The sequence below is a fragment of the Dipteris shenzhenensis genome, chromosome 23, assembly GCF_047967505.1.
Source record: "Dipteris shenzhenensis isolate YYH24624 ecotype China chromosome 23, Dip_SZ_1.0, whole genome shotgun sequence".
Taxonomy (NCBI): domain Eukaryota; kingdom Viridiplantae; phylum Streptophyta; class Polypodiopsida; order Gleicheniales; family Dipteridaceae; genus Dipteris; species Dipteris shenzhenensis.
In genome coordinates, this window is record NC_141618.1 from 6,982,534 (window position 1) to 7,054,622 (window position 72,089).

General features: G+C 40.8%; 2 protein-coding genes and 1 pseudogene across 6 annotated transcripts; 2 read left to right on the forward strand and 1 right to left on the reverse strand.

The window, feature by feature from the left end:
* Nucleotides 1–16,195: 16,195 nt before the first annotated feature.
* Nucleotides 16,196–16,904, forward strand: LOC147886928 (cytochrome P450 CYP736A12-like). The gene is made up of 2 exons (XM_087394079.1): nt 16,196–16,636; nt 16,755–16,904. The coding sequence occupies exons 1-2, from the start codon at nt 16,196–16,198 to the stop codon at nt 16,902–16,904; spliced, it is 591 nt and encodes a 196-aa protein (XP_087250205.1).
* A 23,134-nt stretch (nt 16,905–40,038) lies between these two features.
* Nucleotides 40,039–55,709, reverse strand: LOC147886929 (uncharacterized). 5 transcript variants are annotated; one of them, XM_087394708.1, is made up of 4 exons: nt 55,491–55,678; nt 41,143–41,293; nt 40,550–41,010; nt 40,039–40,423 (listed from the first exon to the last, which is right to left on the reverse strand). In XM_087394708.1, the coding sequence occupies exons 1-4, from the start codon at nt 55,525–55,527 to the stop codon at nt 40,263–40,265; spliced, it is 810 nt and encodes a 269-aa protein (XP_087250834.1). In that variant the 5' UTR covers nt 55,528–55,678; the 3' UTR covers nt 40,039–40,262. The 5 variants fall into 5 exon arrangements, with proteins under 5 accessions (XP_087250834.1, XP_087250833.1, XP_087250835.1 ...); XM_087394707.1 differs by having other exon boundaries at nt 40,550–41,293; nt 55,592–55,709; XM_087394709.1 differs by having other exon boundaries at nt 40,550–41,293; nt 55,573–55,693.
* Nucleotides 55,710–55,716: 7 nt separating this feature from the next.
* On the forward strand, nt 55,717–57,468 carry LOC147886930 (uncharacterized; annotated as a pseudogene).
* The last annotated feature ends 14,621 nt before the right edge of the window (nt 57,469–72,089 follow it).

The window sequence follows — 72,089 nt, forward strand, 5'->3', positions numbered from 1 at the left end:
TCTCCCACACATGTGCATCTGCCTTCACTCCTTACTCTCTTACCTTCTGCCACTACACCGCGCCTACAGCACACTTCACAAAGCCATTGTAAGGAGGCGCATGCAAATTTCTACATGTGTGGGCAATGCCTTGCTCAAGATTATGCTGACGATGACTGCCCCCTTTCCAGCTCATCATTTCCATGGTCAGTCGTCCCCCGTGCATCACCACTCAGTCCAGTGATAGTCTGCCCTCGCTTCTCCTTGGAACCGTGGAGTCATAGGTTCCATACTACTTAGTTATTTCCTATTAACTACCCCCCTTCCCCCTCTCTTAGTCTAAAAAACCCCCTTCACCTTCCTTTTATTTTACAATCCTCCCAAGTCCTTGCCTTTTTTAACTTTTTTTGCATTACTTTCATACAATTCTCTTTAAACTTATACCCGCCCTATCCGCCCCCCCCCTTTCTTTTCTTAGTCTATGTCCCTTTATAACGTTTTAATTTCTTTCTTTATATGAGGACCTTAACCCTAAGTCTTAGTTTACTGTGCAATGGACTCATTTCCCCCCCCCTTTTTTATTTTGTTATCCCCTTATTTATTTTTATATTTTCCCCTCCCTCTTTGCTTACATTTATTTAAGATCTTTTTCTCCTTTGTTAACCCCTTCAAACCACCCCTATTTCATTAAAATCCCTTTAATTAAACTCTTTCTCCCCCCATCACTTATTTCAATTTGTATTAACCCCCCTTTTTTTTAAATACAAAGGTACATTATTTTTACTTCTTAACCTTTAGACCGATCTTGCTAAACATTACTCTGTATTTAACAACCCCTTTTTTTACAAAGGTTCATTATCTTCACTACTTAAGCTTGATAAGTGTATGGCTAAAGCATCAATTTTTATTGTGACTCCAATAACAAGGGAGGGGTGTTGATGACACCTATCTTCCCAACCAAAGTTAAAACTGGTTATCACTATTTTGCTTGCTGGATGGTGGCAAGTAGGCAGACTCCCCTCTTCAATAAAAGTGATGCTGCCAATGACTTATCTAAGCTTCACTGCTCACATTTTCTCTTTTAGAAAAAATTGTTCATCCTTTAATTATGCTACTTCATTTTTTGTGGTGTTTATTGCAAAGTTAATCTATTAGACATTTCTCTTTACTACTCCAAATTTGTCTACTCTTCACTATCGAAAGGGGTGTTGTAAATGTCTACTACACACACACACACACACACACATATACACACACACATGCACACACACACTCCCTTATTTCACTAGAATACCAACTCTTATGAGGATTTCAAGTTTTTTTAAATCATTGTGTTTCTTTTAAATAAGTATATATATATATATATATATGGATGGTTAAATGAGCCTTGATTATCAATCATGGTTGTGGAGAATAGGAACTTTCTAAAATATATTTACCTCTAAATTTTTTGACAAGGATGTGGAGTACCCCCCTCTTTAAATGAAATCTAGCTGTTCAACCTCTCATCATTGTAGCATAGCTATATCTCCATGTTTTAACCTATGTATGCTATTTTTTAAACTCTTTACAAATTATAGATTAAATTACTTTACCTACTCATGGTTGAATATTTTTTCAAAGAGGCTGACCCTTAACTATTTTTCAAGGATGTGGACTACCTCGTTCTTGGATTAATATATCTTTACTCATTTTAAGCCCCCCCATACCATACACACACACACATACAATCATTTTGTTTCTCACCCTTGGTTATAAATTAACACCCTATTTTAAGAATATTTTGTACATTGGTGGTGGACCACCCCCCATAATTTTGTTGACAGTTGAATTTCATAGGAAAGTCTGATGATGAACCCATGCAAGTTCCATAGGATGGCTAGAATCCCCCATAATTTTGTTGACAGTTGAATTTCATAGGAAAGTCTGATGATGAACCCATGCAAGTTCCATAGGATGGCTAGAATGTGCACAATCATAGACCCTAACAAAATGACCATGATTTCTCAAAAGATGGAGGAAGAATGAAGGGAAATGGAAACAAATGGACAAAAGACTTGAACTGAACCGTTTCCCCCTTGAAAAGTAAAAGCAAGAATTGATATATTATTTATGGTATTTTGTCCTTTTTTGGTATACTTATAGAATATGTTTGTAGTTCTAAGTCTCTTTGGTATAAGCGATAACAAGCTCATGAGCACCCAACTTCCTTTTGATACAGCCAGTCTTTGCCAGGAGCCATCCACAGTAACCTTGTTGGCAACATCGATGGAAGATATAGAGGAAAGAGGTCTATGAGTGAGGGAGCTCACGTCTATAGATTTGTCCTCGATAGTCTGACCAACACGACATTTGGCACAAGAATGGTTTTGATTATCGATGCATGCCATTGAGATTAGTATCCAAACTTTTACTCAAACATCTAAAAACTCAATGGACATATCAAAGAGCACACATTATACTCTAGTCTTGCATAAGCACGATCTTCTTATTCAAAACCTTAAGAATATTATCAAAGAGAGAGATTGATAAAGCAATGACATCGTTCTCATACCTTGCGCTTCAATATAATGATCAACAAAGCTTCTTGAAAAACTAAGACCAGTCATTGTGTTGTCGTCCCCATGGAAACTTTCAAAAGTTATATTCCATTCTGTAGCATCTTTATAAATCACTCTTGTTCACTAAAAACTGAAAGAATATTATCCAATTTAACAATTTCACATCTTAAATCTCAAAAAGAGAGATTGATAAAACAAAGAGCTTGTTGTTGTACCTTGGTCCTTGATATTTTGATAAAGAAAGCTTCTCAAAGAGCGAGGTCCTGTCAATGGTCCACGAAAAACTTGCAAAAGTTATATTCTAGTATGAAACATTTTGATAAACACACAATTTTGCACGACATAGATTAGATTCAAAGAGAGAGATTGACAAAGAAAAGAGCTCACTCTTGTAGCTTACTCCTAGAGGTACTTCGAGTTCTGGTTTGCCATCGCCACCCAAAACTCACAGAAAGAAACCCAATCTATAGGTTGAAGGAATGTATACAAGGAGGCAAACGAGAGAGAGAGAGAGAGAGAGAGAGAGAGAGTAATTTGGGAGGGGAGAGGAGTTTGGGGGGAAAGCACATTTCAGTTGGTGATGTATTTTGAATGAGACATTGTCAAATAGTAGAATCGTGTTAGTAGCTTGACCAAAATTTTTATTTGTTATTGATAGTTGTACATGAATGAAATATTATTTCTTGCTCTGGCAATCCAGATACAATTCAAAATTTTTATAATTTCCCCACGTTACGTTGGCTCTATGGCCATTGGTTGAGAGCTATTTTTCATTTTGGCCAAAGGGCCCCAAAATGAGCTCCCTTTTCTCCTAATGACATAAATGAATTTGAAAGGTCTTTTGAAAATGAGTTTTTAAGAATGGAGTCTTGTGCAGGGTTGATTGCAAAAGTTGACGTGGAATGATGAGATTGATATCTGTTATTTAAAGCATATACAAGTCCTAAAAATGATTTTTTTGAGCACCCTTTTCTCACTATACTTGTTTTTACTGAACTAATAATATGTTATTAAAGAGTTTTAAGCATATGATCCAAAAAATAGCCTTTAGGGTTGTGTCATAACAAACTTTTAGATGGACATGGATAACAACTACACAACAATATTGAAGCATGTCTTCCCACTTAGGAACTAACTATGGTTGTTTGTGGTGGATGGTGACAGGTGAGCTAGTGTACTTTTTTACAAGGTTTGCATGATATCCTTCTTGGGAGCTATAGTTGGATATGAGTTTAGCAACACTTTATCCTTGCAAGATTTTCCAGCTTGAGAAAGCAAATCCATGCCAACCCAAGAAAGCAACCAAAGAGAATATGAGTGATGAATGAAGAGCATATGCTCAATGCATTATTGCAGCTAAAGTGTTGTGAAATGCACTTTATTTACTTGCATGACGTCAAGGAATGTAGAGAAAATGCATGGCAAAGAAGAGGAAGTGAAACCAATGAATATCTTCTCACAAGATCTTCTTGCTTTCTTAAAATTAACAAGAAAAGGTCAAGTTTAGGGATAGAAGATCAGTCCTCTCATGAATGGGAAGAGAATTTACCATAATGTATATCACATTATTACTAGATTATCACATGGCACATATTGGGACTTAGTTGGTAAGGCCAAAGAAGGAGATAAATTAAGTATTCCCGATAACAAAGGAACATCCAAAACAAGAACACAACTGTAATGGAATATGCAATTTTGAAAGACTTCATACAGGAAATGCTTTACCTCAACCCCATTAATCTTGCAAACTTCCTAATGGTGAAGAAGTGAATGAAAAGCACATTTCAATGGGCTTGAGGAAAAAAAAAGTGTTTGACTACATTGGGAAAAAACAAATAGAAAGAGGGAAAGCCAAGGCTTCTTTTCATACTTTGTATACTATTTGGCAGAAGAAATTTGGACCTGACGAAATCCCAAAGAAATGTCAAAGTGCGCACTGTGTGTGATGATTTAAAATGAGCAATTGAGAGTGCACTTGGTCCAAAGCAAAGGTAATCTTACAAAAGGAGTGGAAGTGTCATCATGGACTTGTTCAATATTCAAGACAAAAATATGCATTTTGGAAGAACCAAGCTATTTTGTGTAAATGCTCTTCTGAACATAGTATGATAATGTAAAATCACAAGCATAGCTATTGCTATTCTTTGAAACACGAATTTGTCTTTAATGTGACTTTTGTATTTAAAGGTTTTCAATTTGTGGATGTGCATATTGTGAGTGTCATTGTTCTTTACATTGCAGTTCACATTTGAAGAGACTATTCTTAGTGGAAAAAAAAAGGAGGGGAAAGAAAAGGACGAAAGATAAAAAAGAGGAAACATAAAAGAAGGAGTGGAGAAAAATAGGAGGAGAAAGAAAAGAACAAAAGAGAAAAAAAGGAAAAATTGAAAGGAGGAGAGAAATAAAAAAGAGGAAAAATAAAAGAAGTAGAGGAGAAAAAAAGGAGGAGAAAGAAAAGAACAAAAGAGAAAAAAAAAGAAAACATGAAAGGAGGAGAGAAATAAAATGGAAAAAATGGCAGATGGTGCATGTAATTGTTAATTGTCTCTTATATATTTTAAATTAAATAGTGATTATTTTTCCCTAGATTTTAATCATTCATATTTTTTGGATTTATTATCAAGTTAGAAAAAAGCAAGATATGATTTATATTTCCTTATTTTTTTCCACACTGAGTGAAAAATTAGAGTGAATAAATAAACTTTTTATGTGGAAAGGATAGTGCCACAAATTAAAGTTTTGATTTGGGAAGGATAATTACACAAAGTAAACTTTCCATTTGGGAAGGATTTTGGAACAAAGTCCAAATTTGAAAAAATAGTCCAAAATTAATGAATACATTGTTCTTTGCCTAATTTTTAATGACTTTTATTACAAATATTTTATTTATGGTAGTGTGAATGCTTTACAAATTCTATTTACAAAGTTATGTTGTAGTTTCAATGATGAAAATATTTACTAATATTTAACCAAATTATTATAGTTATAGCATGCCATAAGGGACTTCTAAAAGGCTACTAAGCTATAAGCAAATGTCAGCCTATTAAGTATGCTACTTTGTATGATTGAGTGTAGGGAAATTAATACTAAGGAGTAGACATGAGAGGAGAGTGTTGGATAAGTTGGCTATGATAGATGAAATGACAAGCAAGAGATAGTTCCTTATACCACCATGGACTTGCGATAAAACTTGATATGGTTTAATAAATTGTTACTATGATAGATTATTAGTGAAAGGGACATTAAGGGGATGATAAGGGACTAGCCTAAAATGGTGGTCATAATATAACTAGGGACCAAGGAAGTGGGCGGATTCATGGATGTGTAAAGCAAGAAATGATTCATCTCCATTTCCTAAGTGCACTTTCTAAGTGTAAAACTCCCAATATACTCTATGGGACATTATCAACCCTTGGATTGCTATCTCAATCAATGGCTTGTTTGCAACACCTATTTAAACCATAGATCCATCAAATCATGGATTCCCTAATGTTGGAGTAATGTTTGTCCTTTGCCTTCCTCAAGCCTCCTATATTGCCAAATAACCCTCAATTGTGGTTTCTAGTAGAACTTGTTGGGAGCCAGATTTCCTCCCAAGAAACCACTCTTTCCATTCCCCTTTACATGAGCATTGAAAGAGAGGTGAGTGCCGATTGAGTAGAAGGCTAATGGGTGGATTTTGAGTGGTTAGTAGCTTATAGAACTTTAATATGCCATCGATGAGGAGCTTGTATGTAGTCTCGAATGAGACTCCTTAACTAAGGGTCTTAGCATATGTGAGGAAATAGGAGAAAAGGTGATCCCATCGAGCTTCAAATGTATTATTGTGTGGGAGAGGAGAGCACACACAAAGGGATAGGGAGACACCAAAAGTGGTGGAGCAAAAGCTACTCCAGCTTATTCCTCTATCATATATATATGAGTATACATGGGCACTGTACAAGTGGGTGGGCACATTGCCCTTTACCCCAACAACCTCCCACTTAAAGGCAGTGTGCCTTTAAGGGAGTATAGTACACATATAATACAATCAGCCATAGGCTGAAAAACAAGATGACCACACCGTCATCCTATGCCCATCGGCACTTTACAATGTGCAAAGTGCATAGAGGATAAGCTGCTAGCAGACATCAGGTTTGTAGGATAGAAAATGACAAGCTGTAGATGTCTATCAACCAAGATCTCATGCCAAATCTTACTAAGAGAGTGAACTCTCACCACCATGTGCTCCTGTGCTAAGTCCATAGCACCCGAACTATCACTGTGCAGAGAAAATGTCTCTATACCACTTGTGACCATAAGCACATAACTTACAATAGACCTCTGTTGGTCTACCCAACCTGCATCACCTGCATGCTGCTCCTGGAAGCATAAGGACCTGATATCCACAACCGCTTCCCTACTGTCAAAATTTGCCATAATCATGCTACCAACTCCCACTGCAACGGAAGCAAGAACCGGAAGTGTAGCCCCAATGGCAAACATATGAGAACCAAGTCTCAACACAGTCATGGATGCATGAAGTACTATGGCTGCCATATCAACCATAACTTGCTGCTCAACTGATTTGTGATCGTCAAACCTGTTGTGTTTCAAGTATGGAGCCAATACAAGCAATGGAGTACTCAATAACTTCCCCCTCTCCATACTGAAACAACCAAGTATCTGACAAACATCATCAAGACCATGCAGCTCCCACTGCAAAGCATCCCTGTCCATAAGGAACCATATGGCAAGTAACCTCAGAAGGATAGCAACCTCCTGAATATTGAGACCATAACCTGTCTCACTGCGCATCACATCCTGAGCTCTCATAACGGTATCAAACCTATGAAGCCAAGCTCGAGGCTTCTGGCCATGGAGGCACTTACGAAGTAAACATATCAATGATTCCTGCCCATGCGCAATAGGACCCGAGTCAATAACTGCAGAAACCACATCTGTCCTTGCATAACCAGCCAATGGATCATACCGAGCATCATTAGCCAAGGTATCCTCCTCACCATGCATAGCCTCATCCTCATCTGCAAGAGGCACTCCGCATCTTGGGAGTAAACAGTAACTGTCCATAGAAGATGCATCAACAATCTCCATAGGAGTATAAACCTGTGGAATACTCGAGACATCTGACCGTCTCTGACCAAAATCAGGAAGTAATCGTGGCTGTCCCAACTTTATAACCTGCTCACCGTGGGAAAAACCTCCCACTCCAAGGGATATGGGCTGTCCCTACATAGAATTCGGAAGTATCAGTGCACTTACACCCTCGTGGAACACCACTCTCCTGCTATCCATAGTCCTGGGCTGTCCAAACATAGCATCCTCTCTAAAATAGACATTATGGCTGCGTATCAACTCTGTACTTGAAGAATTCCATAACCTGTAGTCCCTACTAGACTCACTGTATCCAAGGAAGATATACCTCCTCCATCGGGAACCATGAGCATAAGCCTCGCAGCCAAACACACATAAATGCTCATAACATGGTGCCCTGCCTGTCAAGAAGTCAAATGGCACTCTACCATTCAGAGATCTCCTGGGTGACCTGTTAAGCAAGTATGTAGCTGTCTTACATGCCTCAGCCCAATAGCATTCGGTAAGACCTGCATACCGTAGCATGCTACCAATCCTGACCAATAGAATCCGATTTATGCCTTCTGCTAAGGCATCGTGAGTAGAAAGATGAGGAGTGGTCAACACCCTCCTAATACCAAGTGTATCACATAAATGCTGAAATCTAGAAGAGGTAAACTCTGCATCACCATCAGTCATCAAGCTCAATAGCTACCCAAGAAGCGCTGAAATGTATCATATACATCATGCTTCTGCCGAATCGGATAGACCCATATGTACTTTGTAGCAGCATCAATAAATGTCACAAAGTAAGAGGCACCACCTAGTGAAACGGTAGGCATAGGCCCACAAACTGCACTATGAACCAACTGCAATGGCTCAAGATACCTCTCACTGACTGTCTTCCTCACAGAGGAGGATCCTGACTACTGATCATCATCACAATCATGACATAAAATTTAAGAGACATCCATAACAGGAATGTATCTCAATGTTGTAAGGGCTTCCATACCTGCAATAGACATATGTCCAAGTATGACATACCATAAACTAGCTGATGGCTGCTTACTAATCATAAGCATCTTATCTTGGACACCTGATACATGCAATGCATAAGAGAATCCAACCCGTGATCCCCTAGCCATAACCAGATTGCCTCTAGCAATCTTTCATGCATGATCACCCAAAGAGACATGATAACCTGCCTCAACCAACTGTCTAGTACTAATCTTGCTCGTAGCAAGTCGTGGTATATGTCTAACCCTCTGTAGAACAAGAATAGAGCCACTAGGCATAACAAGGTGGATATCCCCATAACCATAGACATCCATAGAATGATCAATGCCCATCAAACCACTCTCCACAATGCATTCCTGATATGCACTGAACCATGACCTATGAGGGGTCATATGACATGAAGCACATGGATCTAACATCCAATCACCAAGAATGGGTACATCAGTGGCCAAGAAGGAGGTGTCAGACATAGACAAAAGAATGCCTTCATCACTACTACTGTTAGTGGAAACCCTGGCATCCACGCCTTGAAGCTCAACATGCTTCTTCTCCTTCTTCATGTCATTCTTAACCTTGCTCTTCTTCTTGTATTTTCTCAGCCATTTCCAGCAATACTTTTTCATGTGGCCATACTTTCCACAATAGAAACATCTAACACAAGTCCGAGAGCTAGACTTGCTCCTGGAATTCCCCCTTGAACATGACCTGTTTCTACCAATTGATCGACTTTTGGAGTGCATATCAAGGCTGTATTTCAGCCCATCAGGACATTTCAGCCCATCATGCTGTAACATAACACTATCATGGTCATACATCTGGCATATACGAGTATAAAACTCATATGCATGGTAGTCTACACCCTGTACACCATCCTGTACCTGCAAGTAGATTGACTTCGAGAGTGATGACTGAATGATAGAGCATGCTTGCTCATCCATGTCATCCCAATCACTCTGTTTAATGCTATTAGGCTTGACACCTTTGCATTGAAATACCTTATGCTCCCTCTTCTGCACTAACACATCATAAATCTGCTCTTTCCAATACTGAAAGTTTGATCCATCCAACCTCTCAATATCAAAGAGGGCACTACCAGCTGTAGATGCCATATCTGTGGCACAATAGGTCACAACCAAAGAGCAGTATAGTGTAATAGGCAACCCAAATGACCAAAAAATATAGTGTTGTCTAGACCAATCAGGTCTCCAAATAAATTGGCTGATCCAATGCTCAAAAGCACTCAACCATAAAGAGACATAAACAAGAATATATGCAGCTTAGTAACTTGCCAATGCCTGGCAATCCAAGTAAGAAATGCACTGAACCAAATGAGCAATGCCTGCTCAACCAATGGCAATAGGAGCCCAGCTCAACTATCCATAAACATCAGTGCGGCATCCACCAATGCAAATCCATAATGCATCGAAATGGCATTTACTGCAACACCAATGCATCACCTCAAGTGTGCAATCCTTTGGCAACAAAATCAAGCATTCACCACTTGCCAAATGTGCCAAAGTGATTTGCCAAAATGCCAATAATGCCCTTGGAATGAAGTGAGATTGTAATTTACTGTGAGTTCCCAATTCACTGTTGTGCAAGAGAAATTCCTATAACAATACCTCACAGCCACTTTGGGCAAAATAACACGCTATCCCTGTTTTTGAACAGCGATATCTTTTCACTAAAAGACCGGATGCCAAAGCTGTAAACGGCAAAGTTGTAGCTGGTAGAAAGATCTACAACTTATCAGTTGACCTCAAGAGCCAAATCCTTGTGGATTCTCAGATATTCTCACCTGAAAAACAGCTTCCTGCACATTGGTCACAAATAGACAGTAGACTGCAACTTTATATGATTTTGCAGAGGCTGTAACTCCTGCAACTTATACCGGATCAACTTGCTTCCAAAAGCAAAGTTGTAGTATGTTCTGTAAACTACAACTTTCCAGTTCGGGACAAAGTGCAATTCCGCACCAGGAAAGAGATATTCAGTCCTGAAAATGACTGTTTTGTCATAAAAACAGTAACAGCAGCTTCCTTGTATGTTTGCTGCCCTTTACAGCACTCATCTGCTCCAACAAAAAACAGCCCCAAAAAAATGGTCAAAATACATCCAGCAAATCACCCCGTATGTCAACTGCAACACCAGCAAAATGGCAAGTACAATGCCCAACCAAATCAGTGCAAAGTGACTATCAATGTCACTGAACTCAGCATCAAGACACCTCACAAATGTTACCAAGGCTGTATTTTCTGCTCAACCTTGAGACCTCTCACAGCATGTGAGGAATGATGCATCCAAAATGTGTCAATTAACAACCAAAATGGCATCCAAATGGCATGTACCACTATATCATTTGTGCATCCAAGTAAGCGACAATATCATGCATCCGTTGTACCCTTGTGACATCTGCAAAAAGAAAAATGGCATTGTACTTGTGCTGTCACTGTTTTTAAACAGCAATATCTTTTGATCCAAAAATTGGATCAACTTGCGTCCAACAGCAAAGTTGTAGTGTTTTGAAGGATCTACAACTCTCTAGTTGAACGCAGCGGCAGATTCTGCATAGGTGAAAAGATATACAGTCTGCAAAATGGCTGTTTGCACAGGCTGTCTGTACACTGATCACGAACTGTCCCTATTTTGGATAGTAAATAACTCTGTATTGTAAACTCGGATGACCGAGCTGTCAGCAGAGAAAACGTAGCCCTTCCAAAGTTCTCTGACTCTTTTGTTGGGCACCGAGCCTAAATCCTTATAGATTTGCAAATACTTGCTGTCGAAAATGGCATTCTGCTCACTTTTACTGTCTGAAATACTGTCAGATTTCCAGACTAAAAACAAAGAACTCACTCTTTTTCTCCAAAGTGGATGTTGTTGCTATCACTGGGCTGCTCTTCCTTTGCTCACGGGAAGGAGAAGGGTATGGAGAGAAAGAGACTCCTATCTACTCCATCTAAGAGCTCGCAATGGCTCATGAGCCATCTGCAGCAGCTGCATCTACAAAGAGCTTCCCTACAGCCCTCTCCAAACAACGCTCTCCAATGAAGGCTCAACCTCAACTCCAGCCTGCAGCACACCCCAACGTAGAAACCTCTGCATTGAGCAACTCCTACAACGCCAGTCGTGCGGCATCACACCTCTCCAGTCAACGTCCTAACAACAACGCATCGCTCAAAGCTCTAGCCTTAGCAGTAGTAGCAAGCCTAAATGACGCTCCTACGATCGGATCTCCGAGTCTCCAAACACTTCACAAGCAAGCCCAAGCCTACGGCCGTCAACGATCTCCAGCAAGTATCTACGAAGCAATGCCTCCATCAACGAGGCAATGAAGCTCCCAAATGATGTCTTCTCCAACCACTCCTACTCACGGCTCTTCTCCTCGAGCTCCCGGAGCTCAGATCAGCAGATCAGCATAGCTATGGCTGCCCCATCTTCTCCACGAGAGACATCGATCCAAAGCTCCTTCAATGCTCGATCCGTACACACCACAAGCCCTCGCGAAGCTCCCCGCAGACCGAACACCACGACCTGCTCTGATACCAGTTGTGGGAGAGGAGAGCACACACAAAGGGATAGGGAGACACCAAAAGTGGTGGAGCAAAAGCTACTCCAACTTATTCCTCTATCATATATATATGAGTATACATGGGCATTGTACAAGTGGGTGGACACACTGCCCTTTACCCCAACATTATTGTCCTATTCCCATCCCACTATATGCTAACAATGAAAGAACCAAGGAAGGGTTAGGTGAGAGGGTACATGGCATCATTTCATGAAGTATTAGATGCTCCGACAAAGACACATGTCATGATTCCATTCTTTCCAAAGAGGATCCCAATGCCTAGAGAAAATCTATTGCAGAGTACATACCACTTGGTTTACTACCATATTCCATAGTACGTTCCACTTGGGAGTAATGATGACAAAGTGATTCCTATCCTAATCTCATCATCTAATCCCATCCATGTGCAAACGGCCTAAGCATGTGAGAATCGTCGGCTATGACCGTCTTTGGATTGTGATCGGTTTGTAGTTTCACACAAATGCACCACAAACTCCTACATCAACAAATCTAAAATCCTACTGATTGCGATGTCGATTTTTTTAAATCTTGTCTTCTATCTCGACGTGCATGGACTCACCGGCTCTAGTCTCGCATCTAATGCATCCCTGTCGCGAAATTTTAATTGTGGCAGCCAGTAGTGCCAAAGACATGCGGTTGTCAGCTGCAAATTGTTCAGTTGCTCAAGTGTCAAGGTCCGAGGTCGGGCAGAATTAAATCCTGACCATTGGATCAAGTTCATTTCTAGAGCAGAAATAAAATACAACACATTGCCACCGCAAAATAAATCAACCAGAAATCGACACGTAACCATTCTATAAAAGAAAATAATCAACAGAACAAACTTCCATCTGACACGGAATCACAAACGAACAAAAACAACCAGTACAAATTAAACACGTAGCAAATAACCTAAACAAGATTAACATTAAACATTTATAGGCATTAATATAAATAGTTACCTGCAACAGCAGGTAACATCAAAAGTATATTCCATATTGCATATAATATTCTAGTATATCAAAGCCAAAATCGCAGTTCCGACAAATACTACATACTAAAACAACCTTCACTACATTTAACCAAAATTTAAGCTACAGCTTCTTCTTCCCACGGCCTCCATCTGCTTCGACCACATGCCTTCCACTGTTAAAGTTAAAGACACAACCCTTGAAAGAACCCACAACACTGTAGCTCAAGGAACCTCTACCACCACTGATTCGGTCAATAGAACTATCAAATCCATCAGGGCAGCACCGCAACATTTCCTTGAAAAAGTCATCGTCTTCATTCAACGCCTCAGATGTATTCTTGACATCCTTGAAACTTTTATAAACAAACAGAAACCCTTGAACACCAGGAACTGAACACACAGCACCAACTAGAACAGATTCCATAGAAGATCCACCACCAGAAGACTCGAAAACACTGCCAATAGAAGAAACCGAAGAACCAGCAAGTGCATATTCGCCTCCATTAAACTTTGGAACCTCAGAAACACCACGAGCATCGCCAGTCAAGACACCACAACTATTACTGACAACAGCACCAACAAGAAACAGGCAATAAACCACCAACAAGAAACAGGCGATAAACCACCAATAGGAATCGGACCCTAAGGACAATCACCCAAAGAAATCCCATCAACTACAGTAGCATATTGAGCCATGCATTCACCAAGAACTTCCTCGTAAACCCTCCTCTTTCCAAATTGATCATATGGCCTCTCAATCAAACTCACAAGCTCGCAGCTGAAATTCCTCAGTTGCATTATACTTCTCAAAGGAAGAAATACACCTATGACCAGAGAACTTAGTCGCAACCTCCATAGGAATGCCAGCAAAAGCTAACTTGCTAAACGCAGTGGACCTCAAAGACTTGTTCGTATATTTACCCTTAGAACCACCACCAATAGTATCAAGCATGCAGGAAACAAGACCTTTTAAAGTCTTAACACCAACATGGTTTCGATTATACCATACCTACAACACAGGCACACAAAGCACAACATTAAAAAACAAAATAATAGAAGCACAATACAACACTAAACACCTACCACAATAAACACCTACCACAGATCTGGCATTGTCGATCGACTGAAGGAACACATACAATAAATTGTCATCACTAGAAACAACAGCGGGCATATGCTTCATAAGCTGGTCAAAAGTGAAGACAAAGTCCGCATCATAACTCTTCAACGGTTTTCAGAGATGCTCAACTTTGTAACGCTTCAGGCTCATCACATGATTCTTCGTCAATCACTCCTCAAACCTGCAAAACGCAAACAAAATACATCAGAAACAAATAAATCAAACACAAAAAACTCAAAACCAAAACAAACAACACTTACTGAAGATATTGACCGAAAACATCAGAAGCACGAACAAATTGCGCACTCTGTATTCCATACAGCTCAGTACCACCTCTGATAGCAAACCGAAGCAGCATGTAAAAAGCAAATCGTTTCTGCAGACCCCGAGGATGGAAAGCACTGAAATCCGCATCCTTCAACACCAACATCTCATCCTTCAACCCAATAATATCGCTTTTCTTTGTAGGTTTCAGACCATCAACATGCACAGAGCGATTCATTGCGCTCGTAAGGGAAGAGCAAGCCTTCGAGAACAAAGGATTCTTAAACAAATCGAAAGGAACCTCAACAACACCTGTCGCAGCTACCCGACAATCTTGGAACCTCCTCAAAATCCGATTATAAGACTTGAACAAAGCATGCAACGTAGCAGGAGGGTAAAACCCACCTTCTCCTTTCTTCTTATACACTTGAAGTATAAACGTACCAAGCAAATCAGCAAAAACTCTCAAATCCAACTCCTTGATAGGGATAGAAATGTCAAGACCCTCAAGACGCCGCCAAGAATCAAATCGACCCCGAGCCCAATTGTCTTTATCCGAGCTCCTGTTCGCTCCACCCTCCTCTACTTCTCCAAAGAAGGATCAAGCGGCAAGAAACCAACTGCAGAAGTTACACAACCTTCCACAATAGATCCGGTACCTGACAACCAAAGAAAACAGTCAAAACAGCATCGAGCCATCACACAAAGAAAACAGTTAAAACAACCAAAGAAATATCACAACAAACAACACAAACAAAAACTCCAAACCTCCATGATCGCGGAAATCCTCAGCAGCCTCATACACGTGTACCACTCACATACACAACAAATAACACACGCACACGTGCACCACTCAATACACACACCACTACCAGTAATTCAAACCAAATGGCCGCCAAATAGCTGCCAAACCGATGCATGGGCTCCATCACCGACACATGGCGGTAAACTCGATCCCTCATCAACACGTGGCCCTCCCTCTGGACCTCGACCCCCAAGAAATGACCGTGGTCGGCATGCGGAGGAATACCCCCAGACTGCTTCAGAAGATTCCTCTCATCTATCATTATTAAGAATAGGCTCCCCTCGGGGACATTGGCATTATTTGGGAAATACTAGGATTTTTCACAGATCACTTGTAGATTCTATTTCTTCCACATCAGAGAATAATTCTCCCAAGTCTATATCGGTGAAGAATGAGCTACCGGCCGCTCGCCGGTAACCCGGCCACTTCCCAGCCGGGAAATGCCTCCCCAGGTCATTTCCCTAAGAGCTTCTGTTCTCTGTTAAAGCGGAATGAGGTTGATTGATGTGCTATATTTCACGTAAATCAGAGAGCAATAGTTAATTATGTTCTAAGCTTCGTTAGAATCTGTGGCTAGGAAGATGATCTAACGACATCGTAGGGGGATTCTACAGGTTGATGCGCTTGTACTGCATTTTGGCGTGGCTTGGTCGATTCCTCATAAATAATGTTTATTGGAATCTTAACGGAGATACGAATATGTTGGTGATTCACAGGCATATGTTAGATGCTTCGCACAAAGTTACATCCCTCGATGATGTTCATTCTAAAAAGGTTCTGAGGAACGGGGAGGATCAAGTAGTTCGCCCAATTTCATTGATCCATCGCCAGAATGGAGCTTTTGATACTCGCAATCCTGGCCGGCATGATGTGCATTTACATCGCCTTCTTGAAGCGCCCCATGTCTGCTGCCGGAACGAATGAGAAGTTGCCCCCACAACCGCCAGCTTTGCCAGTCATTGGGCACGTGCATCTTCTCGGAAGCCTTCCACACCGCTCTCTTCAAGACCTCTCACGAAAGCATGGTCCCCTTATTTTGTTACGCCTTGGCTCCTTGAAGATGGTGGTGGCTAGCTCTCCCAAGATGAGTAGGGAATTCCTCAAGATCCACGACCGAGACTTCGCATCTCGACCGCGAATGGTGATGTATAAATACAGCTCATACAACTTCAGGGATATCGTGCTAGCAAGCTACGGTCCGCATTGGCAACGCCTGAGGAAGATATTGACGTCGGAACTGTTCAGTCCACGGAGACTGGAAAGCTTCAGAAGCGTAAGGGAAGAAGAGGTGTTGGGAATGGACAATCAGTGTGGGGGAAGATCAAAAGTGGGAGCTGCGAGGTGGATATAAGAGGTGAACTGTGGTCGCTGATGTTCGGGAATATTTGCAGAATGGTGATGGGCAAAAGACCGACGAACGAATCGATCAAGGAGAGGATGGAGAGTGCGATACGGTTGACAGCGGGGTTCCATGCGGGAGATTACTTTCCTGGGCTAGAATGGCTGGATGTGCTCATGAGAGGCGTGATGAGAGACCTTAACTTCACCTTTTCAATTATGCATGGCTAAACAAAGTCTAGTTCAACCAACAGGTATGCTTGTAGATGTTGTAATTACCATCGGCAAAATTCATTATGCAGTCAATCTAATTGTTATCCCAATGGAATAAAATGCCTATTTACTATTGTTGGGTAGACGTCGGCTGAAAAGTTCTAAGTCTACATCATGGGGTACCTAGATAATGGCCATCAAGTTTAGATAAATGGAGGTTTCGATCCCTACTAATCCAATTAAGGTCCCAAGTAGCTACCGCCCTCTTGAAGATCTAGAAGTGAAAGATAAATTTCCATAATGATGCTGAAACTCAACTTTGGAAAGGAAAATTCTACCTTAGGAGAGATCACTGTATTCTAATGGTAGTAGCTGATCAACATATTCCAATGGTAGTTGATCTCACACAGAAGATAAAAGCAAAAAAGTTGGCCAAACAACAAAACTTGTATCTGAATCACTTCACTCAAGAGGAATGTGAGACATCCAAACCAAATCTCACAATTACCCAACTCAAAATAGAACACCTAGGTCCCAAGCCAACTCAAGAGCTAAATTTAGGCATAATAGAAGGACCACAAATAGTACTATTAATTGTTGGATGATTACTTATGAGCGTCAAAACTCTACTTTTGCAATATAAAGGTGTGTTTGCATGGAGTTACAAAGATTTGCAAGGTGTCCCACCCAAGTTATGCCAAAACCAAATTCTACTTGAATCGAATGCCAAAGTTGTGCATCCACATAGGTATGTAGTGAATTCAAACTATGCAAAGCCCGTAGAAGTTGAGTTTAGGGTTCATATCGCTAGTGACAACTTGTTTCCAATTATGATAGTTCATAAAAAGAACGGAAAACTTTGTGCTTATGTGGATTATAGAAATTTATGCACAAACAGTGCCCTATCCATTTGTGATTATATTCACAGATGGGATACTTGACCAAGTTGCAGGACACGAGATGTACTCGTTCATGGATGGCTATAGTGGGTATAATAAAATTTCCATTGCCCCTAAGGATCAATCCAAAGCTACTTTCACAAGAAAATGGGGTGCATAAGGTCATGCCATTTGGTTTGTGTAATGCACTATCTACTTTCTAGAGATTCATGGTTGACACATTTTGGGATTATCTGATCAAGTCTATTGCAATATATTTGAATGATTTTGCATCTACTCAATAGAATCTATGCAACTTATCTATCTTGAGAAAGTGTTTAACAAATGCAAACCAGTAGGGATCTTCCTAAACCCAACTAAAGTTTATACACGAGTACGTATATTACTCGTGACAAAATATGAAGAGGGGAGAGGAGAAGAGTGGAGATGAGGAGAGAGGGCATAGCTAGAGAGCACACCACAAATGACTAACTGTACAATAGATTTAGTTGAAAAAATAGAATATATACAAACCCATTTAGGTTTAGGGTTAGGGGATCTAACCCTTTCCTTTATAGCACTCTATAAGGTTAGTGGAGGGTTAGTGCTATGCACATATGATCACATGATGGTGCTATACACACGTGATCACATGATGTTGAGCGTGAACTCTCAACACCTTCCCTCAAGATCAACATCATGAAGTAGGCCTTCCCTCAAGATGATGATTCTGGGGAATTTGGGTCAATCCAAGTGCTAGTCAGTGTTTCTCGAATAGCTCTTTACCGAGTGGTTTGGTAAAGATGTCTGCAACATTCTCTTTGCTATCACAATGCTGCAGTGTGATGTCACCAAGTAATACTCTTTCTCCGATGAGGTGCTCTCTGACATCAATGTGCTTTGTCTTGGAGTGATATACTGGATTCTTGGCCAATGCTTGAGTCGATTAATTATCACAGGATATTGTTGTTGGCTTTGACTCATCAAAGTAATCTGTTTCTGACAATAGTCTTCTGAGCCATATAGCCTCACATGAACCTGTAGTGAGTGCCCTATATTTTGCTTCCAGTCGAAGACAAAGAGACAGTTGGCTGTTTGTTTGACAACCATGATATAGCACCTTGACCAAGGAAAAATGCATATCCCTATGTCGATCTCTTGGTCTCATGATCTCCGGCATGGTCACTGTCACAGTATCCATGCAACCATGGATGACTTCCTCTGTATTCTATCCCAAACTATCTTGTACCTCTGATGTATCTCAAGACTCTTTTGGCTGCATTCCAGTGAGACTGTTTTGGTAAACTGTGCTAGTGAGCTCACTGCATAACAAATAGTTGGCCGTGTGATTGTCAGATATATAAGAGATCTGATGAGCTGCCTGTAGTACCCGTCATGGACTGTAGGCTTTTTTGAATCTTTAGTAATTTTCAAACTCTGTTCCATGGGAGTGGTTGCAATCTTGCAATCTGCCATATGAAACTTCTTCAAGAGACTGTCAACATACTTAAGCTAACTCATGAATGTGCTATCTGAATCTCTCCAGACCTCAATTCCAAGACAATAGTGCATAATTCCAAGATTTTTCATGTCGAACTCTGTAGATAAGTCTTGTTTCAATTTTCTAATGAAGCTATCCTTGCTTCCTGTCACAATCAGATCATCTACGTATAAAAGTGCAATAGTAATGTCTTCCCCTTGAATTTTGTAGTAAAGAGTATGATCTGCATTGGACTTCATGTATCCCAGATTAGCAAAATACTTGTCAATTCTACTGTACGAACTTCCGAGTGCTTGCTTTAGGCCATAGAGACTTTTCCTGAGATGGCAAACCTTATTCTCCTTTCTTGGTTCAACATAACCTGCTGGTTGTTGCATGTAGACTTCCTCGTCTAGATAACCATTGAGAAATGCATTCTTGACATTGAGCTGGTACACATTCCATCTGCTGAGTGTCACTAGTGATATCAAGAACTGTATGGAATCCATCTTTGCTACTTGAGCATAAGTCTCATCATAATCTTGACCATATTGCTGTGCAAATCCTTTTGCAACTAGTTTGGCTTTGTATCTTTGAATACTTCTATCTGGATTGTACTTCACTTTGTATACCCATTTGTTTGCTATGGCCTTCTTTCCTGGTGGAAGGCCACATAATTCCCAAGTATTATTCTTATACAAAGCATTCATTTCTTCATTCATAGCAGTTTGCCATTCTGGCTTGTCTACTATGTCTTCGAAGTACACTGGCTCTTCGGTAGCCATGATGGTAGTCATTAGAGCATAATTGGTGGTTTCCTCCTGAATTGCTTTGCCTTTCTGAGCATATGTCAATCTAGCTGGAGGTCTAATTTCCCTAGTAGACCGTCTGAGCTACTGTGGCTCTGCTTGGGGTGTTGCTGGCAATTCTTGCTCTTCTTCATCAACCTGTTCTGTAGATGACTGTGAAGTCGATGCTTCTATCTCCTGTGTAGGTGAGGTTTTCCATTCTGATTCCTCATCAAAGATTACATCTCTGGAGATAATGACCTTGCGGTTGATGGGATCATATAATTTGTATGCTTTGCTTTCTTCACTATAGCCAACCATGATGCATTTGCGTGACTTCGCATCCAATTTCCTGCGATGATCATCATGTATGTGGGCATATGCTATGCAACCAAATATGCAGAGATACCCAATGTATGGCTTGTGTCCAGTGAATGCTTCATAAGGAGTCATACCCTGTATCAGTTTGGTAGGAAGCCGATTAAGCAAATAGTTTGCTGTAGCTATTGCTTTTGCCCAATACTGATACAGAAGATGTTTTTCACTAAGCATTGCTCTAGCACTGTTTGCTAAAGTCCCATTCTTTCTTTTAGCTCTTCCATTCTGCTGAGGAGTATTTGCACATGTGAATTGTCTTCCAATGCCGTGACTTCTGCAAAAGTTCATGAATGTTGAAGACATGTATTCACCTCCTCTATCTGATCTCATGACCTTGATCGTTTTGCCTGTCTGGTTTTCTACCATGCCTTTGAATTCTTGAAATCTGGAAAACACTTCAGATTTCTCTTTCAGAAAGTAGACCCAACAATATCTGATGTAGTCATCGATGAAAGTCAAGTAGTAAAGTGAACCATTGATGCTGTGGGTCTGGGCATAACCCCATACATCTGTATGAATTAAATCAAGAATACCTCGTGCACAAGAGGTACTTCTGACAAAGTTGGTTCGCTTTTGTTTGTTGAAGCAGCATGCTTCACAAACCTTTCCAAGAAGCTATAGCTTTGGAATCCCAATTGCCATATTCTGATTCCTGAGATCTAACAAGTACTTGAAGTTGACATGACCATATTTCTTATGCCATTTTGCAGATAGTGGCATCTCTTGCAGTTGAGCTGACATGGCATGCTTATCTGGTACTGTAGCTAGCATTCTATATAAGCGTCCTTCCTTGACACCTTTTGCTACTAGTTGACATCTTTTGGATTTATCTCTGATAGTGCATTCATCACCGTCGAAGATGACTCGATAATTGTGTTCCGTCATTTGACCTATTGACAAGAGGTTCTTGCTGAGCTTTGGAACATAGAGCACATCTTTCACTAATCCTTTTGTGCTAGTGAAATTGTCTATAGGGATAACACATGTCCCTTAAACTGGATTTGATGTATTGTCTGCTGTGTAGATGACATTCTTCTGACCTTCTAATGGCTTCATTTTTGTGAACCATTCCTGATGATTTGTCATGTGAGATGATGCACCGCTGTCGATGTACCAAGGATCCTGTTCCACTTGGTCGACTTGATAGCTATAATCCTCTTTGGGATTGTAATTAGTGTCTGGGTACACTCTGTATCAGTCTAATGCATTTCTTCGCTTGCAAGAAAAATATTCCCATGTTCATTTGCAAAATGACTGTGACTAGAATGTCCACCATGATGATTTCCTCTACCTTGGAAATCTCCTATATTACTACTGGATTGATCGCCTTGGTCGTACTGCTTCTTGTGGCAATCTCTTTCATAATGTCCAAACTTGTGACAGTAGTTGCACTGGATGTTTGGATTGATCGCCTTGGTCGTACTGCTTCTTGTGGCAATCTCTTTCATAATGTCCAAACTTGTGACAGTAGTTGCACTGGATGTTTGACTCATTGGTGGATGCATTCCCTCGTCCTTGAAATCTTCCTCAATTGGAATGATGTCCTCTTTGCTGATTCTGATGCTGCTGAGGATGATGCTGATGCTGATTTTGTTGATGATGACCTTGTTGTTGTTGCTGATGATTACCACTTCTCTAATGTGATCTACCTCTACCTCTACCTCTGCCTCTACTTTTGTCTGAAGCTGTGAATGTATGATCATTAGAATGACCTTTTCGTGCTTGAATAGCTTGAGTCCTGAGTTCTTCACCAAGTAGAACTAACTGAAGATCTTCTAGTGCCAAAATTTACCATTGGATGGTAATACTCTGGACTAGATTCTCGTATCCCTCTCCTAGTCCATTTAGGATGACTTGAACCTTCATAGTCTCTCCTGCTACTCCAAGTTTATTGTTGTGGTCTTTTATGCGGAGTACATAAGCATGACTGGTTTCACTGCTATCGCGAAAACTCTAGTTGATCTGGTTTCTCACAGTGAGAATCCTAGATGTGTTGCTGGACTCATAGAGAGTTGCGAACATATCCCATGCTTCTTTTGATGTCTTGACTGTGTTGAGCTATCCTAGCATGACATCTTGCACATTCTGCTTGATCAGATGAAAGGTGTACTTGTCTTTATTATCCCATTCTACCTGAGCTCGGGCAATGGCAGAATCTGCTACTGGTGCAAAAACTGTTTGTGTAGCTGTAGATCTCGTTGTAGATCCTGTTGCTGGTGTTGTGATAACAGGTGGAGTAGAGCTACTGGTGGTTGGATTGTCCAATGATCTAGGTGTAGACCCATTGACATACTCCCATTTGTCCTAAAGTACAAGAATGGTCTCCATTCGGTATTTCCATGTGTCTAACTTAGCAGATGCCTCTAGATTATTGATGTTGCTAGTCGTAGACATGGTGCAAGAAATGTACTCAAAAGTGTCATGAAAATATCTGTATGAATCAACTACAAATACACTGACTGTACCAAGTGAAATTTGAACTATCAGTGAACTACAATATATAAAATCTGATCTGTATTACAAGGCTTGTGGCAATGATGTCGAGAATAGCCAAGAGGCTTTACAAGGCTGAAATGATGTGTACGATGCCGTGAGATAGCCGAATAGGCTTTACAATGGCGGCATGTGTGTGAAATCAAGTGCTATCTACCCACTGAAACAATCTGCAATGCCTCTGTACTCTCTTAAGTCTACTCACTGAACTGATGAACGTAAGGTTTCACATAATGTAATGATGTGAAACCGTATGTGAGCGTATGGAATGACTCCATGTAGGTACTAGCCGAGAATTTTGAGCATGGCTTAGATTGGCAACTTGGGAAGATTCAAAGCATCCCCTCTATGGTGATCTAGTCTACTCTATTCTAGATCTATACCAATCATCGATCGATGAAAGAGCAGCAAATAATTCCTTTTCTTTTGTTCTTTTTAAGTGCTAGGTCAGATGCATCGATGTAGAGGCAAATGTGCGTGAAGGAAGTGGTTTTGTCGGTGAGGCTCAAATGTGAGTGTAACTTGGGTCGAAATGTGTGATGATGTGATGAGTGTGTAGAGCATGAAAAAACGAGCGACTTTCCTTTTTGGAGCGCCCTCAAATTCTTCCTGGATCAAGAGATACGACTTGATCTAGGTGGAGGGGCAAAAGGAGTGCAAATGTGCTCAATGATGATGTGTCACTGTGGGTCACATGCAGTGATGATGTGGCACTATGCCTGGCAAGAGGTGTGCCAATGGAGCCTATGCTGAGGTGGCAGGAGTGGTCACATGAAGTGACTATGGAGCACTGTGTGTGCCTGAAGAGGTCAGTGCTGACTGGATAGCTGAGGTGGCACTATTGAGGTGGCACAGATGATGATGTCAACAAATGATGTGGCAATGATGATGTAGCACTGATGATATGGCATTGATGATGTGGCATTGATGATGTGGTAGATGACATGGCACAAGTGATGTGGCACTGATGATGTGTCCTTGATGACATGGTAGGTGATGTGTCACTAATGATGTAGCAGTTGATGTGGCTGATGAGCTAGCAGGGTGACGTGGCCTACTGATGTGGCTTGCTGACGTGGCAAGGAGACATGTCACTCCTGACATGGAACTTGGGTAGGATAAGGTTGCCATGTGGCACAAATTTGGCCAACCAAACCTAACCCAAGTAAACTTCACCATACCAACCTAGCAAGGTTACTTTAATCTAACCGTAGTTATATTTGATCCGCCACATGTCGATTTGTGTGCGATTTTCAACCTTTGAAGGAAAATGGCGATACGGTATGTCTATTATGAGGCAGGATGCCGTGCGAGTTGTAGCGCTGTGGATGGAGGTGGCAAAGCCCGTGTGCTAGTTGGATCCCGAATAGTAGAGAGAAAGGATGCGCAATAGAGAGAAGAGCCTAGGCTATGCTGAGAGGCTTTGTTGGCGCGGACGTGCGATGGCAGACCTACAAGGATGGGAGTAAGTTCTAGGAGCATGGCTAACTGGACGGAGAAGCTGATGCATCGCCCACACGGTTGGAGTTGCTAGATAGCGTTGGAGATTTGTGGGCTTTTTGTTTATGTGGAGAGGTCAAGCAGCTCTGGAAGGTCAGAAGCACTGCTGCAGTCTTCCTTAGTTGTGATTGTGTAGAAGACCATGTGAAAGGTCACTGGCTTGCGGGTCGCTCGTGGAGCTGAAGGCAAGAATAGCTAGGACACAGCATCTTTGGAGCGTTGAATGTAGGAGAGGCTTGGATGGCAGTACTCGTGAGCTTTTGTAGTGTTGCAAGGCAATAGCTTCAAGTACTGAAGGGCTGGAGTCCCTTGTCGATGGCGTAGCCTGTGGAGATTGCAGGGTCAGGGACGCTTTGGTTGTCGAGGGAGCTCTGGCTATGACAATCGGCATCCGTGTTCTAAGAGCTATGAGGGCAGCTGTCGATTGAAGGAGAAGTCGTTGCAGCCAGTTGTAGATGCAGTTAAAGGTGCCAAAGCCGAAGTTGACATAGCTCGCTGTTGTGCTGGTTGGAGGCAGCTCACTGTGAAGTCACTGCTGATGCTGCTGTAAGATGCAGTTGGTGTTGGTTACCTCGATCTTCGGAGGGAGTAGGCTTTTGCTCTACACTCCAACCTCCATCCTTCCTGCAAGTTCCACCTTCAGCTCACTCGCCTCTACTCACCGATGGTCGAGTTGGAGGCTCGCTCCAAGGTTACCTTGAGTTCTGAAAAAAAACATCTCTCTCTCACTCTCTCAATGCAATAGATCTCTCAATGGCTCAAGAAGAATGGACGAAAATCCTTCACTCAACGGAAGTGAAGCTCACTCAAGAACTCTCAATCTCTCGATCTCTCTCACTCTCAGAAGGATCGCAATGCCTCAACAGAAGGCAAGGGAGCTCTGATACCATGACAAAATATGAAGAGGGGAGAGGAGAAGAGTGGAGATGAGGAGAGAGGGCACAGCTAGAGAGCACACCACAAATGACTAACTGTACACTAGATTTAGTTGAAAAAATAGAATATATACAAACCCATTTAGGGTTAGGGTTAGGGGATCTAACCCTTTCCTTTATAGCACTCTATAAGGTTAGTGCTATGCACATATGATCACATGATGGTGCTATGCACACGTGATCATATGATGTTGAGTGTGAACTCTCAACAACTCAGTCATGTGATTTCTAAAGAAGGTATTGAGACTAAATCAAACAAGATCCGAGCCATTGAAAAGATTGCTTAATCTAAAGAATTTGGAATAGTTAGGGTATTCATATGCTTCTACAAATTATTTGTGAAGGATTTAGCTCCATTATATGAGTTAACCAAGAAAGATACCCAATTTCAATGGACAATTGAATTGTCTACATCATTTCATGGATTGAAGAAATAGGCACCTAAGCACGTATCCTGAGATAGCCGAGATGGCTATTGTTTTTCATGTTCACATCGATGCCTCGAGATATGCTATAGTATTATTTTGGCACAATCAAATGGGATATTAGACTATATGGTGTAATATGCAAGCACGTTGTTGGCATCTCCTACGTGCAACTATAGCACAATTGAGCATGAAGCCCTTAAAATATTTTTAGTGTGCAAAATTCTACCACTATTTGCTCAAAAACTCATTAATATTTTATGTTTATCATCGATATTTTCCTTATTTGATCAATAAAAGAGTAATCCAAGGATGATTAGTATGTTGGATGGTGTTGTTATAGAGTTTAATTTTAAAATTATTTGTAAACTAGGAAAATATCACATAGAAGTAGACTGCTTACCTCAGTTACCACCAGTAATACCAAATGGTGCAAAAGGAGTCACTATTGGATTGCTAGATGCTCATTTGTTTGTAATATATTTTATAAAACTCAAGTATGATGAAATGCTACACTATTTTGTCATAAGAAACTTTACGTGAGCATATGCCCAAAGATAAGCATAGTCAGTTGGTCTTGAAGGCCTAGAAGTGTAGTTTGATTGGTGACAATTGTATCGCCAGAGTGTAGATGGAGTCCTAGGGCGATGGGTTATGTCACATGAACATACTATTGTACTTAGTGAGGAGCATATTGGACCATTTGGTGGGCACTTTAGTAGTGAGCTCACTTCTCGAAAGTTCTAAAGGTAAGATTGTGGTGGAGCATCTTATTCATGCTCATTGTGTGGAATGCCATGTGTGTCAAAGAACAAAAAGATTGCTTCCACAACATCACATGCCACTGGAGTCGAGTCAAGCATTCTAACAATGGGGCTAAGTATATTTTAGCAGGCACAGATTATGCTACAAAATGGGTAGAAGCCAAAACTTTGAGAGAAAACTTGGCTCGAACCACAGATATAGGTTTCTCTTGGAAAATATAATTTGTGGATATGGTTGTCCCATTGAGTTTGTCAGCAATCAAAAACTGATTTATGCATTTTTGAGTTCGTGGAAAAGGGGTTTATGGTCGTACATCAAGTTGCCATAACATACTATCCTCGGTGCATTTGATAGCCCAAGTCAATCGATAAAAATCACTACTTAGTACTAACCAAGATAGTGAGCACAATTCATAGAGATTGGGTTACCAAGTTACATGCTACACTATGGGCTTATCATATAGCATACAAAGTAACCACTAATTTGACACCTTTCAAAATGGTAATTGGTTGGAAGTAGTGGTACAATTGTAATTTTTGGTTTATAGTTTCCACATAGCAACAGAACATAAACTTGGGGAACCAAAAGTAATCAAGGATAGGCTTGAGTATATTGGATTGATGAAGAGCATAGGGTATATACCTCGGATTGACGAAGAGCATAGGGTATATACCTTGAAGCTACATTGACACTCTCTGCATATGAAGACCAAGTCACCATCGACCATCTTGCCATTCTTTAAAAAAATTTGATTCCCAAATTTAGTTTGTGAGAGTAGACAGGCACACTACAAACTCGGCCTACATCTGTGTATGGTTTGGGATTGGGATAGAATGCTTATAGGAGAGATAAATGGCCAAAATCATAGTTGGAATTGGCAAAAGCAGGTGGATGTCTGGAAGGCTCTAGCTTGGGGTTTGATGCGCAGTATAGAGAAGAAGAGGTACACATTGTGAAGACTACCTCAATGCCCAAACCAGTCCAATAAAAGCTTTATGAGGACTAGATCCTCTATGGAATGTCCTGAGCAGCGATCTTCCCCTTTAGTCAAGTAGCCTTGCCAATCCTCTCCTCCCATCAATGAGCTCAATTCCCCTCCTCCTATGAACAACCCCCCTCATTCACCTCCTCCTGTTAACACACTTTTGCTACCACCACTCAAGCCTCAATAGATCGATCCTAGGAAAACCAACACTCCCTAGTGCATTTCTATATCAATCAATCCAACACAGAAGGACAAGGATGGGAAGCTAACTCTGGTGTGCAACCGAATCTTAATATGCCTATAGATAAGTCAATGGACCAAAAAAAATGACAAGCATGGAGGAGAATGTATGAACCACCACAAAGAAGGAGCAGAGATCATAAAATGGGCACGATAGTGCCATTGAACACTCCCTTCTCCAAGACACCCACCATGCTATGGTGAGTAATACTGTAGAGCAAGAGAAAGAAGATACAGTCCAAGGCGACACTTGCGATCCAAAGGACAAGGCTATTACAGAAGATTTGCCCATCTTGAGTGTTTTGCTAACTGCACCAGATAGCACAACAGCAGTAACCTCCCCCAAGTCAATCACTATGCCACATAATTTTTAGCGTACATATTTCATTGATCCGACCATGGCAACAACAATAACTTCCCCCAAGTCAATCACTATGCCACATAATTTTTAGGATACATATTTCATTGATTCGACCATGGCAACAACACTTCAAAAGATCTATACGCCAATAGCAATAAGTTTTGGGGTTACTTCCATGCATAGTGAGAAATCACCCCTAGGAATGCAAGCATATTCTCGACTCTCCATAGGAAGTCCCTTTTCTTCCAAGTCCTAAGCACCCATTGTTGGGTGCTTATGATATCAGTGGGGATGTCATAGTAGCTAGTCCCTGCTATGCGTGATGGAGTTTATGGTTTTCAATCTTATGAGGGACTATCACAAAATTAAAACTGCACTATGTTGTGTTTTTAGAGGATGAGTTTGGGAATGCTCTTGGATTCATCCAGGTATATGCCCATCTAATCTTTTGTCTTGTTATAATGTGCTACGTTATTGGATATTTGGAGACTCAATTTTCAATATATGTTGGTGTGATTTTACCTGCCATTTATAAATAAATCAAAGATAAAGCTTACATTCGGGGTGTTCATTGCAGAAAAGAACATTGTGCAAGAATGAAAATTTGATAAACGCTTTCGTCTATGCTCCAAATTACCAATGTTTTTCCAACCACATATTTTGTCTAGGATATGGAAGCAAATGCACATGTTATCTCTTCAAAACAAAATGTGTAAGAAAGCAGTTTGAAGACTTAGCTTGAACTGGATTTTGTACACGAGAATACACCCAACACATCATTTTTTGCAGTTGCTCTAAATTTGTCTATGACTACTTCCATCACCTTTATCATATTCACACAGAGTGGAGCATCAATATATTAGTGCTGCATATTCTGTCTGCTTTTCAACACAATCCGAGAAAAGCAAAGCTGATTGAAAAGCATTTAGAAGAAGTTAGAACAAGGTACAGATGAGAAAGGGGCATGCTCTCTCATTTATAAATAATCGGAGAGCAAGTGTGCCACCTCTCCCCATACATTACATATGGTTTTTCTTTATATTATTTTTAAAATGTCTTTATTTGATAATTTGTTTAACTCTTTCAATTTTTATATTATTTAATAAAAAATATCCTTATAGCAAATGAAGAGATTTTATTAATTTGAGACAATCAAAAATCTTGTTAGTTACGTTCAAAACGGTATTGTTAAAAGTAGCCTTATCTCATTTTTGTAGCCATCAAATCAACTAGGACTTTCTACATCAAAAAGAGCTAGGACAAAAAACCAAATTAAGCAAAAGGAAAAATCCACATAAGTACAAAAACACACAGAAAGCATCACTATTTCCTTTATGTAGAAATACTACACGTTTGAAGAAAATTCAATTTACAAGTACCTATGTTAAATTGCACAATTATGGACTTGGTAACCAAAGTTCTAAACAAATTAGTTTCCCTTTCAGGATTTCATTGTTATCACACAATCATTATCTGAAAATTCAAAGAACAACTTACCACCAACAAATCGATGTTACTTTATATATAAAGAATAATTATTCATAGTCAAAATACTATCTTTTCTAGATTTACTTTTGCTCAATTATGTAGCCATCTTCTCCACTACAACTGCCGCATCAAAAAGAGCAAATTAGTTTCCCTTTCAAGATTTCGTTGTTATCACATAATCATTATCTGAAAATTCAAAGGAAAACTTACCTCCAACAAATTGATGTTACTTTATATATAAAGAATAATTATTCATAGTCAAAATACTATATTTTTTTATTTACTTTTGCTCAATTATGTAGCCATCTTCTCCACTACAACTCCCGCATCAAAAAGAAAAAGGATTTAACAACAAATTAAGCATTTGAAATCAACCATGTAAGCATAAAAATACACATGATACATCAACATTCTCCTTTACAATTAATTTAAGTATGAATTACAAAATACCTAGAGATTTGTTTAGATCAAATATATATAGTATGTAATGCACCATTGATCGTTTAATATGTATATTGTCAAGCTGAAGCCATAGTAGAGATCATTTCAAGGCACTCAATCGATAGCCTATTCGATCTCATTGCTACTGCTAAAACACAAAATTCTACTTAGTCTTAGGGAACATGGTCCCCGTAGCTACACATACACAATATCAGAAAAGAGATACACACGAAATGGCTTCAATTTTCTTAAGAGATTTTGGTATGGCAGTCGAAGGCCCCCAACATTCTACACAGATGGATGACCAGAACCTGGTACATCATGCCCTGATATCTCAATAGATATTCCACTCTTTCCATTCATGTTCCCTTTCGGACATAGCACTTTCAATGGGGATATCCGATTTGCAGATTACCCAAAAATGAGGATTGGGATGCTCTTCTCATTGTACACTTTGTACAAGCCATATTTATTGCTCATGTATTAGCTGAAACAAGCCGTCCAAATCGCAAATAGTACCCAAATAGCTTGTTTGCAAAGAGATAGATAACTTCAGAAAGACCAACATAAATGCAACTGAACAAGAAGTCTACAGAAATATTCTCAAATACAGGCTACCCACAACCCTACCAGGATCACAATCATGGCACCGTCGCAACTTGAAAGACATGATTGCAATGGTTGACTTGTGGGAATTACCAAACTTATTTTTGATATTGATGGTGGCTGATGAGGTCACATCAACACGTTGGTCTGAAATTGATGAAATAGAGAAAATAATCTCCTCCATCAACCTGAACTTCACTTGGAGAGATTGCCCAGTTGAGTGCGTAGTTCTCTTTTACTACCGGTTGCGAATCTTCTTGTGGCATTTTATCTTTAATCCATCTGGTATACTCAGTCGAGTCAAACATCATCTCATCTAGTACAAAATCCAAAACCGTGGATCCCTACATGCACACATCATGCTCTAGATTCACAATGATGACATCAATAGAATATCCAATGAGGTAGTGGCTCATATACTGAGAAGTGGCTCTATAAATGTGAATGGCATAGATCAGCTATTGCAATCCCGCTTGCATGACTTGGTCAAAACAAAACAGGTCCACGTATGTAGAAAATCATGCATAGGGCAACCAGGCAAGGTCAACGGTCGACACACAATCAAATCCCTTTGCCTCGATCGATAAAAATACTCAACGGTGTCCTTTTTGTAGAATCATCAAGTTGATATGCAAAACTCGCGATGTAGTCTTGCATGTACTTGATGAGGTCTTCAAAATCATCTCGGGCTCCCAAGTAGGTGCCTAGGACATCTATGCTCTTGCATGTACTTGATGAGGTCTTCAAAATCATCTCGACCCGTGTATGAACACAACAATGTTGTCCCCTACCATTCAACCGTGCTGCTACTATGGGGTGCGCACATGAACATCCAACACATCACAAACTCTGGCCTCTCACACTATCTTCTGAAGTACGCCATGAAAACCCAATCAATTGGGTAGTTGAACCTCAATGTTGATATGCCAAAATATTGGACCTATGTAACCTAGATCTAGTCAAGCTAAAGATCATTTCCGCATCTATTTTGACTAAGCCAACATCACCAATAGAGGCAACCCTAAATTGCTTGCAGATCTCCATCATCGAGTGCAACGAGGTGGTACACTACATAGATGCCTCACTACCCACACTCCGACAAAAGATTGTCACTGAACGAGAACACAACGATGCATCCAATAGATCTATATTGTGCACGGCCCTCCGACATCAATTGAACCCATCACATTTTGTGCATAGCATACAAGTTACACCATGGAAAAGAGCGAGAGGGCAAGGGACAGACATATAGGCACTAATGCTCTCCATAATTTTATTTACCAATCAACTAAAGTGGTCCGTTTCACAGAATACCATCCAAGACATCAAATAGAGGGTTTCTTCTTTAATCTCCCCCTACGTCAGGTGCCCTTTAGGACTGAGGCTTCACTCATATCAAAGGAAAACACAACACAATCATACTTTGATGAATGCCACATCCCAAGGCATCATCAAGATAGAGGATGATCTGGAAATGTATATCACCAAATACACCCAGCGCCAGTTACTAGTAGAAGAGAGAATACAACAAATAATGGACATGGTTTTGCAAAAAAGCCCTTTGCTACGAGTAGATATTATGACATCACCATAAGTCAATGATCAAAACAAAATAGAAATCTTGCATGATTGCACATGACTACTGGGACTGCTTCATGAATTCAGGCAGATGGAGCATGCCAAACTTACCTCAGAGTAAAGTGACATATACAATGAAATCATTTCTAAATGGAAAGGACTCCATATCATTTGTGGCACAACGGGAGCAGGGAGATCCTTCTTGATAAGATATGTGACATACTAGCTTGTAAAAAGCAACAAATCTGTAACATTAACCGTGACCATAGGTGCTACAACAATGCGACTCAACCGCATAGCCACAACTATTCATTACCAATTCAAGCTCACAAGCTATTCGCAACTACACCCCTCCTCCATTCCCAAAATAGAGGAACGACATTAAGAAATTGGCCAAGCTGATGTGATAATCATCGATGAAATATCCATGATGACAAGTACAACGTTTGATCTCGTAATCAGATAGCTCTGCACAGTCATGTCGCAACAATCGATTCTCAACCGATTTGATAATAAAATCATGTTGCTATTCGGAGAACTTGTGTAGCTACCAGCAATATGCAAACACCAAGCATACTATTGCCAGACATGCCACATAAAAAGATCTCCACATTGGTAGCATGGCACAATCTACATCATGAAACACTCTATATGGCATGCCCTCGATGGTGACTTCCTTGAGTCTTTGAACATCATACGAGATAGAGAACCGACAGTAGAAGAGATACATCAGTACCTCAGTAGCATCATGATCAATGAAGAACAAGTAGAACAGTTTGTGGACAACAACACTACAATAATATGCTCCCATTGCCTTGATGCTAGAGAATATACACAAACTATTTCCTGCTACTGAAATATAGCGTGTCTTGAGAACCACAAATGCAACTGATGAGCCCTTGCCTAAAAGAATGGTTAGATGATAAAAAATTCCACGAGATCATTGAAATCGCAAATGGAGCTAGAATAATGATCACAGAGAACATTGACCTGACAATTGACACAGCCAATGGTGCAACTGCGACTGTCAATAACATCAAATGATCCTCAACTAATGGAACTATTACAGAGATCCACACTATCATCAACATGACATCGCAACCAATTGTGTTGCGCAAGATAAGACATCGCAGAAAACCAATGAATGGCAAGTGGTACCACAAGACAACTTTCCCAATCACACTTGCATATGCTATCACAGGACACAAGGAACAAGGATGCACGATCTCAACCAAAGCAATGGTGGTCATTCGGGAAGCATTCACACTTGGGCTTGCATATGTCATGCTATCTAGAGTCACATCAAGGCAAAATCTTCACATTTTGGGCCAACTAAGACCTGATGACTTTCAACCTATCCTATTCTAAACGGTACTATTAGAACAATTCTAACTTACTTACATTAGTTGCAAGAAATTTAGTGCAGGTCTAACTTTCATTCTCTACTTGCAAATCTACATCCATTTGATAATTACCAATCACAACATTTACATGGATCCAAACTAGGTACAACATAAACTATAATGTCCTATTTAGTTACCATCATTTATTGAAAATCTAATTTACCTAACAGCTAAAACCAATCTCCATACATAACACCATATCACAGTTATTCGAATTGTACAAATCGCAAGTCAACATTAAGCTAGCATTAAAAACCAACAAAAAACAGTCTACTTGTCAACTCCCCAAATAAAAATGGCTAACAATGCTAGAGAAGAGCCAACCACATACATATTGGGGTTTCCAACATACTCAATACTGAACGAGTTTATTAGTGATTGCAAGCAATGACTCTTGAACAAGGAGAAGACTAATCGATTAGCAAATGGTAGTAAAACTATCCCAAAACAAAAATCAACACTACAGTAATAATAATTTTCCCTGATCAGTTACAAACAATATCTAGGACTTATGAAAACTATACCAAGGGAATTAGATATAGAATTATGTAATCACCATGAATTCATGATACAAAACGAAGCTCAAGAGTTGCTAGAGACAAAAAAGCAAATGGCATTTCTTGTTACTATATCGAGCTTCTACATTATGTCTCAACATCTCATTAGGTCGGCTTATAAGTTTGGATCGTAAGACAGGATCAACTATATTAAACAAATTTATGGATGACCACGGGATCAATAAACCGGACAAAAAACAACAGTAAAATTAGCTCTAGATGTTGTGACTGAGCAATATGGACAAGGCTTTAACCCGTTCGCAAAACCAAATGAAGGTAAAAATCCGAATACCATGTCAATGCGTTCTATACCTGTTTTATAATTATCCAAATTTATATGTTTAAAAGTTGAATTATAGAGGCATAAACATAATGATATATTAATTGTATTATTGCCACTCCAAAAAATAGATACGCTAAGAATCAAAGACACCAATGGCCGTCCAACAAAGCGCCAAGCAAAAGGAAAGACAGCCATTTGATCTATTCAACAACATGCAACAAAAAAAGGAAATAAACATACCAACAATCTAGCAAGGTGTATAGAAGCCCACAAAAAATACTCTCCACATAAGATGAAATTCGACATTGAAAATTTTAGTCCTTTTGAGGAAAATTTTATTGTAGATATATTGGCCGAAACAAATAATGTAGACAAGGCAATTACACTAGAAGAAAAATACATATCACAGTTTTATACAGCAGGAGTACAAGGATACAACAACCTCAAAGGACACCCTTCATATCAAAAGAAATACTACTATTTGAAACGTCGCTATCTCTCATAAATTAATTCGTATAAATAAAAAACCAGAACAGTATCATGTTAGCACTATTTCTCAACGATTCTCTCATTTAAATTTTGTTTTACAAGAAATTGCCCTTTGATAAATAGAACCTCTTTAATATCTTAGGAAACATCAATATCTAAATTTCAATATCTTAGATCTAGTCATGGATCATTCGATTCAAGAAACCATAAATATTTGATTCCTCTCTTTAGCTTGAGAATATCACAAGCATTAATATGATTGGGAGTTCTACCATCTGTAATTATCATTCCCAATTTCATCAATGGAAATCCAACCAAGATAGAGGCCAATATTATAAGAAGTACTGTCGAGTTGAACATGTTCTTGCGGTTCATGAACGATACACCAGGTTTATCAAAGTTCATTCCATGTTCAACAAACACAATGCGAATGAACATAAGATAACATTTTATGTACCCCTTCAGTATTATGCATTTGTTTTTACAAAAGCAATGAAATCATATATGAATCTAATTCCTACTTTATATTTCTTTCATGTGTTCTCATGGCCTTGCAGGTAGCATTATCTATAGAAGGAGCACAATACCAAACAATCAAAGGTAACCTTTTTGCATTTGAGATAATCAAAGTATAGCACAAAACATAGCTGAAAGAAAATATAAAAGGAAACGAGCCTAATATATACATATCGATTGCATGAGTATTGATGATTTTAATTTCTATTCAGCAATATAAAACATGTTAGGGTCATGCTTACTAGTTTTTGAAGAACACCAAGATGTAATGCTTTAGTGGACTATGAGGTTTGGAATAGGAAGGCGGCATCCTTAGCTGCCTGAGTCTATAGGTATTAAAGCGTGATTCTGAGTTAGGATAGACTCACTCAATCAACTACGTGTCCAAGTACCCTAGTTTTGTCTTGTTAGGTCAGACAAGGTGATCAACAAAGTGTCGAAGCATTGAGTTTGTAGTTATGGATGTTATAACCGAGCAATTCTACATTGATACAAAGTATTGTTTCCTTTCTATATCACGTTTTCCAAATTTGCGTACTTGTATTCACAAAAAACGCTTAATTACCCATCTCCATATAGTTTTTACCACACATCACAAACCCCCATACATTATGTTTTCTTGACATCTTATTCTACAACACAAGAACCATAGATAACCTGCAGCATGAGTAGCTTATTGAGTGCAAGAGAGAGCATCTTCTTGCAAGTTCTATGCACATACATCAACCCGAGCACTGGATCATTGATCAATGAGGGATGAGAAAAATACCATCAACACATGACCAAAGGTTCAAGTCTAAGCAGAGGTACATGAATAGCTCATAGGTCTACGAAACAAATGCACCAATATCCTAAAACTTAGCCAGGACTGATATGGGAGAAGCACCGATGGGAAAAACTAGTTTCTCCATTATTCCAAGAACTAACTTAGCAAAGTCTATCCATAGTTGGCTAGATTCAAACAATGGAGTTAATTATATGTCACTATATGATGCATGTACATCAGATTTGACAGGTGCAGTATTGCAAAGTACAAAGCATGCGTCTTACTTGAAAGGCAAGCATATTGGAAAGGGCCCATGTGTTGAGAAGTTGATGAGAAGAGAAAATATGAGAACCATGCATTGCAATAGTAAAAGGGAATTCATCGACTTGACAAATGAAGTGACTAAGAAGATAGGAGTTGAAAAGCCATGTGGAAATGAAATGGGCAATGATAAGACTTATAGAAAGAAACGGCCAAAATCCATGTCGGATATGATTCATAAGAATGACTCAAATGGCCCAGAGTTTCAAAGAATAAGTAAAGAACCTCAGCGAAGATCTTCCTTGCTATGTGGAGTGGGATCTCATGTTCCAATTACAAGTGATAATGATTGTGTGGTGGAGGAATTTGATCTTCATCAAACAAAGTGGGTGATCCGTCGCACAAATGATGGTAGTCAAGGAACTATCAGTTCTTTTAGTATGGTAATTATCACTTTGCAAAAACCTTACGACGTTAGTCTCCTCTCCTATGTTTCTTTAATATGGTATTTATCAATTTGTAGAAACATTGCTACACATCCCTTGATCTCTATGCTACATGCAATCCTAGTACTCCTTGCCATGACTTCTCCTTGATGCCACCTTGAATATCTTCATATTTACCTTGGCACTACTTGCCATGGATTCTTCTTGCCACGACTTCTTTTTGCAATCTTAGCTATTTTTTCCCTTTGGTATGGACATGGTGCTAGAGATAATAAGGTAGCACGCACATTCACTACCATGTAGCACAATAAGATTCCCAATGATCATAGTAACTCCCATATTTCACTTCACAGCATGTGCACAAGTAATCATGAAGACACAATAAACACACAACAAAAGTAGACAGCAAAAGAATGTACAGCCAAGCTCCATGAAACATGACATGGGTTCACAAAAAGCTATCACAAGCACTCCTTGTAGATATGTATGGGCTGACCTACATACCTAGAAGCTAAGCACCAAAAGTGGACTATGGACTACTATAATGATTGCTAGCCTACCTCACTTTCATATGCCTTCATAGGTTTCAAAGGATAAGGGACTGGCCAAATGGTCCCATATTTAAACAACTCGGGAACCACCATCAACCCTATGACTTCTTTTCACAAAACAATATCCAGTTGCTTGGTAAATGCAAAAGAATGTACAACCAAGCTCCACAAAACATGACATGGGTCCACAAAAAGCTATCACAAGCACTCCTTGTAGATATGTATGGGCTGACCTACATACAACCTAGAAGCTAAGCAGCAAAAGTGGACTATGGACTACTATAATGATTGCTAGCCTACCTCACTTTCATATGCCTTCACAGGTTTCAATGGGTGAGGAAGGGGCTGGCCAAATGGTCCCATATTTAAACAACTTGGGAACCACCATCAACCCTATCACTTCTCTTCACAAAACAATATCCAGTTGCTTGGTAAATGCATTTATTCCATATCTTTATTCTCTCTAATTTCAAGTTCTTTAGATTAGGATGTTTTCCAAAAGAATGTATATGCTTTTCCTACTAGGTGAGCTAGGTACTAGTTGGCTAGGGTCTAGCATCTAAGGGTGGATCTCCATTGAAGGGGTTATAGGCATTAGTGTCTCACAAGTTGAGACGTATCTCTTTATGAGAAATCAAAAACCACACACACACCACCCAAGTATGCAAACATTGGCACTCAGTGGTGGCTCCGTATCTTGACCTTCCATCTTGGGTAATCGCTCCCATCTGATTTTTCTCTCCCTCTCAAGAAATAGGCACTCGTGAGGCCATCGGATCTGAGAAATTTGGAAATTCCACAAACCCAAAATTCAACACCTTGTAACCATTACTGCATCATGTCAGAAATAACAGGACAGCATACATCTCACTACCCCCACAGTCCCAAGGATCATACTAGCTCTCAAATCCACCCCTCACAACATATATGCATGCACATCAGTAGTAATAGAGACACTCAGATCTGGATATATACACAGAAAAGTAAGCAGCAAAAGAATGTACTACCAAGGTCCACACAAGGGCAAAGCATCACAAACACTCCGCATACACAGCTGGGGGGGCTAATCTACCCACAGCCTGGAAGGTGCACCAAACTGAGCACCAACAGTGGACTATAGACTGCTCCTACAGCTGCTGGCCTCCATTGCATGATCTTGCATCCATGTGCCTTTATAGTCTTCAGCAAGGGACTGGCTGAATGCCCCTAGTTATAGGAGGTGGTGGCGAGTCTGCCAACAGCCCTAAACTGCCTGACTGGCCAGAGCAGACCTGCCTCAGACCCAACCTCCACCTGCGACCTCCATGTGTGCCATTAAGGACATACCCAGCCAGTCATTCCTGCCCCTTGCGGGCTCTTGGACTGCCCTACAAAGGACCTGACCCATGACAGTCCCACGTGGACTGTCTAGCCCTCTTCCTGGGCTTTCCAGCAATCCCAACAAGGAAATCCATGTGCAGCCCCTTCATTGGCATGTGCTTCCTCAAACCCTAATGTAGCATCTACATAACCCATCATGGGGCCATATGTTCTCCCCCTTTGAGTGGGATGCTTCTACCTGTATGGCAGCCATGCTTGCTGCCCATAGAGAAGATAATACGAACAACAAGGTCACAGGTGTCAAGCCCTGTTGTCCTCATGGTGCTCACGTGAGGCATTGTCGAGCCCTGATGTCCTCATGGTGCTCATGTGGGGCATTAACCCTGTAATTACAACACATGGGTCATCTTACCTAGTCACAATCTTCCCTCCACGGGCTTCTCCTTCACATTTTCCATAGTTTCATGGCAATCTTATACAAAATATTGGTGATGAAGCTATAGCTTCCCTCCACGGGCTTCTCCTTGACATTTTCCATAGTTTCATGGCAATCTTATACAAAACATCGGTGATGAAGATATAGCTGACCAAGGTTTTAGTCCCAGTCCAAAGAAAGTTTAATCATGCACAAATTTGATTGTGATTGATTTCTAAACATGTAAAGCTGATGACTAACTTGCTATCCAGGAAAATATCACCGCACAAACAAGGATACACCATAGTTACTTCAATTTCACACTTAGGATTAGCCTTTGTACAAGCTTGATTTTCTTATCACTTCCACGGGTGGTTAGAGGGGTTTCAGAGAGAGATTAAAGATACATCAAGCAGTATTATACAAAAATGCATACAAGAAAGGAGGAGAAGATAATTTGGAACAAACCTAAATTAATAGACTTTATGATCACACCTTACACACCGAGGAAAAAGAGCTCCGTTCAGCTTTACAGATCCCAAAGAAAAAAAACTGTCCTGTTTCCAATCATCAACTAGTGCAGACTATGGTCCTAATCCAATATATTTGGAGGTATATGTCTAGAAATTTTTAACACAGCAACTGCTCTTTTAAATTTTCTTAATTATCAAGATTTGCATGTCGATATTGCAATACTAGCCTTACTCTTTGATTTGGTATGTGCAAGTTTTCCTCAAAGGTACCAAACATATATACCCTGTAAATACCTTAAAAACTTAGCAACCATCAATATCATAACTTGCAAATCTGCAGAAAACTCGTTATTTGAGCACCAACAGGTCTAATTTTTCTTAGTTATAGATATGTTACAGTAAATGAAAACAAAAAAACTGTCCTCGTACATATAGCTACACGAAAAAAACACCTGTGGCATCTGAACTTAGTATAATTGTTTAAAAGAACAAAATTTATCATGATGCAATTATTGTTTAGGCTGCTTTCATCTATTGGTCCTCGCAGAGAGGCTAGTATATGCTTGATGCACATTTTCGGCACCTCTGTGGCCTTGTTGCCAGTGTCCAGCTCTTGATTGGTGTGGCATACGCTGTCCATCTAATTGACCTTGGACCATCCATCTTCCAGATTGTACATCACCCATTCCTGAACCCCAAAGATGTAAGAAAATAAAGCGGCAGAAAATGCATAGAAATATGAACATTCATTTAAACAGAACATGTTCAACATGGAACATAGCGAGCTCGATATTTTGTGTTCATAATTGATTACCTGAGCCTGTTTGATGATAGCCAGCTGAGGAGCCTCTCTGCATATGAAGTGAGGCTTGAGGTAGGTCATTCCTACAAACCCATCCTCCTGGTAAAGCTGCTTGTTCTGAAGCAACGTTTGACCATTGGGTTTGAGAATTATATTGCCATGCATGCTTATCTGTCATCTGATTTTGCCATGGCAACTGCAGTGAAAGATCTACCCAGTTTGGGAGGACGGGTTCACATTGTGGAGGAACATTTGACAAGCCATTGACATCTGGCATTGGATGATCCCATCCCGATCGTCGTTCAGTTGCTTGCATACCCTCATGGAAAACAGAATGTAAATTTATGTCATCCATTTTCCTCAAACCCGGGCCAACGTGATCATGTCGATCAAAATGTCTGATTCCTCTCCTATCTCCCTGATAAAACCTTTCACCTTTACAGCATCTTCTTCTCTGTCCCATTTTAAATTCCCTTGCGGCAAGGGCATCAGCAGATTCCGAGACATCAGATGTGTCATGCTGGTCCCAATTCACAACTTGAATGTAAAGATCAGGGCTAGGAAGGGAGACTGGATATATCAGACCTCTCATGTCTGTTTCATACCTCTCTCTTGCAATCTGAAACGCTTCTTGAGCACCTGAGTCATCCCATTGCATTATATTCTCAAACTCTTCAGAAATGGTCCCATCATTGCTACTAAAATCCTCCCAAGTTCCTCCATCCCCCTCCCATCGACCAGATGTCTCCCATTGTCCTGTAGGAAATCGGAAAAACCATAGTCTCTCTTTCTCTCTCTCTCTCTCTCTCTCTCAGAGGGGGAGAAATAGATGGAGTTGTTGGACATAAAGACTGCTGATATTCCAGAAGATATGGGAGGAATCATGAATTATAACGCAGAAAATGCTACAGAAACTATGGCAAAACCCAGGGCCAAAAATGCAGTTCTACAAACACGATATTAATCCAATGAGCGGATAAGAAATGCAAAAAATACCTCAGGAAGCAATCTGAAAAATAAGGACCAGATCCCATGACCTAGTGGTAGAGGAGCAAGACCCAGGATCCCAAGAGATGCAAGAATCTGCAAAATCTGCCCCACAGGGGGATGCTCCTACATTGTCGAGCCTATACACACATCATGGAAAAAAATAGCGACAGCACTGACAACCGAAAACCCTTTTGGAACAACCAAAATCTGGGGGGCTACCTAAATGAAGTCTTGGAACACCACAGAAACTCCTCTTTCCATAATAGAGGTTACCAGTCCCATAGATCCTGACAGGTCCACTTTGGGGGGCTACCTAAATGAAGTCTTGGAACACTGCAGAAACTCCTCTTTTCATAATAGAGGTTACCAGTCCCATCAGAGAAAAAAATAGTGACAGCACTGACAACCGAAAACCCTTTTGGAACAATCAAAATCTGGGGGGCTACCTAAATGAAGTCTTGGAACACCGCAGAAACTCCTCTTTTCATAATAGAGGTTACCAGTCCCATAGATCCTGACGGGTCCACTTTGGGTGGCTACCTAAATGAAGTCTTGGAACACCGCAGAAACTCCTCTTTTCATAATAGAGGTTACCAGTCCCATAGATCCTGACGGGTCTCAACTGGACTTTAATGCAATCATATCATAAAATCTCTCTCTCTCTCTCTCTCTCTCTCTCTCTCTCTCTCGATAGAAAATGAGCAACACGTGCTCCTACAGTGTTGAGCGTATGTACACATAAGGGAAAAAAATAGCGACCGTGCTAACAATCTAAAAACCCTTTTGGAAAAACCAGCCATAAAGCTGCGGGCTACCTGAAAGGAAGTCTTGGAATACAGCAAGAAAGTCCATGGGCTAGCACGCACGTTAGCTAAGCAAATACTCACAACATTGAAAGTTTTCTTTCAAATTTTCTGATGTAAAGGTACCACTATTAGTTAGTAGTGCTTATCAGTCCCATAGATCCTGAAGGGTCTCAAGTGGACTTCAATACAAACATGTCATAACAACATAAGGGAGAAACCCCATATGGATGGATGAAGTGAACGAAGATAATGAAGAAAGACAAGGATGGAAAGGACATTGAGTGATGTCAGGGAAATCACTCATATGGGAAGGCAACTCCTCACATTGTGTGGTAGCTTTGGCCTACAAATATGAACTGGCACAATGAATTTTCAAAACATGGGAGGGTATACATGCAAGACAGCTCAAGGGTCAAGTGTAGTTGATTATGTGTCACAAACTCACATGCAAAGCACATGATTGATTCCATCAAGATTGAGGATGAGTCTCTTCAATCAGACCATAAAGCAATGTCCATAGGCATCATAGGAACAAGCAATGCTATGAAAAAACAGAAAATTACTGCACATCCCAGGCTAATAATGGACTACAGAAAAGTGCATATATATGAAAGGAGATAAAGGTGACAATGGCACAAGGGAAAATGCCCCCAACATGTCATGAAATGAGCAAATACATAACAGATATGCTGCTGTCAACAGCCCAAAAAGCAAGGAAAGAAGTGTGGGGATGCCATGTAATCATTGGTACAACCAAGACTGCAAGGATGCAAATAGAGCTTGGAAAATAGCAAATCCAATAGAGAAGGATGGCAAAGATCAAACGTATAGACAGGTAGTAGGACATTAAAAAATGATATATCTAAAAAACAAGCAGTTTGAAAGCTTTGAAGAGCTGAAACAAAATCCTAGAAATTTCTTTCAGAAACTACACGGCAACAAACCCCAAGAGAGGAAGGCACAATGGGAAGACATGATACAATTTGTCAAAAGCGTAAATGAAAAAGATGGGGAAGAAAGAATCAACCAAGACTATACTATCAAAGCAAAAATGGAATCATAACAGAAGAGGACACACAAGGGCTAGTAGCAGAGATGCTGACATGGGGAGGTGGGAAAACATAGAAAATGCTTACCAGACTTATAAATATGGCTCTAGAGGAAGGGTTTCCATTAGATTGCAAATATGCAGGATTGTACCGATTCATAAGGGGGGAGATAGCAAGATGGCAAAGAACTGTCGGACAATCATGGTAAGCAGCATAATGGCAAAATTATATGGAACTATCCTTAAGCAAAAAATCAGCAAATGGGCGGAGGAACAAGGAGTGAGGGTGCCACCCCAAGTAGGGTTTCTCCCCTAACACTCAATGGTTGATCATCTAGTTGCTATCAGGGCTGCAACTGAAGCAATCTACTGCTGCTTCATAGATTTCAGGAAAGCCTTCGATACAGTGCCGCGTAATAGGTTATGGGAAAGAATGGAAAAGCTCAAAGTTCCTCAAGAACCAGAGAAGCCACATACCGTCTCTATGAGAAGGTGCTAGCTGAGTTAGCACAGCCGCTAGTAGACGGGTCATGCTTGCTTCAGTTTTTCAACTGTTATATCCTTTCTAGATATTGCAATTGACTCCACCCTGCTTGTATAAGGCCTGATTTCTTTTCGTCTCACAAAATGTTGTGGATGTGTTTCTTAATGACCTGCAAAATTGCACTGTCTGAAGAGGTAAATCCTCCTTCATGCCCGCCAAGTTGGAAAACTTCTCCTGCTTAAACTTGGCAGGAGGTTTGGTTAGGATATCAGCCACCCGATCTTTGTCTGACAATAGGTATGTTCAAATTCATAGCTCAAAATCTTTTCCTGTATATAGACTGATGTTGTATCTCAATGTGCCTTGTCCAAATGTGAAATAACATCAAAATCCAAGCACTGCTGTGTCAATTCATGGCTCACCTCAACAGAGTGGAGAAGATAGACACCGTAGGATACCACACAAAGAGATGGAAGCTACACAGAGAGTGGACTGGCACAGGGAGGGAATGAAATGGATGGAAACATGGGGTATAACAGCCACTGATTTACCGGAAGATGCATGTGAAATAAGGGAGATTGTGATGCAGAAAATGCTACAAAAACTCTGGCAAAACCCGGGGGCAAAAATGCAGTTTTGTAAACAAGAAATTAACTCAATGGACAGCCATGGAATGCAGAAATAGCTCGGGGAAGACATGTCAACATTCAAAGGACATCTCATCCGCAAAATCTGAGCTAGCTAACATGATCTCGAAGTAGAGAGGGGTAGATGGGCAAGACCACGGATTCCTAGAGAGGAAAGAACCTGCAAACTCTGCCCCACAGGGGAGGTAGAGAATGAACATCATGTACTCCTACAATGTAGAGCCTAAGCACACATCAGAGAAGGATATGGGGACAACAAAGATCTAAAAAACCTACTGGAGCAGCCAGCCAGAAAGCTAGCAAGTTACTTGAAAGAGGTTTTGGAACATGGCAACAAGGTACTGGTCTAGCACACACGCTAGCCCAACGAGTACTGACATGACAACTTACGAATTTGAAATTTTTCTCACTGCATGTAAGGGACCACTATTAATTGACAGTGATCACCAGTCCCATAGATCCTGAAGGGTCTCCCGCGGACTTTAATGCAATCATATTATATCATATCATATCATATCATCTCTCTCTCTCTCTCTCTCTCTCTCTCTCTCTCTCTCTCTCTCTCCACTCAGCCTTCTGTACCTCTCCATGCAGCCCCTCATTTTACACAGAAAAGAGAGAAGGACCTGTACTACGCTGAGTTTCTGCAATGCCGCCTCCTTGAACGATGATGACTTTCAGCAACTGTGCATGCCTCACCTAATCATCAGCCACCAGCTCCTACCTCATACACTCTCCTGGTCCAAGGATTTTTACACAACCTTGTGCTATGAAACCATGTCAAAGTGCAGCCGAATAAGCAAACATAAAAGAGAGAGAAGCAGGAAAAAGTCTAGAGAGAGAAAGAACTGCATAGCAGTTTGCAGCACAAGTGCTGGGAAAAACTCTGCTCTCTACCGCTGAGAAAAAAACACAACTGGAATGCTGAAATCTGCACCTTGGAATTCTCGGATCAGGTCAGCCAGTCTGCTAACCCCACCTGGTCAGGTCGAGTTAACCTAAACATGGTCAGGTCGGTTTGACTTGACCCTAGTCAGGGTGGTTCTGATCCAAATCTGGCTTCTGTTTGTGGCCCTAACTGAGCTTTTACAAGCCCCAACCAGGCCCTAAACTAGGCCTAAACCCAGCCCTTAACTCAGTAACTAACTCCACCTATTTGCCCAGGCGCTGCCCCCATCTGACTACAGATTTTACGAGATAATACTAACACTATCTCGGGCAGGCACACCCACAAAGAAGCCCTCAATCCCTATAGTCAAGACAGGAGATGTCTAACTTTAACAAATTCTTGTACGTTGTGCATAGACTCTTGCATAACTGAAGAAAGGCTATCATTAGAGCTCAAGGTTCAACAGGATGGACTACAGACTATTTGAGACGTAGAAAGTATCCTATGGTATCCCTATGATATTGGCTTTGACTTTGCTCTTTGATCATGTTGGACTTGGAATTCTCTCTTGTTTTCACAATTCATCTGTTTCTCTTCTATCTACAAGAAGAAAGAAATATGCTGTAGAAGAATTGTAAGTTTAACTTAAAGACCTGGCATTCATTTCACATGGGAATCTAGAAGCAAGGTGGCATGACATAAAGTGTATTGATCAACTAGAGACTTAAGTTGAATGAGAGACTATTCAACGAATCAGTCTAACCCAAGCATCTTCTCAAGGATGACTTACAGTGGTATGGGACACCGTAAGGATTGGTTAGGAGTTACTTATAAAATGAAACTTCTAGAAGTTTGAAAACCTTGAAATGAAGTCCAGATTCATTGTGTTATATATATTAGGAAGATCTGTGTGAAAAGAGAAAGTTGTCAGTCCAAAGAGGAAGGTTTCTGTCATTACATGTATGAGGACATAAATACCTTAAGGGCAGAAAATATGCTACATCTCGGCATCCAAATTAGAGGTCTAAAGGGATAAAAAGCATTCATAATATCAAGCTGTGGCCTAGGCTAGGTATTGGCATGAGGGCTTGGGCCATAGGCATTTATTCTTGGCCATAGGCATGGTAGGTTGGCAAGCTAGTCTGACGCCTCCCTAGTGGAGGAGACATTCCTAGTATGGGATGTGGATGTCTATTAGGCTAGGGTCAGGCCATAGACCTACCTGTGACCTCTATGTGCTCAGGGTTGAGCCGGAAGAGCTCTATGGTTGGAACTTGGGTGGTGAGTTTCACATGGTGATTCATGTAGTTTGGTTCTTAGCCTTTGGTTCATTGAAGATAATCACTGTAGCCGACTCGAGGAGGAAGTTGTCTCGTTGTCAGGCAGGTTGCCTCTCCTCGTTGGGCTTCAAGCAGCCCCTCCTTGGTCCTTTCTTTGCTAGCCTCGTTGCGTGTGAATGTGCAGGTCAGTGGGGACTTCCAATCAACGATCGTCTCTTTTCTTTTTGTTGCCCGATTGCCCCTTTTGCCACACACCCCGATGATTTCTTTGCTTGCCCTTATCTACATTGCGGTGCTTCTTTCTTCGTCGTTAGCTTGCATTGGTTTCTCCTCTCTCTAAGGCCTGAATAAGGCAGGAGGCAGATTGGCGTCACATTATTATTTACTGCTTTCTGCAGTGCTGCTTGGTTGGTGCTTTCTTTATGGAGATTGACACTTCTGCTTCAAACTCGATTGATTCTGCACCGCTGTTGGTCGTTAGGATTTATCATTTGCTACAGGTCTTCATCAATTGGTCTGCCTCTGTGCTAGCGGCAGCTTTGATTGCAGGTGGCTGAGTACTTGATGCCTCATGCTTCTTCACCTGCAGTACACAGGACTTTACTCCAGAACTGAGCTATGGCTCACATTCTCGTCTCTGCTTTCTTGCAGAGGCTCATGCCTTCATGCAGATCTTTCTTCCCTGCAGGAATGAGAGAGGCTTTCTCACTTTTTTTAAGCGTTACAGAGGAGCTCTAAAGGAGCTCGAATACTCTGCTGTGTGCCTTTTGCCCAAGATGGATACACAGGCATAACACTATGGCTTTGATACCATGAAGAAAAAAGGGTGGTGGAGGCCTTTGACTGAAGTTCCCTCCACACACTTGCAAAGGTAGGATGCGCACACACAATGAATTGCTGCAATAAGTTGGCTACAATGAAAGCGTACAACTGAAATCTAATTAACAACTACAAAATGACCAATGAAGCCTATACATAGCTAACCCTAGCCTTTATGGCACAATGAAATGGTGTGCCCAATGAAATGCATCGAACACTTTCCTTAGATGCAGTACTTGCATTTAATCGGTGTGTGACATAGAGGGTGCAATGTCAGTGTGACACGTGGCAAACTTTAGATAGTCCAGTATGTTGGTGCCATTGTTAGAATAACAGATGGAGGTTGCTTGATGTAACCAACACTCCCGCAGTGGAAGACTATGCCTAGGAATCACACAATGGGTGAGCAAATCTGACTCTCAGTGCACACAAGTAATTACCGTAGTGGACAGTGGGACACAAGCACAGTCTAGAATAATGCACAAAAGAATAGGACAGCCAATACATGTAGAATAGATAGCTCCAAACTGGACAAAACATGATACACCAAGTCTACTCACTGTGCCAAAATCTAGCAGCCAATGTACTGCCTAGATATGGACCCATGGCACCTCATTATGCTGTCTTATATCTCTGTCTGGCACTTGCAAAAACTGCCAGCCTGTGTGCTCTCCAAGAGCTTCAGTCCGGCTATAGTGATGCCTTTTTGGAACTCGTCCCTGCTCTACTTCTTGGTGGAGACGTGCAACCTTGATTGCCCAACATACTGGATCCCTAGACCTCCCTGCTGCTGTACCTGCAGCAGAACTCAAGGCACCACTGAATGCCAAGACTCCCCAAATGGGGGCCTTTATATAGGGCAAGGTATTCCCCCACAGACTGGCAGACCAGCCACAGATTGGACCGACCCAGTCTCATGTTCCAGCAGACTGCACTGCTGACCGTATAGTCTGTAAAGCCACATGTACCAGTCTCTGCTGGCTGCAGACTGTTGTCTGCCGACCTGTACATCTGGGCTAGCTCCCCGTTCTGCTGTTGCAAACTGAGACCTGCTCCACACCAATAAACTGGACCTGGCAGACCTTGTTGGCTGTCTCTTCTGCTGGCCCTGATGCCCTCTTCATTGGACCTTGTGCCAGCCCTGCAGAAACCATCGGATGCTGCCCATGTGGAAGCCTACAGTACACAAGTAACTTTTGGCGAGCTCTATTTGAAAATCTTGAAACTCTTCTAAGTTTTTCTTCGCCTTCCATCCATAAACTGATGGCCAAACAGAAGCTACCAACAACACCTTTCTGGATTTGCTTAAAATTTATGTTCATGATCAATAAACCATGTGGGAAAGTTTCTCTCCCAATTGTAGAGTTTGCTTACAATAACACCATTCATTCTTCCATTGGAAAGACTCCTTTTGAGATTATTTATCGAAGATCCTTACCAACTCCTCTGATGCAAACTAAAGAGAAAATCTTTGCCGCTGATCAATTTGTTTTGGACATGCCCCGGCCACATTCATGACACTAATGAACGACATCTTCAGGCCTTTCCTCGATAAGTTCGTCATCGTTTACCTCGATGACATCCTCGTTTTCAGCAGATCCTTACATGAGCACAAACAACATCTTCACCAAGTTTTTGAAGTTCTCCGCACAAATTCTCTCTACATCAACGTTGAGAAGAGTGAGTTCTTCAAGATCCAACTCGAATATTTGGGACATGTTATTTCAACTCAAGGCATCTCTGTGGATCCCAAGAAGGTCGAGGTAATCCGAAACTAGCCTACTCCTAAGAATGTTCATGATGTCCGCTCTTTTCTCGGATTGGCAAACTTCTACCATTCAGTTTTCCGAGATTGCAACTCCTATGTCCGAATTATTGAAAAGCACAATAGTTTTTCAGTGGCTTCCCGAAACAGAGTATAGTTTCCAACAACTCAAGCAAGCACTCACTACCACACCAGTTATGGCTATTGCTGACCCAAACCTTCCATTTGAGGTCATGACCGACGCTTCCGACATCGCTACAGGAGCAATCTTGATGCAAGAAGACAGAGTTATTGCTTTTGACAGCCATAAACATTCCGATATCCAAACCCAATACCCGGTTTATGATAAGGAGTTTCTTGCCATTGTACATGCTTATCGCTCTTGCAAACATTATCTGATGGGAGCCGACTCGGTGGTCAAGACAAACCATCACTCTCTAAAGCATATCTTTACTCAGCCAGTCATGAACACTCGATAAGCACGCTGGGTTGAGTTTCTGGCCAACTTTCACATGACCATTGAGTACATTCCAGGACTACGCAATGTAGTTGCAGATGCTCTTAGCAGGTTAACTCTAGCATCAGCTATGGTAATCTCTACATTATCTGTGGATGTTCCGAATTCATTCAAAGGTAAGTATCTCAGTGATAAAGACTTCGGCACAGCAGTACAAGTTCTTTAAAAAGATCAACCTTCGACTTCCGAACAGAAGATTTTCTTATCCTATTCTTATACGGACGACCTTCTGTATTATCAAGATCGCATTTGTGTACCACATGACAAGGATGTTCGATGTCTTTTGTTAAAAGAGCATCATGTAGTTCCTTATGCTGCCCATCCAAGCATCAACAAGACTTACAGGTTACTCAGTGCAACATACTACTGGCCTCATATGAAAAGCGACGTCATCAAAATGGTTACATCTTGCTTATCTTGTCAACAAATGAAAGCAAGCCGACAACTTCCAAGCAGGACTTCTTCAGCGTCTTCCAGTTCCAACTGAAAGGTGGGAAAGTATTTCCATGGATTTCATTACAACACTACCACGATCCTCCAGAGGTAACACTCATATTATGGTAATTGTTGATCGATTGTCCAAAATGACACACTTTGTTGCTTGCAAAAGAAGAGCCCAGGCTCCGGACATTGCCAAACTCTTCATACAACACATCTTCCAACACCATGGATTGCCCAAGAATATCGTATCTGACAGAGATCTTAAGTTTACCAGCCACTTTCGGATTTCACTATTCGAATCTTTGGATACAACTCTACTGTTCAGTTCAACCTACCACCCAGAATCAGATGGCCAGACTAAAAGAGTCAACCAAGTTCTGGAAGAAATGCTCCGACATTATATTCAGTCACGCCTAGCAACTTGGGAAGAATATCTACCACTCCTTGAGTTTGCTTATAATAACTCTTTCCATAGTGCCATCAGCATGACTCCATTCCAAGCAGCTTATGGACTCACTCCGATTGTACCAACAAATTTTGTACTTCAACATCGAGTGGCCCTAGCTGATCAACTGGTTCAAGAAATGCAAGACATTCTACTCCAAGTCAGGGATCATATGTGAAAAGCGCAAGAGCGGTATCAACAGTCTGCCAACAAACATAGACGTCACCTGGAATTTGAAACTGGTGACATGGTGCTATCATTTCTAGCCCCACATCGCTACAAGACGGTTAAGTCTATGTTTCCTAAGTTGTGACCAAGATACTATGGACCTTTTCGAATCGTCAAGAAAAATTCACGGTAAAATCCACCCGACATTTCATATTTCTTGGCTAAAGATGTACATTCCAGGCGATGAAGCAGTTCCTCCTATAGGTGATTATGTCCCAGAAATCGAAGATGATTATGTTCTCCTTATTCCTGAGCGTATTGTAGACCATCGACAGCGAGAGACTCGACATCGACTTATCACGGAATTCCTTGTTCTCTGGACGACTCCGACGCTACTTGGCAATTTGATGAAGACTTACAGCAGTACCCTGACATTTTACAACAGTATTTTCAGAATTTACCGTGATATTTTCTACATTAGTGCATTATCTCCACCAGGGCCTTATTTTGAGTGGGAGGGGATGTCACGATCTGTGACGTATTCTTTTCTCTATACCTTAGACTTATGGATGGTTTAATGAATGGACACTTGTGGAAGGGTATGCCCTTTCGACGGGACACTTCCAACGAGGCACAACCCTTCACAAGAGACATTCTATTGAAGAGACACTACCATTGTAATGTACCCTCTCATCAAGGGTCACACCCTTCACAAGGGGTACACACCTCTTCATGCACATACACTTTGGAGTACACACCTTTTCATCTGTGACTCTTCACTCTCTATATAAGAGAGGCCCAATTGTATGGATGACGCACTACAAACACTCAAGCAATACAAACATTCCTTGTTCTCTGCTATTTCAGTCTCCTTTCTGTTCCTTAGCACATTTCTAAATATAGTGAATCTAGGATTTCTTACATGCCAACCCCCATTCCCCCTTCATTCGTATACAAAAATCCAACGTCCATTTCAGTCCCTCCTCCCTCCTTGGTGCAGCAGCCCCCCCTCCCTTCCCCATCTTGGTGCAGCCAGCCTCTTCTCAGGCCCTCTCGGTGGTGCAGCATTCTTCTCTCTCTTCTGCCAGGCTCTCTCTCTCTACAAAAGATTTTCTCTCTCTACAGAAGATTCTCTCTCTCCACAGTTTCAGACTTCTCTCTCTGCAGAAATCTCTCCTTTTCTTCACCCCTGGAGTAGCCACAGCATCCCTTCCTCTTTCCCCTACCTTGGAGCAACAGAAGCACTCTCTCTCTAAAGCATTACTCCCTTACAAGCTTTCTCTCTCTACTGTTCCAGCCCTTCTTGTGCAGAAATCAGCCACTTCTCTGCACTTTTGGGACAACAGAAGCATCTCCTTTTCACCTCTTACCCTGTGAGCAGCTATAACACTGCCTCTCTAAAGCATTACTCCAATACAGGCTTTCTCTCTCTGGTTTGAAACACCTATTTCTGGGTTTTTCTCTCTTCAGCCCCAAGCTTTCATCTATTCCAGCAAGAGGGGGCTGCAAAGGCACCAAGGGCACCTTAACCAAGGCAGCCAATGAGAAAGGGAGCTTGAATCTGAGATTTATGGTTTGAAATTCAGTTTTTCATTGTGATGTCTTTCCCTCTTCTAGAGATTCTCTAAAGTTCATTTCAGTTATGCAAGCTCTTATTCATGCAATCCCCCATTCAAATTTGCATCTATGTGCACATTGAGAAGTCTGTAAAAACAGCATAACAATTCCTTGGTTTAAAGCATTGAAAAGCAAAGAGTGGTTTCATTGCCATCAGTGGTAATAACAACAAACTAAAGAAACAATTCAAAAGAGAACATGAACAAAGCCTTTGACATGATATGAAAGACCTTCGCTATATCCATTACTGTTTGGGAATTGAGGTCTAGAGAAACAAAGATATAACATTCATACCTCAAACCAAGTATGTATACGGAATCCTCAAATGATTCAAAATTATACACCAATGAATCAAGGTGAGAAATTAAGATAGCCTTGGAGACTGGAGTAGATAGTACTTTACAACTGGTTGGTAGTTTCATATATTTAACCACCACCAAATTGGCTATAGCTTATCCAATCACTGCAGAATCCCAATATATGGCGAAAGCCATTGAAAGGCAACCAAGAGGATTCTTAAGCATGTCAAGGGAACAATGATTCATGGGATCGACTAATAAAAGAAGCAATGAACTAAACTATTAAGGTTTACTCACAATGATTGCAAAGGGCGCTCAATAGTGCTTCAGCGTTGGATTTAGCCTGATATCGTGGAGCAATAAGAAACAAACCATTATTGCTTTATCCCCATGGAAGCCGAAATTAGAGCATCTACTAATGCAGCCTGTAACGCTATTTGGCTGAGAAGGATCTTAAATTATAATTAATCAGAGCTCTCTAAATTTGGCTAAGGATCCTGTCTATCATGCTTGGACGAAGCACATTGAGGCATAGCATCACTTTATGCGAGAAAATACTATGAGTAATGAGATTGAGCGTATCTATTGTCCGATAGAAGATTGGGTGGCTGATATCCTGACCAAATCTCTTGCCAAGGTTAAGCAACTGAAGTTTTCCAACCTAATGGGCTTTCAATACATTCCCATCGAGGGAGTATTGGAAAGAGTAATGAACTATGGAGTTGATTCATTAAATTATCCTTGAGGTATTAGGATTATTAAAGTTCAAAAAGGGTGGTAAATAGAGCTTAGGTCCTATGGTAGCACATTATTGATGTTATGTCATAAACATGAATTAGCCATTTTTTACGGACCACATGATGTGGCAAGTCTGCATATACATCCATCATGGATAAAGGGGATAGGTGCCACATGGCACCAATATACTAGTTTACCTCATGTGGCTTTGCCAATGTCACACATGAATTGCAACCACTAGGTTACAGACTCAAGGGCAGCCAATCAGACGCAAGTACTGCATCTAAGACATGTGCTTGATGCGTTTTGATTAAGCATCTCCCTCGCACCACCTCACCTCCTCAGTTAGGGTTAGATATGTATAGGCTTCATTGCTCAAGTAGTTGTATTTTCAGTTCATTCTACTTGGGCAATTACGGAGCGCACTTAAGTCTAGAGGCCTCCAACACTCTCTTTTCCTTTTACTATCTCAAGCACAAGAGAGCCCATGCTTGAATTTTTTGGGTGGAAAAAGAAGCAAAAGTAAAGACCCTAAGACAGACTAACAATTTGAAAGGCACAAAGATATGGATAGAAGGAGTCACACTAAATCAGCTCGAGCAAAAGCCACGCAACTCGATGAAGTAAGAGAAGCTTGAAAGAAGGGGCCAATGGGCTGTCTAGAGAGATGGGAAAGGACTTATGAAAGACTTCAAGCCTAGACCCAAAGACTCTCAATCTTAAACTGATGTGATACCTTTCTTCAGTTTGTCTTTGCCAGCTTCATGCACGCCTACGGAGATGCTATGAGCACTCCCATATGGAGCTCTTATGTAATGGTTACTTTTTTGGTCCGATAGATCTATTTGCAGCTTCTATTTTGGACTGAATAATTTATCAGACCTATTAAGAAAAATTTGGCCTTGCATCTGCCTGTGTGCGAGGGGCACTAGCCTGCATGCATGTGCACGCATTCATGGATCCAGGGTATCAAACAGTCAAAGCCCTCTAATTCTTTACTTACCTAACTCCAAGCTTCGTTATAAAAATGCAAGGATTGGTTAGAGCATATAACCTGAACTTCCTTACGGGATACAACAAAGCCAATCCTTACCACTCCCTTGAATTTTGGCCCAGTAGCGCCACTCCATACTGAAAATGTTGCTCTGTTTTCAACGTCATGGCTGTATTTGGTCAAAATGTTGGTCGGAAGGATGCTCACTTCAAAAGGAACGGGCGCCTACAGAAATTGGAAAGTACGCAATCCCTTTTTCCTGTCACGATCCCGGCCGGAGAGCTACCATAAACTATTATGATTGGGTGTTGCTTGAGAATCAAAGGAGGTAATGTACGACATGCAGCTTGGAAGCATCCCTCGATTGAGGCTGTCAGTCTGCATTTTCTCATTGGGCTGCGCCGTAGTATACAAATTGAAAGCCTCTACAACTCCTTGCGTCGATATCCTCGAATCAGAGGCTAGATGTCGTCTGCCCTTCATAGCTACCAACTTCAACACGTGAAGCTTTCGAAACGTCACCACGCAAGGGGCTGCTATCATCCTATTTTCTGTGCAACAGGTTTATTAGAGAAAGTTAACAGAAAGCCCTCGCTCTCCTGCCTCTCATTGGGCGTCACTGGAAAAACCAACTTGCAAAGCTATAGCGACCTCGAAAGCCGTGGTATAAGAGTTGGAGAGCAGATCTCCAAGGCAAACTGGAGCTCGGAAATGTTTACGATGAAGGAATATTTAACGGCGGTCAGTCAAGATAGTACATGAAAACCGCTGGAGGACGCAAAATCGTGTTGTTAAGGAGCCGGAACTCGTGCATGCGAGGGTTTCGTAACATAGTGATGCAAGGAGCCACACGAGGAGCTCCACATAGAGAGCGAATGGTATCAATGGAGAGCGAGCGAGAGAGAGAGAGAGAGATGAACGGAAGGATGGAGCTGAGAACAAGCGATCGCATATCTTTCAGACACCATGCGAAATTCCCAAGAGTGATACGGTGGTCTGCAATCACCGCGACGTGTTTGTGGCGCACACGACGATCTTAGCATCGCTCCAGTGAAGCTCTGGAATTGTTGGACATTTCAGAGAATTACATAGCGTTGAGCTTAGTACCAGTCGCCATGATGCAAGAAGGCAACACTTTGCTGATCGATCATCGGATGCTCCAGTGAGAGGCTGGCGGGGTTGCGGTGCTGAAATATCGATGGATTTGTTTTTGATGTTGTTTTGTGTGAGTGATGATATTCCGTCATGATGATGGTGATGAAATATTATCAGATTCTTTGATTGAAATCTTGGGATTCGGGAAAGCGCCTTCCCCCCCTCGATTCCGCAACGTTAGCTTGAAACTGGGAGGAGCATCTCTACTAAGGTTAGCACATCCAAGCCTCAAACTTCGCATCCAAAGTTTCACCAGCGTAGAAGCTCCAACTCAGACGGGTCTGTTCCCACGTACGTCCAATGCTCCTTGCAAGGTTTGTGGGAATGTGCTCTCATATACAAGGCCAGAGGGATATACTAACACATGGTGGTTGCAAGATTGCCTAAGTTTTGCTGTGGTTAATTCTGTCATCGATTTCACGAGAGACACAACACTAAGGTGTCTCCAAACAAGAAGGATGTTTACAAGCGAAGGCTTAGCCCAAATCAGTATGCACGACATCCCACCCACTACTTGGAGCTTACAGAGGTACATCAACCTTATTTTGCGGAGGTGCATCATCCTCTACTTGATGAGTACTAGTGCTAATAAAGCACCACAACATTGGTAAAATAGGTATTAGCATTAGTTTGGGGGGGCATAGTGATTAATTAAGGTGAAATAGATCGGTTTAGTGGCTTATTAAACACGTTAGTGGGCATAGGTTAGTGGAGGATTAAACAAATGGCCAGGATTTTTATAGAGTGGGCGATAGCTGCTATTAAACTAGTAGTGGCCATAACGCTTGTTTAAATTCGTGTAGTGGAAAGAAGGGGAAGTGCAATCATCAGCTTCCACGCCCATTGTGGCGTCCTATTACATGCCCATTGTGGCGCCCTACTATACCACAGAGCTTCGACGATGGAGGATAGAAGCCTATTGTTTGTCTTGTTGTTCGTCTCCATGAACATGAAGGGGAAGTGAATCGCGCATTCTCTTACTGCGCTAGGAGATACGAGGGTGGACGAGAGTTGCGACGGATCTTTGGTGCTGGAGGCTTGCAATGATCAAGCCATGCAAATGGAGCGATGCGAAGGAGACAACAGGTTTGTAGTTTGGTGCAGGTTTGTGTTTTGTTTTGGATTGCATGTGGTCTAATGCATGTGTTTTGGCTTGGGTGTGCAGGTTGGAAGTTCGTCGTAGAGGTAGGGGCAGACCTGCAAGTTCGAGCCAAAAGAAAAAGGGAGAGGCAAAGGTTTTGGAGGTGAGTGTTACCGTGGGCATCAGAGGCAGCGACATAGATGCAAGTCTTCTAGAATGTGTTGAAAAATTCCTCGAGATTGTGGGTTTGTGCTCTGTTGAGAGGGGGGGTACGTTGCACCATTTACACCTACAAATGATATGTTGTATCACGGCAAATAGCTTGCAATCAGTGAATAAGTTGCTTCAACGTTACATTGGATGGGATAAAAAACGACCCGTTGGCGGAATCATCATGTGTCAAGGTCTCAAGTAGAGAAATATGCACACATTCCACGGTATGATCGGTTACTGAATGAAAGACTTAGGGCAGTCTCACTGTGAGACCATTTAGAAGAATGTTAGTGCAGAGGATCTTCAGAATGGTGTGGAGTTATATATGAGATACACTGCAGACGAGGTGAAAAATAGAGTTTGCTTAACCAGCTTGAATATATTTGATCATAGCTTTATGTATTGGAAATATAAACTTGGCTACAGGCTCGGTGTGTCTTTCAATAGATGTGTCTTGAAGATGTTGTGAAGCGGTCACTATTACCCTGCTGCTTCATGGGTAATACCTTACCAGGGTCGTGGTATGGATGCTTGATGTGCACAATCGTTGTGGAAGTGTATGGTCACTCCTTCTTTGGTCACTGTAGCTGATGTGTCACCCATTTTCTTTTACACGCAATCTAGTTGTGCAAAGCCTCGAGCTGTCCGTCATGTTAAGGGATTGTTGATGCTGGCAGGGAGATATTTCGAGTTCAGCCCACCTCCATCGCCTCGCACACTAAAAGCCACCTAGCCCTGCTTTGGAAGTTGAGCACATCACAACGGAGAACACCCTAAGGCAACCAAGGAAGGAGCCCATTCAGGAGACATAAGAAATACTTCCACTAATAGCAGCACTAGTCCTTGCATGCCACCAGATTTTATCCTGCTTGTTCGACTAGGAAGAAATGGAGTTTTTATCACATGAATTATTTGGTCGTAGTTGTTTTTTGTGCCTCGCTATGGCGAGTTTGAGGAACTAGCTTAGGAAAGAAACATCATGTATGAAGGCTTTGCCTATAATCTTGTATGTCGCTATAGCGACTTTTCAAAGAGATGAACAAATGTAATGGAAATGTTTTACGTATGCAAGATTACAATAGATGTGGTGCCTTGTTTCACTGTCCTATGCACTATCACGATGTAATGGTTTCTGAATTTTCTTTGCAAAATTAGAATTCTAACACGATTGATTTGAAGCGAAGATGTTAAGTAGATTAAGAGATCTAAATTTTTGAAATCAGAAGACCCATGAGATTAGTAGAGTAGTACTATTTAGTATTATTTAAACTACTTAGTTTTATTGAATACTATTTGGTGCTAAACAACATTAAATGGTCACTATAATATATGCTAGTGCCAAAGTAGTGCTTGTTAGAACATGAAGTCAAAGTGAGTGTTCTAAGTGGTCTATGTGTGGTTTTCTAGTCTAGTGAGTCCTAGACATGCCACATGTCACATTGGGATATATCCCATAAACGTGTGTCTTTCTAGAGTCTAGTGTCACACTATATAGTGTTGTACTTGTCTATTGTCTATGATATCAGTCAACATCAAGCTTTATCTACATGTGAGTATTCTGGTTATCATTGCCTTGCACTTGTACTTTCTTTCCATTTTCATTATGCTTTCCATCTTTCCATTCTATTCCTAGTGTTAGAGTGATGCTCCCCTCTCCACATGTCCCTTCATGTGGTATCAGAGCCTAGCTCCTAGCCCTATCTCTCCTTACCTTTCCAAGAGGTTGAGGTGAGGGAGGCCAATGAAGCTACTCTCCCTCCTCCTCCTTGGAAGACTGCCCACTCCTCTCCTTCCTTGAGCCTCAACATGGAGTTGTCCATCCTCTTCATCGTTGCCCTCTTTCTCAGCTCGCAAATCTGCCTATCCTTTCTTCACCACACCATGATCTGCCACCTATGTTCCCTTTCCTTGGTGAGCTCTTCTCCTTCCTTTAGCTACAAGGACGTCTTGGAGTGGTGTTGTTTTTGTTGCTCTTGCGGACGATGTGACGCTTCTGTACAGATTTGGAAGTAGAATCACAACTTTGTGTCTTCAAAAAAGTTGTAGAGGACCTTGAGTACTACAAATTTCGTTTTTACATCATTGCAATCCGAGTTTTCTGTGAAAAGTTATAGATCCTGCAAGAAGTGACTAAATTTGTTTCTGTGTGCGGATTTGTTCTTGAGCTCAGTGATTTGATAGCCCAAGCATGATGCGACCTTCCGAGAGCTCCCAAGTCCCACATTTGCCCATTGATTGAAGACTTGTGATTGCCCGTACAACTTGATGTAAGCTCCAAATGCTTCCCGATGACTAAAGTTGCTTCTCTGAGTGCTCGTGGTGCCCATGTTCCACATTGATTGACTCTTCGATTGCTCGTGGAACCTCAGGCCTTCTTCACCTTTGACATTCTGTGACTCTCCACCCACCATTTTGAGAGTCACCATGTGAGTGCTCCACACAGTTGTTCCCGTGGACTACATCGACATTTCCTTTCAAGGGGCATTCTTCCCGGTATCTTCACCCATATTTTGGGAGGAATGTGCACACTTGTGTGCCACAATTGTGCAGAGGACATCTCTTTATACAGAGAGATCTTTTTATTATTCTATAGCTTGATGTATTTTGGGGTACTCTACCCTGGGTAGTAAAATGATTATAATCATGAGTCTTGTGTCCTTGAGCATAAAGGCTCTCAGCCTTGGATAGTCCTCCTAAAATGATGTATTGGTTTCCTATTTTGTTATGTGTGGGTCCATGTTTCTGATTAGTCCCTGGAGCCAAGGGGAGATGTGCTCTGTTGGAGCCTTGTATATTGGCTTTGTTGGAGCCTTGTAAATAGCTGCATAGTGTCACGTCTAAATGTGTATATCTATAGGCTTTTTATCAATACTAAATAGTACTATTTAAGAGTCATAAATACTTATTCTCTTCTATACAACCCTTTCTTGATGATAGAATATTTGATGATTGAATGCACACATGGAATTCTTCATGAATTTCAGAGAGATTGATCCAAAGGTAAACATTGGCTTCCACGCATTTCAGAATCTTAAGTTGTTTATCATACAATGATAGATTTGTTGCAAGTAGTGTCTCATTAAATGACCTGAGACAAGATACATCATCTTTGCATGGGCCTATGTGTGATTGCTTATGCAAGGTTTGTAGGCTAGCACAAGAAGAAACATGTGTTGCCCACACTAGCACCTACTCTTTTGTATCTGAAATGTGGAGGCCAGTAGTATGTCCAAAGAAAGAGGATGCTGAATGGCATAATCTTGACTACTTACATCGCAAATGTGAATAATGCCCAAAACCTTTCCTGAATGATGCAAATGGTGCATTGATAAGGTGGAAGACATATGAGTATGTCACCGAGAATCAAAAGAAAAGAATCAAACTTGTATACAAGAAACAACTCCATCCACTATCATCCAACAATTCCACCACCACTAAAAGTCTTTATCACGCACAACTTCTATAGTTACTGATAGAACTTTTAATTTAAAGAGCGTATCAAAAATATTCCAGAGGATGTGGTGGTGTTAGTAGTTGATTTTGCAGAGAACTATAGTTATAAAGTGTAGAATGAAATCCAATCGATGCATTGGCATAATGACCAATGTACCATCATGGTTTAGATTTGCTATTATTGAGAGATGGAAGAGACTATAAAGCAATCCATCTTTTACATTTTAGATGACAAACTGCTTGAACTATTCGTTGTAGCATTGCTTTATGCTCCACTACCAATGGCTATTGTCCAAAGGCCTAAAGTTGAAAAGACATTGGGTTTGGTTAGATGGGGCAGCATCTAAATTCAAGGTAGCACACCCATTTTACTTTATTGCAAGGTAAGGCGTCTGCAATAGGTCCTTGTTGTTTTCTACACATTATGAAGATGCTGCACATTTTGAAGTGCTATAATAACAAACTTATTCCTCTTTTGGTTGTGCTAGGTACTGCTCTTTAATTGATATTCGGATGATGTAGAGCTTTTTGGTAGTAGACATGGCAAGGGAGAACAAGACGATGCTGGTGCAGTGATAAAGTGTGCATTAACCACCAAACAATTGGATGTAAATGGGGTGATTCAGCTACAGAATGCTCATGAGGTTGTGGACTGGTTGACTTGGAAGATGGGAGAAGATGGGAAGAAAATACCTTTCATGGAAGTAAAGGTGGGTGATGTAGACATGACTAAAGCATGGGATTGCTAGACCATCAAAGGAACTTGGTCAAGACATTGCATATTGGATCTTAGCTGCAAAGATCCTACACAAGCCCTTATCATGCTTTTGTTCATTATGCATGGATGAATCATGGGACAAGTGCACCAATTTATCTCATGCAGGTACGTGGACCTTGCACAGATCAATGGATTGATGCAAGAGCCATAGAGGATGATATAACATACTCAATGGATAGAGACTAGGTGGTAGATGAGATGGGTGACCATTTTGCAATGCTCATGTCCCCTCTAAATGACAATGATGAAGATTATTACATAGTGCTATGCAAGCAAACTATTAGAGCAAGTCAAGGATGACTTGGGCACTAGAAGAAGCAGTTATTCCCTATGGATGAGGCACCACCTACTATAATGCATGCTGATGCAGTGTTGGCAATCAAGTTCCAGATGCTACAAGTAAAGCACAAGGTTAAAGGCCATAGAACAGTCCCTAGAGGTGCATGAAGAGATCTTGGCAAACATTTCATTGTGAGGTCTGCATGATACTAAAAAGAGCTATATGCAAATGCAACTTGGACATCAAACACTTTCATTTTAATATTTCTTTCATCACACACTGATTTAGTATAGTTTTTGCCATTTTTTATTGATTTAGTACAGCTTTACAATTCATTTCTAGTGTTTTATACAAAAGAGGCATTGATCCTTATACCAATGTCTTTTTTTGATGTTGAGAAAGATGCAATCCTTCCAAGTTAACCCATTACAGAGTTGCTACATTCATATCTGTGTTATCAAAGCATATCATGTTTCCTAACACCAATTTAAAGTTTTAATCTACAGATCTTGATTCTAGAAGATGATTGACAGAAAGGTCAATGATTTTCTAAACCAAAAAGAGGGCACACAGATAAAAAGAGAGCTATTTTATTACAAAACCAAAAAGACTGCAATGTATGTACATCTCCTTTCAAAGGAGTAAAACAAAAGATGAGGCAAGGTCAACCAGAGTAAGGGGGACGTAGTAGCATGCAGGTTGAGGTAAGAAAATAGGGTAAGTAAAACAGGTTCTTCACTCCTTTTGTTCATCTTGAGAGGGGGGCACAACATCTCCATCCTGAGAGGGGGACATCATAGCAGCTTGCAATTCAAGAAAGACATTCCAAATTTTATGTGTAATAGCCAGATGCTCACTCGGAAGCGTAATGTCCTTCTTGAGGTTTCCTCGAACCTTATCGACTAGGGCATCTGCTGCTTCAATATAAAACTTAGAGCTTGTATGCATTAATCAATGATCAATTAGCCTAGATGCATCAACTACCTCACCTTCCAAGCAGCAAACAATGAAACCAAACTCTTGTGCTATGAGTATAAATTAGCATAGAGGCAAACACAATGAGGTCTGGGAACATAGTACATGGGAGAACATAGCCAAATTACTGACCTCCCAAATACTAGACCTTTGCTCAAGGCTTCTAAGATCGTGTCTCTGATGCATTCTCCCAAGTTCTAGCTTCGCTTGAGTTTTTTGAGCTCGCAAGTTTTGAATATACTGATGATGAAAGGCAAGGATCATTCAAAAGACGTGTTGATACTTGGTAGATCTACCCCATCTCTTCCATTGGCTTGAGCAAACGTGTGACTGGAGGAATATTTGCATTCTCCAACATTGGCATTAGAACTAAACCATGCTCGCATGTAGGGCAGAAGCAAAATTTTCCCTTTGCCCTTTGGTGCACACACGGTGTGGTAGCGGGACCTATAGATGAAGAGGACTCGAGGTGATTTGCCCTCTTTTTGTCGAAGGCACACCTTGCAGGGAGTCTAGCTGTTTCGCAAGTGCGCATGCTACGTGTGCAACATTCCAAAGGAGCCATAAAAGTGGACTCTCAGTTTTAGAGAGATGGGAGTGAGAAATTTGGCTCTCTTCCTTGAAGTGTTGTACTTTGAACATTAAACTGCTAAGAGTGAGCATTTTGACTCCAAACTAATTTAGTACTAAACGAACATTGTAATATCAGTACTAAGAGTGAGCATTTTGACTCCAAACTAATTTAGTACTAAACGAACATTGATATATCAGTACTAAATTAGTATTGATTTAGTACTAAATGAACACTGATATATCAGTACTAAATTAGTACTAAATCAACACATCAGCATTAGTACTAATCAACATGTCAGCATTAGCACTAATCAGCATATTAGTGTCAATTTAGCACCTTGTTAGTTTTACAATAGTACTAATTTAACATTGATATATCAATTCTAAATTAGTACTAAATCAACATATCAACATTAGTACTAATCAGCATCTCAGTACTAATTAACATATTAGTGTTGATTTAGCACTTTGTTAGTTTTACAATAGTATTAAATCAGTACTAAATTATCATATCAGCATTAGTACTAACCAACATATCAATAATCATTACGATGTCAGTATCAAATTTCAATACTATATCAACATGCTATGTTTTGTTAATATGGCCCTTGAGGGGTCCCCTTTAGGGGCAAGGGCCATATTGACAAACACTTTGACAATCATTTGCCATATGTTTGTCAGTATGGCCCCTGCCCCTAAAGGGGACCCCTCAAGGGCCGTATTCAGGTCTGTCTTCATAGGATATTCCTTTGTGAGGCCTTTCGATGGGGTTGCCGCAACATGCTCCTGTTTGATACAAGTGCTATCCTGACTACCACTCCTCACATTGGTTTCTCAATGGTGGGCAAAATTGTCTTAATCCACCTTAGTGTTGTGAATACATGCAGCATATGCTCAGGCCATACAGTGCCTAGCTCATTGTTCATGACTATGCCAGCCTGATATATCCTTCTATATATAGAAATAAAGTCTTCATAAAATTCTTTCTTGAGGTTTCCAATGTGATAGCCTCACCGGCTTGCCTTGTCCAGGGTGCCCCACGTGTCTTGAGATTTCCAATGTGATAGCCTCACCAGCTTGCCTTGTCTAGGGTGCCCTAGGTGTCTTACATCCACTTATCCATGTCTTGGTAGAATTTTGGCCTAGCTTTAAGGAAAAACTTCCTCCTAGGATTCACCCCGGTTGGAATTGAAAGGGTTTGAAGTGCCTTGACCTTCCCCTTTTCCTTTGTTAAAATTCTCTTTGTTGGAGAGAGGATATGAGGCTCTTTCTTGGATTTGCTGATCTTTCTCGGAGACTTTAGGTTTTTCTTTGGAGATCTGTCTGCTTCTGTTTACAAACAATCTTACGGCTCAGCCATATGTAAAAGTTGTATGCAAAGGAAAAACTCAAAAAAGAAGAAGAGGAGAGAGAGAGAGAGAGAGAGACCTTTTGCAGTCACAGAGAGAGAGAGAGAGAGAGAGAGAGAGAGAGAGAGACCTTTTGCAGTTCGCAAAAGTCGTATGCAAATGTAAAAGTCAAAAAATAAGAAGAAAGAGAGAGAGAGCGAGTGAGAGAGAGAGAGAGAGAGAGAGAGAGAGAGAGAGAGAGTGAGTGAGTGAGTGAGAGAGAGAGAGAGAGAGAGAGAGAGAGAGAGAGAGAGAGAGAGAGAGACTAAAAAAGTCACCTTTTAGTTTATAATCCCTCTGGATGACGTGCGCTCTTTGGCCCAGATGCCCTTGTTTTTTGTCCAGAAGAAAAGAAACCTTCAACAGTTCAACCGACTGGCCAACATGCTGATGTGTTTGACAAAATCCTAAACTAGTGAGGTCACACCTCGGTCACAGTGAGAATGACGTGGCTAGAGGTCACAATGAGAATGAGGTGTTTGACAAAATCCTAAACCTACGTGTGCCCAAAAACAAAAGACAAAGTCAGAATCCATAACGATTTGAAAAGATTTTGTTGAACGTTATCTTAAGTTTGTCTCATGTGTGTGCATGATAATGTTGCATGCATTAAGTTGAGTTCTTTTGAAATAGTACTAGTATATAGGACTACATTTTTGCTAATAGTACATACACTGTAGTGTGTTTTCACCCAATTAACATAGAGGAAGTGCTTTACTAGAGATTTGATGTTACTTTTAAGAGATTTTTGTGGGGGTTAAAGGTCACTGTGCCTTTACCCCGGCTATGTACAATCCCTATACAATACTTAAACACATATATAAATGAATGAAAAAGAAGATTAGGGTGTTCTACACCCACCAAAAACTTGTGTGGCTCTCTGTTTCTCTCTCTCCCTCTTCCGTTCTACTTTCGTTGAGAGCACTCTCAACTAGTATCAGAGCCTGGGTGATTTAGCTGAGTGTGCATGAATGCCTGGAAGGTCAACATCTCTATGGGAGGAAGGAGAAGCTCTGTGGGAAGCTTTATGGGTGACTTTACTTGCATCTAAGTGTGCAGAGACCTTGAAGGAACCTTTGGAAAAGTCACTTTGGTTTTGCGAAGTGGTTTTGCATTGTCATAAGTGGAGAACCATTCCCTATAGGGAGTAACATGGAATGAAGCACCAGAATCCAAAATCCAATCTTAGGAATGTGCATCATCTGAAGTGGTAAGCAACTCTGCATAAAAAACACTATTAGAAATTTTAGAATGTCATATGTGAAGTTAATAGAGGCAATCCAAATCACATAGCCTAACTGGAGATGAATATGTGAATGCCATGTAGCACATACCATAATGCACTATGGTTGCACTAGGATAAATGCACTACCATAGGATATATGCATGAGAGCCCCCTCTCTTATACCATCCCTTGGGTGTACCTTTTGAGACAGGGAAGAGTGTTGCTAGGTGAATTTGGCACCACCATGCACTTCCTTAGCTTTGTATTAGAGCCCAACAGCTTTGATTGTGGGTGTAGTAGGCACTCCTTCATGCAATAGTTAGAGTCAAATTCATAGTTTGCATGCAGCTTGTAGATGCACAAGTGGTAGTATTGTGATAGCATGATGGGGCATAGAGCCTTGCATATTAGAGTCATGCAAGTAGAGCAAGCCAACCATATGTGAGAATCATGATGGCAACTATGGTTACATGATCCTATCCTTCAAAACAATATTCAAAACAATACTGGAGCGAGTGCTCCATGAAATTATAGGCCTTATTTGCTTACCATCTTGCCATCCCACAATGTATGTGGTATCAACCTTGGGGGGTCATTGCCATGTGGCATCCCCTCAAACATTCACATTAGACCATGGGCTTGTATTATCCCCATTAACCTCATTTGTGAGTTTCCAACATTCCCCCTGAATCCAAGCACGAAAGAGGAGCAAGAACATGCCAAGTGTCAACCATGTAAGGGGAACAGGTCCTACCATTGCCACCATGTAGGGGGGAACATGTCCTAACGTTGCCACCATGGATGCTTATATATTAATATAAAATCTTGGTGAAAGTTTATTGAGCTTGTTTTTTTTATTTCACAAGATTGATAGGATGTAGTACACTTTTTATATAACTTTCTTTTAAATTTTAAAATAAAAAATGTAAATCTTGGCAAAACTTTGCTTTTTTTTGCATTAAATTTTCAAATCTTGGTGAATCTTTTAAATGTTTATTTTTATTAGGGCATACAAACTTTCGACACCAATATAAAAGTTTCACTTCTAATGAAACTAACTTGAAAAAATCATCCATAGTTGCCACTAGTGAAGATGACATATGCTATATCACCTACCATAAAGGGTCATCGATGTGTGCCCAAACCAATCCACATCTCCTAGCCACTCTAGGAGCCTCACCCAAAATGGTACCAGGGTGAGTGCTCCATGAACCTTGTAGGCCTTATATGCCTACCATCTTGCCATCCCACATCACATGTAGGATTAACCTCCAGGGGTCATAGCCATGTGGGAGCCCCTCAAATATTCACATTAAGTCATGGGCTTGGAGTCCCATTAACCTCATTTTTGTTGTCCTAGCAACAATGGTATTAAATTAAAAAATATATATATAAGAGATCATTTGCTATGTTACTTGGAAAAAAGACCATTTTTAAAAAAAATTTGAATATTTGTGTTTCAATATTTGATACAAAATGTTGTGCGATATGTGTTTAATGTTTATGGTGACCATGCCTTACTTTTCTTAGGACAACATTGGCAAATCCACCAAGACGTTTAAGCATATCTTCCCAATCTGGTTAAGTCATTCTTTACTAACTTATTCTCTTAGATGATAGTACTGAAGAAAAGTTGGAATCCCATATCAGCAGTCCAATCTTTTGGTGTGAGTGTGTGCATGTGCATGTGCATGTGTGTGTGCACCCACATGCGCATGCACACAAATGCACACATATTCTTTCCCTATCTTTGACTAACCTAAAATATAAATAACCCCCCCCTTCTCTTTACTATTTCCATTAATCTATGTTTTAGTTAACAATATTGACCCTTTATTACATAGTGTCACACACATTCACACCTTAATATCTGACCCTATAAGTTTTTCTTTTTTGCATGAAAGAAGAAGAATTTATATTAACACTGGAAAGAAATTACAAATAATAAATGATAGCTAAAAAGCTAAAGCATAGGAGTATCCTGAAGGATCCTGATAATAGATATCACGTTTGTGGACCTAGCACCAAAGAAAAATATACCATCCCCAACTTCATGCATAAATGTGATGGCAAAAAAAGTAGCCAAACAGTGCTGATGGTGGCAAAAAATAATGTGCCTTTTTTCTTCCATATGCTCTAAATAGACATTGCTCGTATGAAGGACCCAAGAGCAAACTGTATGTCAGTGAGCTATCCTTGATCACCCAATAGTGCTATCTTCCACTTGATACAAACCTAAACGTGAGCTGTTTGCATCCAACTCATAATAAGGTGTGTATGAAGATGCAGCTCCAAAAAAGATGGTAGCATGTTTCTAGTTTGCTCCCATAAAAGCAAGAGTATGGAAAAATATCCTTCCATTTAGTTTGCCCCCCCCTCTAAGGTCTTGTTACTATCATTTTACTCTTGGAGTCGCTATTTAATTGTGTATAGATTTACTCCTTTGCATTTTATTGCTCTGTCCATAGCCTCCTTTGATGCCTCTCCTCCATCATAGCAATAGAAAATCCCCCACTCACACATGTGGCCAATTTACAAGATCCAACAACACCACAATTACCCTCAAATGCATACTTTTCGCCAAGAGGACTTGCAACATTACCTCGACCACACTCTTTTGCCACAACATCAGCAACAGTAACACCCCAACCATGATGATCAAAAGAATTTGATACACTAGGATTTCTCGCAGAAAAATAAACAAAATAAGTAGTAAAACAACTACAAAAAACACTACAATAGATATCAAAACAAATCAAACTATAAAAACAAATTACAAATTACCACAAGACACAACCATAGAAACACTGCCAGAATCAACAACAGAAGCACCTCCCGCCTTATCAACAACACCACTAGAACTAGAAGAAATCAAAACACCACAACCCAAAGTAGGATTAACAGAACCCCCCGGCATCACCAACTGTAGGACTTGCCACTGCAGACACAACCACACATGTAAAACACACAAGAAACATCAAAACAACAAACAAAAATGCAAACACACAAATAACAAAAATTATGAAACTTAGCCAAATCCACACTAATAGAACCATTGATAGAACCAATATCCTCATCACAAGCAATAACTCCATCAACCTTATTACTAAACATCCTCACACTCTCTTGCAGAACATTGGCATAGTTCTTCAACTTGCCAAATTCATCATAAGGATTCAACAATATCGATTGAGCCATAGAAATTTTGATAAGGTTGATGTTGTCATACTTTTGGTAAGAAGATACCCACCGATACCCCATCACCAATTGACCTACCTCCTCTAGCACTTGGCAAATGCTAAGCCTCATCACCATACTAGCCCGCACACTTTTATTAGTACTCCTCTCACCATGAAAAGCATTGACAATGCCAAGCATACATTTCACAAGCTTACCAAGTGACTTGTCACTAACCTAATTGCTATTGGACCTCACCTACAACACAAACACAACACAAAAAGCTACCACATAGATTTTTTTTTAAAACACACACAACAAAAAAACAAAACTCACTTGCGAATTAAAACTGTCAATACACTGAAGAAAAAGAAAGCTTGTGTTTGGAATATATGATGCGGGCAAGTGATGAACACAATCTTCGTATGTCCAAACCATATCACACTCATGAACCTTGACATCTAGATAGAAATCTATCTTCTGGTATCGAGTAAGAGAAACCACATGGTCCTTACTCAAATGTTTGTTATAGCTACAAAACCACACATTAACATAAACACAAACACACACACAAACAACATTAAATGAAACAAAAAACTACAACACACTCGACATAAGCATTGAGTTCGTTAGAACCTTTAAAAAAATATGCATGTAGCACACCATGCAATTCCCTTCCCTCGCAAATACTGAATCAGCTCAAACAATAATAAGCAAAATGGTGTTGAATGCATGGTACATAGGAGATCTATGTCATTGAGAATTTTCTTCTCCTTAGTAAACCCAACCATAGGATTCTTATCCTTCTCCTGGCAAGACACATTTTGCACACTATGATTCATCGTAGTAACCAGTGCGCATTGATTTTCTTTGAACAAAGGACTCTTCATGATGTTGATCGTCAGCACCTCCACAATACCAAAACTTGCTACCGACAATCTTGCTCATGATGCAACATATGGCCAAAACATCTGTACATCCCTATGAGGCTCTCAAGTGGCTAAAAAGACCCATCCAATTTTACAACCTAAACTTCTATAGCATCTTTTGTCCAGAATTCGATAGTCAAGAGCCTCCAACATAACACTCACATCATAACCATGCATCTGTGTCTAAGCATCAAATTTCTTCCTGGCCCAATCATCCTTAACCTGGCTTCTATTGCCACCATGCTCACTAATAGCACGTTCCTCCTCTTCATCAACAAGAAGAAATGAAACACACACACCATCAAAACCAACACCTATTTCCCACCTCCAGAGCCCTCAAACGTAGACACAATAAAAACAGCAATGGCCACAGGATACTCAACACCAAAACCCAAACTAGCAGATGACAAATCAACTTGAGAGACTATTAAAACAATAAACTGTGAATCCACTTGAGAAACTCCCAAATTGAGTGATGGCCCATCAAGCTCCTCCATCAAGAAATTATGACAAACACCACAACATGAGCACCGTAACAAAAAAATCTTATATATAATAGGCAAAAATACAAACCTAACACCAATATCTCCATCACAGAGTAGTGGCAGAATCTTGCTACTCAGCAACATTCGAACAATGAACCACTCCTCCAAAGAAGAACCACAACCCAATCTCCCCTCTAAACACCACGGCAGGCACTCCCCATGGTGACTAGCGAGAGCCATTAGCCAAACGCCTTGGCTCACAACCCATCCAAAAACCCAAATGTCGAAACCCACAAACAATGACGAACATAAACAAACCAAAAGACACATCAAAAACAAAAACATCCAATGGCACAAATCCAAAATCAAAACAAATAGCATGCACACAACCATAGTAAAACACGCACCCCACTAACTCAAACACGTGGCACAAACACATAGGCTAACCACATACACCATATACTACACAACATGCGTTACACACACACAAATTCAAGCAAAGCACATCGTCGCCCCAAATAAAGCACCCACAAACCCAAAATCAACGAACCAAGTCTGTCACCATGCATAACCACCATGTCTAGATAATGCCACATGTATTGCCTGCCTCCCCTTAGTTGTTGATGGTCGAGAATCAGCCCAATCATCAATCTCGGTCAGAAATCGCTCTCAACCTTTGGTCGATCGCCTGGTGGCCTTGGTTTCCTCTTGGGAATCGGGTCTACTCCCCTACTACATCCGTTCCACTACATTGCCTCTCATAGCTCCATTGTCTTCCTCCTTCCTACAACTTCACTGACTTCCTATTCAAGACAATCTCATGGAAGTACTTTTGTTGACATCTTGATGTCCCTTGCGGCTCCTGTCATGTTTTCTGTCTCCACTACCATTGAATTCTCTCTGTTCACTCCAGCATCGTGCATCTCCTATCCATTGATTCTTTGCCTTTTTTTCCTCCTTGCAACAAGCCTTTCTCATTGCTGGTATTCTCATAGGTTCTCTATGGCAAGGTACTCTTACATACTTAGGTCTCTCTCTCTCTCTCTCTCTCTCTCTCTCTCTCTCTCTCTCTTTCTAACTATGCATACATTCATACATACATACATACATATGACATGATCCGGCAGCACCGCAGGATGATCTTACACAGAGGCCGTACCCGTCGCTTTATTTCTAGACGACAGAGGATGATGGCAGATTTTCAGAGGAGATTGCTCCATGGAGACTTGGCACCGCCAGCAGCCCACTTGACACTTGCCCAGATCTTCACACTCATGGTAGGAGGCATGGTCGATGGCCATGACTTCCATCATTTCTTTGGATCACAGACCCCTTAGGGAAGACGATGTTCCTCATATTTCATATTTTACATTTTGTATCTAGGCATTTTTGGTACTCTATTTCATTTCATTTTGTATCTAGGATTTTTGTAGCCATTTTTGGCATCTTAGCTGTATTACAATGAGGCCACCTAGTTGGCGCATCGTTGATGATGTATTTTCCTTTCGGATGATTTTGTATCCCATAGGCCATGTATGGCCTTCCGTGGACCTTTAATAAAATTTCTTTCTTTCTTTCTTTCTCTCTCTCTCTCTTTCTCTCTCTCTCTCTCTCTCTCTCTCTCTCTCTCTCTCTCTCTCTCTCTCTCTCTCTCTCTCTCTCTCTCTCTCTCTCTCTCTCTTTCTAACTATGCATACATTCATACATACATACATATGCACGCGTTCATGTGTGTGTGTGTGCGCGCGCAGATATTTCAAGACAAACATAATTCATTTAAATCCTTTCAAGACAAGAAGCTACAAGACAAAACTTTAGAAAAACTTTCTTTCCATCCGAAAATCATTATTTGCTATACATAAATACATATGATGTTGAAGGAGCTCCACTCAC

Coding starts and splice junctions, on each gene's coding strand:
- LOC147886928 (XM_087394079.1), top strand. CDS start 16,196: ATGGAGCTTTTGATACTCGCAATCCTGGCCGGCATGATGTGCATTTAC. Junction 16,637..16,754: donor GACTGGAAAGCTTCAGAAGC/GTAAGGGAAGAA, acceptor GAATATTTGCAG/AATGGTGATGGGCAAAAGAC.
- LOC147886929 (XM_087394706.1), bottom strand. CDS start 55,527: ATGCTAAGATCGTCGTGTGCGCCACAAACACGTCGCG. Junction 41,294..55,490: donor TGCGCCACAAACACGTCGCG/GTGATTGCAGAC, acceptor GATTTCCTACAG/GACAATGGGAGACATCTGGT. Junction 40,424..40,549: donor CTATCATCAAACAGGCTCAG/GTAATCAATTAT, acceptor TTTGGGGTTCAG/GAATGGGTGATGTACAATCT.